The sequence below is a fragment of the Pezoporus wallicus genome, unplaced genomic scaffold, assembly GCF_028554395.1.
Source record: "Pezoporus wallicus isolate ANWC-B61680 ecotype Strahan unplaced genomic scaffold, APGP_CSIRO_Pwel_v1 contig_4053, whole genome shotgun sequence".
NCBI classification, from domain to species: Eukaryota; Metazoa; Chordata; class Aves; order Psittaciformes; family Psittacidae; genus Pezoporus; species Pezoporus wallicus.
The window spans coordinates 22317-94112 of record NW_026637655.1 but is presented as its reverse complement, the minus strand read 5'-3'; the positions used below and the strand labels follow the sequence as shown (position 1 = coordinate 94112).

Sequence of the window (71796 nt, the reverse complement as noted above, 5' to 3'; positions counted from 1 at the left end):
TAGCGACTGGCTAGTAAATACAGGTGGTTTTATACACAAAATCACAGCCTCTAATAATAGCTACTTTACAAGCACACATATTCAAGCAGTTACTTTTCAGTTGCCCCCAAGTGACGTTTTGCAATCATTAGATTTTCTCTTCCTCTATCTCATTCTGCTTGGGGTATTCACGGTCAGCTCCTGTAGCTGAGGCATCAGGTTTTTCCATTCGTCTGTCCAGCTCATGGCAAGGCTTCACAAGCTTTGCAGGCAGTTGCTATGGACCTGTAGGCAGGAGACACAAATATACTCCCTCCCCCAGGTTATCCGTTCTTGAGAAGCAGACAGGTTAAACTGCACATTGTTAACCGGTGAGGAGTTTGCTGCATTATTGCCTTTGTTTTTGTTTTTTTTTAATCCAAAGTTGCTTACCCTACAAACCCCAGCCTGCTCGGCAGCAGCTACAGCTGCCTGCCTGCTTCAGCAGCAACCATAAATACCTGCTGGCAACCGCACCTTTACATTAACCCTTTCATGCCCGAAATGTTAAACTGCTCCCCATTAAAAACTTTTACATGAACCAAACACCAAAAAAACCACACAGAACACCATCTGCCCTGAATCTGTAATTACACACATATAACCTCAATCGGTTAGTTTTACTTTCACAGGACCTTTCCAAATGCTGGTTTCCAAATCCTTGTACTGGACCAGAATACCCAGAGTTTTAGTCATATAACCTGAACCTAATGCCTGACCATGTATTATAGCAGGGGGATCATTAAAGTCTCCTGTCAATCGCAAAAAAATCATAACATATACAGCTTTCTGTGTCCTTGCTACCGGGGTAAGTCCTTCTTCCTCCATTTTTTGTTTTTCCAACAACTGTTTCAAAGTTTGATGTGTTCGTTCAATAATAGCTTGTCCTGTAAGAGAATAGTGTCAATAGTAATGTGGACATACTTTAATTTCCCAAAAGAGGGTACATGAGTCACATCCATTTTTCAAAGCTGAAGAGGCTGGAGGCCTTGAGGGTTGCCTCCAAGGCCTATACCTACTGCTTGGTCTTGACAATCGGGATAAGATTGCACACTGCCTCGGGCATCTGTTAGGGACAGTCCAAACTGTCAAACTAACATTTTTGCTGATTGATGGAAGAAGGCATGGGATGCTTGAGCTTGTTGAAAGATATTTACAGAGGGTCCTGCCCATGCTGGGGCAACTAATTTATTCACTTTTTTATTGCCTTCACTAAGGCTTCCTGGAAGGCCTGAATGACTGCGAATAAGGTGTCCCTGCCCATGGCAGGGGGTTGGAACTAGATGATCTTAAGGTCCTTTCCAACCCTAACGATTCTATGATTCTATAATAAAATATGTACATTTACGAGTATTCACAAGATGTAATGAGATTTTTAACAAGATCCACAACCTGTGATTAGCAACTTCTTGTAAAATTGCCCTTTCTATACGTTGAACAATGCCTACAACATATAAAGATTCGCAGACAATATTAAGAGGGGTGTCAGGCCATTGCTGAAATACTGCAACAACAGCACTGAGCTCTAGTGTTAGTAGCGAATCGGAAAAACGACTAAGTATCTTCTGCTCTTTCCAGCCATCATCTGTTTGCCAAACATATCCGGCTGTGTGATTGATTTTGCTTGCATCTGTAAAGACAGTTAATCCTACAACAGGTTTACTAGAATAAAAGTTAACATATTCAAACTGATTATTCTTTAGCATTGTAAACATCTTATGAGGTGGAAAATTTATATTAAGAGGACCAACAAAACCTATCAGAGCAGACTGAAAGAGCTAGATTGTTGTGCCCAGTCTAACCATACCCTGGTAAGTGGCAAACAAATTTGTGATGGATCACAGCCCATAATTTCCTGACAACGTGAACGACCTCGTACAATCAAAAGAGCAAGTACTTCCAACCGAATAGTTACAGTTTTATGTAACTGATAAGGCAGGAAAATCCATTCTAAAATGCATAAAGGATCAGTCTTTTGAAGATCTCACTGTACTAGTAGACTAAATGGGTGATACTGTTGACAATAGACAGAATAACCTGCAAATCTGGATTCCATTGAGAAGCATAAGAGGTAGTGATTTTTTTCATGATGTGATCTAAGGCCTCATACTGAGCTTTTGATAGAACTCTTTTTTGTTCTGCCTTTGACTCACCCTTTAAAAGGGGCATGAGAACAGTCAGATCATCATTTGTGATGCCACACAAAGGGCGGATCTATTGAATATCACTCATCAATTTCGGCATGTCAGACAAGGTTTTTATCTGTGTGGTAATTTTCACTTTTTGAGGCCTAATTTCAGTTCCGGAAATGATCCCCCCCCCCCCCCCCCCCCCCGATATTTCCAAGGGGCTTCACGTTGTACCTTGTCTGGTGCAATTACCAGTCCTGCTTTCTCTAATTCTGATTGTAGCAGGCAGAGCAGATAGTCCTTGTTTAAATCTTTGCCTGCAATTAGGATATCATCCATATAGTGATAGATTATGCATTTTTTGTCGGATCGGTTGCAATGCCCAGGCAACATACAGTTGACAAGTAAGAGGACAATTTTTCATACCTTGAGGTAAAACAACACATTCATATCTCTTAGTAGGCTCTCCTTTGTTAATGGCTGGGACAGAGAAAGCAAATTTTCTCACAGTAACTTGGATGTAGAGGAATTGTGAAAAAACAGTCTTTTAAATCAATTATTATTAAATCCCAAACCTGAGGTATGATAGAAGGGCTAGGCAAGCCAGATTGCAAAGCAACGACATTCACTTGTCTTGCGGTCAAATTCGGCCGGTTTGAAAACCGGACATTACTTCCTTCCTTCCTTCCTTCTTCCCTTCCTTCTGTCTTTCCTTCTTCCTTCCCAGACTGCTAGACTGCTAGCCGGCCTTATCGGACTGACCTTCCTTCCTTCCTTCCTTCCGTTCTTCCCTCCTTCCTTCCTTCTCCCTTCCTTCATTCATTCCTTCCCTCTGTCCTTCTTTCTGTCCTTCCTTCTTTCCCTCCTTCCCTCCTTCATTCCCAGACTGCCAGCTTCCACTACCAGACCCTCCTTCCCTCCTTCCCTCCTTCCTTCCTTCCTTCCCTCCTTTACAGGGCCCCCACTAGCGGGGACCCGGGATACAGGGCCCCGACTAGCGGGGACCCGGGATACAGGGCCCCGGCCGACGGGGACCCGGGATACAGGGCCCCAGCCGACGGGGACCCGGGATACAGGGCGCCGACTAGCGGGGACCCGGATACAGGGCCCCGGCCGACGGGGACCCGGAATACAGGGCCCCGGTTTAACGGGGACCCGGATACATGGCCCCGGTTTAACGGGGACCCGGATACAGGGCCCCGGTCGACGGGGACCCGGATACAGGGCCCCGGTCGACAGGGACCCGGATACAGGGCCCCGACTAGCGGGGACCCGGGATACAGGGCCCCGACTAGCGGGGACCCGGGATACAGGGCCTCGGTCGACGGGGACCCGGAACGGCGAGTGAGCGGCGCCGGCGGCAGCGGCCGGGAAGCGCGGGCAATGCTGCTGCGGTGGCGTGACGGACCCGAGTGCTTGGACTAACCGAAAGAAATCCGCCGCTGGGGCGAACCAGACGCTGCTGCGTCGGGAGGCCGATCCGGAGACCGAGGTTACAGGACGACCCAGAAGAAGACAATCCGGAAAAGGCTGGCCATGAAAATGGACCAAGAGGTAGCCCTGGACTTATTACAGTGCTTCTTATAAAAGCGGGGAACTGAGCCCTGAACTTTTTACAGTGCTTTTTATAAAAGCGGGGAATTGAGCCTGAGACTCTAAAGCAGCTAGCAGGTCTAGTGGCTAGGGAAGGCTAAGAGATTTTTTTTGCAGATCCTAATACAATATTTGAGGAGAGTGAGTGGCGAAAGTTTGGTGATGAACTATTTGACTCAGTGCTTAATGATTATAAAAAGGCAAAGAAACTCGGTAAACCACGGAGGGAAGTAATGAACTGTATAAAAAGATACAAGGCAGAAAACTGCCTCGGTAGCAACGGAGAAACTAGGAACAGACGTCCCCAGTCGGTTGAAACCGGGGGAAGTTTACAACTCGTTTCCCCCCCCCAACTCGCGGGAGCACAGGGTTTCCCACCCCCCCCACCCCGCACCCCCCCCCCTTCCTTTTCTCCCCCTCCATCAGAAGGTGCCGCGGAGGAGGTATAACCCCCTGCTCCCCCACCACCCCAGTTCCGAAAGTAGGGACTTTGAAAAGGACAGAGAAAGTATATTAGAAGGTATACGCATGATAAATGTCGAGGAATCCGAAAGAAAGAGGGCGGTGCCTCGGCGCCGGATCGATTGCGGCGCCACTGTGAAGCACGCAGTAGAAAATAGGGATCATGCGCTAGCGGGAGATTTAAAGGAACCGCGAGCCTCTCCAACCCACTACACCCTAGAGTGAAAAAATTTTTAACTCAGTCATGGAGGAGCCAGGTCTGCAGATGGCCACATACCGAACGAGAGACATCTGATAAGAAAGACACAGCTGCAAGCAGCGGAGACCCCGAGTTCGGCGCAGGATCAGCCCCCGAATCCCCTGAATCCGAGCCAGATTTGTATCCTCAGCTTCCAGACCCTGACTCTTTGTCTCCCGGGTCAGTCTGCCCAGACTTACTGGCCCTGGAGACGCTCAGTTGTAACAATGGGTAACCAAATATGTGATCATTACTGGGGAATTTTCTGCAATGGGCACCTTTACATATCCTGTGTTTACTACACAGCAGGGGGCTAAAGAGTGGGAAGCTCTTGATCTCAAAATAGTTAAGGAGGCCTGACAAACAGTGACCACCTATGCGTTAAAATCCTCTTATACTCAAGCTGTATATGTTACGATTTTTTCTTGCAATTGACAGGGGGAGCCCATACAGTTTCTCTGTGATACTCATGTATTAGAAATTGGTAAATATAAGTATGTCCAGGTTTCTATCAACCCTTGGAGACCTCTGTAGATACTGCTGGCCACTTCTTCCAGCACAGGCTGGCCACCTGTGTCGGAATGAGTGTGCATTTTGGTCAGTATAAAAGCCCAAGACTCATACGATGTGGGGGAGGCAGAGCCTCTGCAGGGACGCCCGCTAAGGTTGAGCCTGCCACCTCGCACTGCAATGATGCTTCTCGGAGCTGGTTTGCTGTTAGTCTCCACAGGGTCCTTCTGCCGCATTCTGTAAATGGGACTGTAGTGGGAGTAATGATGGCTTTTGCAGGGACTAAAAAAAAAAAAATAAAAAATAAAAGAGTGGGGGAGAGAGAGAGAGTAATGATGCTGCACTTAACCTGTCTAACCTGTCTACTTCTCAAGAACTGAAGAACTGATAACCTGGGGGAGGGGGTATATTTGTGTCCTCCTGCCTACAGGTCCATGGTGACTGCCTGCAAAGTTTGTCAAGCCTTGCCATGAGCTGGACAGACGAACGGATAAACCTGATGCCTCAGCTACAGGAGCTGACCGTGATTACCCCAAGCAGAATGAGATGGAGGAAGATAAAGAACAAATAACTGCAAAACATCACTTGGGGGCAACTGAAAAGTAACATCCTGAATATGTGTGCTTGTAAAATAGCTATTATTAGAGGTTGTGATTTTGTGTATAAAACCACCTGTATTTACTAGCTAGTTGCTAATAAGAAACTGCACCTTGTATTGTATAGATTTGTCACTTGTAAAAGAGATGTTAGAGTATGGAAATTTGCAGTAGCTGCTAGAAAATGCTAAGGCAAAAGCTAGAAAAATTTTAATACAATGGTAGTGTTCTAAAGCAGGTGATGGAACAAATTTAAGAGGGTGGGAGAATTCCAGTGGTAAGAAATTTCTTTGGCTAGTCCTTCACTGCCATCAGCATCTTCAACATGCTGCTGCACCCTGTAATAGTTACTCTGCTAATGTAAATCTGTGTGTGCCTTGCTGTAGTAGCGACTTTTTACTGGATAAAACAAAAGGGGGGAGACGTGGAGACAGTGTTCTCACAGGAGAATGCATAATTGGTACATAAACTTTGAATAGTCCTGAAAGATACAGCAAGGCCATGGGAGGCCCGAAGAAGCTTAAGCAAGCAAGATAAGAGGCTGGAATTCACCAAGTTAATGAGAACTGTGGACTGTTGGCAAGCTTTCAAGGTTGAGTTCTCACACCTGTGTTTAACCAATTATATTTTAGTCAAGGGTCTTCAAAACATGTATCCAATCATAATATGCCAAATCACTGTAAGTGCTTCAGCTCAACTAAGCAGACTGGGTTGCTGAGTTGCTAAGCAGACAACTCTACATCGAAGGCAATTCCTGATTTGTTTTGATGTTGCCTCTGTATGATATGCAACACTGCAGAACCTTTTGTTGTTGGAACAGGGACATGGATGTGAAGAGTTTGATGGAATGTGTTGTATGAGTCTCTCTGATTATGCTAATTCGATGCACGCACAGCTGAGAACCCTGGCTCAGCTTACCCAGCAATAGTAAATGAGCAATATCCTAAGAATAACTAGATGGTTCTCTTCACGGGGCATTACAGGTTGAGTCAAACACTGTTGTTTGAAGTATTGCACTTATGTATCATTGTTAGGTTAATCATCGTAGCTATTAGACTTGTTTATAGTTGTGTGATAAAACAGGTGAACAGAATAACCCATAATGTCTGAACCTGGGAGGAGAATGTGGAGGAAGCTGTGGGGGCTAACCAATACTGTTATGCCAAGAAGGAGTGGCTGAATACCACTCCTATATATGTGTGAACTGCGTCACAAATAAAGTAGAAGTTGCTTATCACCCATATTGGGTTGGCCTGTCTGCTTCTCCTCCCCGCTTACATATACTGGGCGTGACATGCTGTGGTATGGAATACCCCTTTGGCTACTTTGGGTCAGGTGTCCTGTTTCTGCTTCCTCCTGGCTTCTTGTGCCCTTCCTCACTGGCAGAGCATGAGAGACTGAAAAGTCCTTGATCGGCTAAACATTACTTAGCAACAACTAAAACATTGGTGTGTTTTCAGCGTTGTTCTCAGACTAAAGTTGAAAACACAGCACTGAACCAACTACTCAGAAGGAGAGAAATAATTGTTACAGCTGAACCCAGGACATCTTCACAGGGGGTCTTGGAAGTTGAAAGTTTAGTTAATCAACAGGGTGTTAAAACTGCAGGATTTGATATGTGCTATTTAAGTGTTTGTTCTTTGACTTTTCCTGGATGATTTTGCACCCTTTTCTTCTTCAAATCCTGGCTTTACTGGTGCATTTCTATTTCTCAGAGCAAAACTAAATGAACCAAGAGGTAGTCTGTAAATAAATAACCCACTTCTAAATATGGTGTTTTGTCAACAGAAAGTAGCTTAACTTTATTGTTAAGATTTGTGATGTGTAAAATATGTTGGAAAAAGTTCATCCTTCAGGAACGTGGTTGGATCAAGCTAAGACAATGATTTAAGAGCTTAAATTAAAGGTGTTTCCAAACATGGGATTACAGCTAAGCATTGCTGTGAAGGATGTGCTTTCCTGAAGCTATTAGGATAAATACCCATTAATACACACACTGCTGTCATCTCAAAAGAAGTAAGAACGTACTTACTTATGCAGTGAACAAAACGCATATTTCCAGGCTAGATTTCTGTGCTCAAAGAGGTACTATGTTTTCCTGGAGTGTTTTTGTTTGTTATCTATGTGCTGTGTAGCAAGGAAGTAGAGTGTCAGATATGGGATGGTATATAGGTGTTCTTCTGTGAGTAGGTGATTTGCTTCTTGGGGTATTTGGCATGACTTGCCCTCACTTGCCTTCTTTCAGTTCTTCTCAGTGCAAAATTTCCAGCTGAGCTGTTTCTTGCCGTATGTTTTTCCAGACAGGAAGATGCAAATTACTTGCTGTGATTTTTGTCACAGAAATGCTGATTTAAAGACTTCTAAGGAAGTACAAGAGCTACAATATTAATACCAAAGAAGCATTGTCAACATCAGTGCTAGGCACTCTAGAAACACTTCTAAATACAGAGGCAGTACTGCAGTGTGTGTATGGGGAAGTTTTCTTCATCTGAGTTCAGGGTTTTGAGAAATCAGTATGTGCTTTTGGAGGATAGCAAGAGCTGCTAAGAGCTGAGCACTCTGAAAAAATTTATTTGGATGTCAGTGGACAGTTTTTTGGCTTCATCTGTCTTGCAAATATAACCCATTGTTTCTGGGAACTCTTAACTCATGAAACAACTTACTTTCTCATTTAGTATTTTTTATGGGTAGCTATGATTTTTATCTGTGGCACTATTATATTTGTTACAATTATGAAGTTATTTGTGCTATGCTTATTTTAAATTGAAACTATACAGACCAATTAGAATATTTGGGGTCATGAAGAAGGAAATGAGAGTAGTTGGTGGGAAACTCACTATATTCTAGCAAGCATTTCCTTCTGTTTTTTCAATCATTCTTTTGCTGAGAATTTTATGGAAGTAGGAAAACATTTTTTCCCAAAATAAAATGAACTGGGGGGAATCCCCGGGTCTAAATTTGAAAGAATTTAGTGTGCAGTGGCAGAGATTGAAGCTATCTGACAACAAAATGATTCAGGTCTGTGACAGAATATTTGGAAAGTAAAATGATATTGTTTTAAAGCTCAAATTCACACATTCAAGCTGGCAAAACCTTTAGCAGGAACACAGTGTTGTCATCAGAAGAAAACTGTGGTTAGTTTAGCCAAGGTTTTGTTTTGTGGAGGGATATCATGAGCAGGGCATGCTTCCATGCATAGTTAAACATCTCAACACCTTTGCAAATCTGACCCTTGCTGCCGAGTCCAGAGAATCAGTTTTTGCTGATGGATTCCAAGTGTGGGTTGCATAAGTTTCTCCTGAGGGACACTAGCAGACTTCATGGGCTGCCAGCTCCCAGAAATATGCCCTTGGATTGCATGCACATATTTGGATATTTTGTGCAAATGAATGTGAAGATATTCAACTGTGATGGCCCATCCTAGCTGTCTTGGCTTTCTATGTGCTTTAAGCACCTGTGAGCTCAACGATCATTTAAACAAGCAACATGAGAAGTAGGCTCTGTCCTGGAAGCCTTTATGAACAAGCTTGGGTCAGAGACCCCTCTGGCTGCGCAGATTAATTTTTCAAATGTCTTCTGCCTACCAGCCTCAATACCTGGAGGGGCCAGTGGATCTATTGTACTAAACATTGATTGGTTGTGTTCACAGCCTTCCACAATGGATGCAGCAGCATTGTCTGTCTCCATCTTGAGCCATATGTTCCTACTGATACAGAGGGTTGACCAATGTACAGGGGGGTAGAACAGGGATATTGTACAAGGGGGTTAGAGGAATTTGCTTGCTTAAACAAAAGTATTGTCTGTTGTAAATGTCTGCTAAGCAGAACAAAGGCACCTGGTGCTATTGATAAGCAAAAGCAGACACCTGGTCCTATTGGTAAGCAGCTATTGATAAGGAAAAGCAGACACTTGGTCCTATTGATAAGCAGCTATTGATAAGGAAAAGCAGACGCCTGAATCTACTAACAAGGGGAGAAGCAGATGGTTTATGGCTGGGATACCGGGCCAAACCCTAAGGCCATATGTGAAGACTGAAAGGTGAAAAGTGCAAGGAGAGGAAGACTCATTTACTTCATCTTGAAGACCCCTACCCACAGGAGGAAGACTCAGTTACTTCATCTTGAGACCCCTGCCCATGACCAGAGGGGGCGATGCGCAGGCGCAGAGGACCTTCTGGCTCATTATAATACGAAGCGGGGATAGGATATGAATATGTATAGGCGTGTTGTGCAACCTTATGAATATGTATAACTTTAGAGGATAAATGTAGAGGGAAACAACACTGAGGTACGCATGACTTTGAGGAATTATCCCTATGCGTCTCAGCGCTGAATAAAAGCATACCTACTTTACAACTTTTAACGAGTTGTGGAGTTTATCCACGCATCACTACATCAGTTGGTGTGTGCAGATGGGTAGCTGTGTGAAGCAGAATTAAACAGCAGACCTATCATGCTCTCCAATCTCTGTCTGCCCTTCCCTCATGTGCCATACATTAGAACTGCACCACTTCTGCTGCCAGGGAAATCAAAAGTGGTGCCTGGCTTGGCCTGCGCTGTATCAGGGGTCAGCATTACTCATTCTGTCAGAGGACAAACACATCTTTCATTTTGCCCAGCAAAATATTGAAAGTGGCCACGTTCACTATTCTGGAATAACAGAGACTAAAGAGAGCCCCGATGTTCCAGCAGAGCCATTGCAGAAGTCCATCTGCCACTATGTTGTTTTGGGACCAAACCAGCTGTCATAAGAGTGGATGCTCAGGGTTAAGTGTTGGGAGATTTGTATTGGCACTCAGCACCCAAGACTGTTTTCTTTAGGTTTGTCATGGTTTAAGCCCTGTCAGCAAGCCAGCCACACAGTTTCTCTCTCCCCTCCCCCCCTTTCTTCCCTTCCTCTGCTCCCGGAGGGATGGGGAGGAGAATCAGAAGAATGCAACTCCCACAGGTTGAGATAAGAACAGTTTAGTAACTAAGGTATAACACAAATCACTACTGCTACCACCAGTAATAATAATGCTAAAGGAAATAACAAGGGAAGAGAATATAACACCTCACCCCCCGCCGACTGATAACTGACCCCCCCTAGCCCAACCGAACACCAACCAATACCTAGTCCAACCCCGCAGTCAACTAGCCCTTCCGGCTAACTCCCAGTTACCTCCTGGGCATGACGTGCTGTGGTATGGAATACTTCTTTGGTCAGTTTGGGTCAGGTGTCCTGTCTCTGCTTCCTCCTGGCTTCCCCTCCTCCCTGGCAGAGCATGAGGCTCACAAAGTCCTTGGCCAGACTAAACATTTGATTAGTAACTAAAAACATCGGTGTTATCAGTGCTGTCCCCAGGCCGAACATCAAAAACACAGCACTGCACCAGCTGCTAAGAAGGAGAAAAAATGACTGCTACTGCTGAACCCAGGACAAGGTTTCTGTCAGAAAGGGGCCATGTTTCATTTCTCAGCTCCTTTCCTATAGCCCGGTAATTGTGTGCCAGAAGAATTCATCTACCTTGCTGTCCTCTTTCCCCAAGGCTTTCCCAGCCATGGCCGAGAGTAGGCAGGATTGTTAAATGATGAATTGCTTTTGGTGTAGCTATTTTTAACCTGAATCACTTAAATTACTGAGTTTATAGCACAGACCCACAAACACTTCTGTTGGCCAACCCCAGAGGGCTGAAGTATGGAACTGGCCTGGGAATTGGTGATCAAGGGGTAATAGGAAAATTCTTCAGCTGGCTTCACTGCCAAAGCCAATCATTTAGCTAAATCCCAACACTCGGTACAAAGTTTGCAAACATCAATAAATGGTTTGGCCTTGACTTTATAGGGATGGGGGGAGCTTCCACCACTGGGTTTGCGCAGGTCCACATAACTGTGTCAAGCAGACTTGGAGTAGAACCCAAGTCCCTTGCATCCTGGCTTAGCATAAAGCAGTAGGTTAGGCTAGGAAGGAGTGACCGGACTGCACAGGACCAAGAAATGTGCAGCTTGTTTGAAAGAGAGGAGGAATATCTTTGGCCTCTTTTCATATGGAAATAAATCATTGCAATCCTCCACAACTCACAAAACAAAAGAAACTTTTTGCATGATCATAATTAGCAACACATTGTACTGCCACAGAGCTCTTTTGTTTGCTGTTTTGCAACAGAGCAGAGCAAGCTTTTTCCTCTCCTCTGCCACCCACTGCCATCTTTGCCCTTTTGGCTCTCTCTCCCTGAACCCCAGAAAAGGTAGTGAATTGGTTTGTTGATTTGAAACTCTGAAATCCCAAACTGAGTTTCTGCCTTTTCTTCACATAAAAAAAGGGAAAAATAGGGAAGGATTTAGGATTTAGGATATTTGGCCCAGCTGAAAGATTCTCCTAGACCTCAGGGAAACAACCTGTAAGGTAAAACCTCTGTCTCTTTTGTGGCAGAAGGATGTCAGTTGACAGTGTCAGAACTTGTCTGATGTAGTTTTTTTACAGAATGTTTTCTATTACAAAACAAATCCAAGTGCCAAATCATCTGCCTTTGTTGCTTGTAAATTGTTGCTGTAAAGGCAATTTCCTGTTATATCTGCATGGGGCTGAATTTAAGGTATTGATAGGTTCACTTCATGGTGGTGTTTGATCAGAGCTTCAGCTTTTATAGAAAACAGCAGTTCGTAGCCCTTATGAAGATGTTTCTGCTGTTGTAACTACATCTTCCTGAGTTTGTAGGGAGACTGAAACAGTAGCTCCAAGAGTTCCAGTCAGATGCCAAAAACTGCTGGTCATTCTAGTGAGAGGAGAGGCCATGTTGAAGCCTGGCCAGGAAAAGTCTTTTAGAGAGTATGCTGGCCCCTGGATTATCTAAACCCTTTCATTGGTTTGTTCTTGAAAGACTGGGAGTTCCAGAGACCATCCTCTCAGTGCCCTTTTCTTTGGTTCCCTTAATCTACAAAATGGTGAGGGTTTGCCCTTGGTAGCATCAGTCTTTCAAACTAAACACCCAGTCCATGCCTTGGGAACTGAGTTTAGTTTCAGGGTGAAAGGAACTGTACACATACTTGGTAAGAGGTTGAGGTCATGCTTTGGGCCCAGGAATGATTAGTTGCATGAGAATAGAAAAATGCTTTTCCTGTTTGGTTTAATTAGCATTGCACATATAAATTTGACAGAGGACAAAAAATGTTCTTAATTGTTAGCCAGTGAAAACAAAGTAAGATGGCTTCAGCCACTGATTTGATGTTGTAACACCCAGGGAAGGGGAGTTTGCTGTCAAACACCTTAGTCTAAATTCTTGGCTGAGAAAATCAAATTAGTCCAAGAATCCACAGAGCAATAACTCTTCAAAATCTGAAAATGGCATGTACCTTTTAGAGTACAGAGACTCCCAGAGCCCCAAAGGAAGTCCTTACCTCTCTGTCCTGGCTGCCAGATAAGGCCAGATTTGTTCAGAAATTGTCCTCAACCATAAAGCTTGCTTGTTTAAGGGTCCTGATCCCAAACACATTGACTCTGGGTCTGCAGAATGGAGGTGGTCTCTCCCATACTGGTTAGTCCTATTGGGCTGTTTGATATTATATTAACAAGATAGAAATAGGACAGGCTTTATGTAAATTATAATTTTATTTGGTTTCAGCCTGAAATAAAACTTGCTTGTTTGCTCCTCAGAAGAGGAGCCCTGGAAATGTTTAACAGACTTCTGTTGACTGGCTTTCCTGTTACCTTAACCTAACATTGTCCCAACCCTGTATTAGATTTTAGTCAAGTCACTTCAGAGCTGGGCTACTGTCCCTGGAGATCTGTGAATTTTAGACTTGATGTGGTGCAGCCAGATCCAAACTCACTTTGACTGTAATTGTAGGGGCTCTGAGATATGAGGGAAATCTGAGCTGGGAGATCTGCGGGCATATTCTAGCCAGGATATGCTGGTGCCAGTCCAATGCAGCCTGCTGCAAAATATAGAAGCTCATAAGCTTGGGTGCAGTACCCTGCTATAGTGGCTTGCTCATGCTGTGTGGGCTACTAGCTTGGGTCTCTGCTAGCTCAGGTGTTGCTTCCCTAGGCTCTGTTTTGCTCCCTAAATTTAAGAATTGGATCTTGTGTTGATGGATGTTCTGCTTGTCCAGCAGCCAAGTACGAATTATTCCTCCTTCTAACTGCAGTTTGCAAGCCAAGAGCTAGACCATATTAGATAGGGAACCACTGCATTTCCTGCCAGTCACTGAGTGCAGCCTGGGGTATCTCATGCCTGAGATGGATAGGGTTCAGCTGTTGAAAGGAAGAGCCCTTCCAGAACAGCTGCTTGTGAACTGGGGGTGGATGGAAGGGATAGAGGGTTCAGAGTTTTGAAGTATAGTGTCTGGGTGTCCTTCCGTTCCGTGACCCAACCCTGCAGATTGGTGTGGGTTCTGATGGGTAGCTGTCAGTGGTGCATGAAGTCGAATGACAAGAGGGAGAGAGAGGCTATGATGTACTGATGTGCTACAACCACAGAATGTGCTTCCAGCTGAGCCCACATTCAGAGGAGCTCTGCTACAAGGCATGCTCCCCATCTGCAAACTTGACACCATCATCCCTCCCCATTGTATCACCCAGCCTATGGGATATCCTGTTTTGGAGGAAAAGAGCACAAGGAGGTTTGCAGAATGAAAGTGCCTGATGGTCTGATGAATTGTAGGCATGTAAGGTTCTGCCAGAGCAGGAGCACAGGCCCTTGGTCAAAGCAAATATTAAGGGATAATGATAAGAATACAAATCTGAAAGCATTCTGATAAATAAATGTCAAAATCTAATAGTTCTGAGTTTGGTTTTGATTTTCTGGATGGATCTACATTGTGCTGCTTGCTTAAAGAGTAACTAATGTTTATTTTTGTTCTGCAGTGTTTATTTAGGGAGCAACTTCATAATCAGGCCAGCAGGTAGTAACATTTTGAATACTCTGGCACTCTGAATGGTAGCAATATAATAAGGTTCCTCTCTTTTTATGGTGCAAATGGGTCCTCATGGTCATCATCTATTTCTGGAAGGCAAGAAATCTCATAATTGCATCTGTCTTCCTTCTTTTTAGGTCAGCTCTGAGATGCTGGGAAAAATCCCCATCCTAAAGAGTCTTCGTTACAGAGAGAAGCAGACTGGCAAGGATGTGACCCTCTGTGGAGTATACAGGGATGATTCGTGTCAGCAACTTAGAAGTCCTTGTAACCATTGCACTTTGTCTGGAATTGGAACCCCTTGTGACCATTGTACCATGTGTGGAGAATATAGGAATGATCATTATTATAGATGTTCCTGTCAATACAATGATGAAAGGGAAGAGGAGACAAAGGAATAATCCCTCTTACTCAATGCTTTACTGCTCAAAAAGAGCTTTGTTTAACTGCTTGAATGTCTTTAGGGGGTTAGATAACCAAGAGATACATCCTGTTACAGGATGTTGTGAAACTTGGGTACTAGGCAAATAGCCATATAAGGTATAAAACAAAATGCTAAGTCTGCGGCTAAGCTTGTAAGCGTTTTCCTGTTAATACGTTACCAAGAAGTTCAGCAACGTCTTCACTGGAGAAAAAACTCAGCAACAAGAAAAGAACAATGGAAAGGAGCCATGTCGACATCCAGGTAAAGAAGACGACGGATTGGCTAAAACCCAAGACTGAGAAGTATAAGAGATTATACCCCAAAGATCTCGGTGTGCGTCTTTGGTGAAGCGGAGACTCCCCTGCGCACCCAGCGCTGCTTGATTATTGCCTCTCCATATTAATCAATTGTAATAAAATAATTGAATTAGACCATGGCTGAGACGAAGTTTTTTATAACACCTCCAAGATGAACATTCAGACTTGGCAAATACCAACACACCATCAGCATTAAATGAGAGGGCCATGGCTGAAAATACAAGACTGCAGGCTGCTATGGGCTCAGCACACTGTGTGGAAAGTGTTTCTTTAAGTCTCAGATTTAGAGGGATCTGGCATGATTACTACTGTGTACCTGGGGAACATAATTCCCAGCATAAGAGTGAGCGAGTTGAAATGTGCTTTAAGGGAATTCCATGCAACTCCTTCACGAATGAATTGGCAAGGAGCACAGCACAGGGCTCTTCTCAATTACAAGGATAAAGCAACTGCAGAGAGTGCTGTATCCTCTTTGAAAGGCTTGAGCCTCCGGAGTTATCCTTAGTGAGTTGAGCTGGCCAATAATCAGAAAAACAAAGGGCAAGTAGTAGAAATCAATAGTCAGAAATGAATATGAATAGAAGGGGGAAAACAGAGGCATTTTCATTGTTTTGTGAGAAGCCAACCTAAGTTTTCAAGGATATTAGTATATCCTCTGATTTCTGCAGGCTAAACAACAAAGTGCAGGCAGCTTTTCAAACAAATGAGGCATACATCTCACAGCTGACTTGCCGGGCTCATTTCTGCAGTTGTACATGCAGAATGTATTTGTCAAGACAGATGACAGAGGGGACATCTGTGACTAGTGGAGTCCCTCAGGGGTCAGTGCTGGGACTAGTGCTGTTTAATGTTTTCATCAACGACCTGGATGAGGGAACTGAATGTACCCTCAGCAAGTTTGCTGATGATACTAAACTGGGAGGAGTGGCTGACACACCAGAAGGCTGTGTTGCCATTCAGCAAGACCTGGACAGGCTGGAGAGTTGGGTGGAGAGGAGCTTGATGAAATTCAACAAGGGCAAGTGTAGAGTCTTGCATCTGGGGAAGAACAACCCCATGTACCAGTACAGGTTGGGGGCTGACCTGCTGGACAGTAGTGAAGGGGAAAGGGACCTGGGGGTCCTGGTGGATAGGAGGATGACCATGAGCCAGCAATGTGCCCTTGTGGCCAAGAAGGCCAATGGCATCCTAGGGTGCATTAGAAAGGGTGTGGTTGGTAGGTCAAGAGAGGTTCTCCTCCCCCTCTACTCTGCCTTGGTGAGGCCGCATCTGGAATATTGTGTCCAGTTCTGGGCCCCTCAGTTCAAGAAGGACAGGGAATTGCTTGAAAGAGTCCAGCGCAGAGCTACAAAGATGATTAAGGGAATGGAACATCTCTCTTATGAGGAGAGGCTGAGGGAGCTGGGACTCTTTAGCTTGGAGAAGAGGACACTGAGGGGTGACCTCATCAATGTTTACAAATATGTAAAGGGTGAGTGTCAGGATGATGGCGCTAGGTTTTTTCAGTGATGTCCAGTGATAGGACAGGGGGCAGTGGGTGTAAACTGGAGCATAGGAGGTTCCATGTGAGCATCAGGAAAAATTTCTTTACTGTGAGAGTGACAGATCACTGGAACAGGTTGCCCAGGGGGTTGTGGAGTCTCCTACGTTGGAGGTATTCAAGGCCTGCCTGGACAAGTTCCTGTGTGATATACTCTAGGTTACCCTGCTCTTTCAGGAGGGTTGGACTAGATGATCTTTTGAGGTCCCTTCCAACCCTTAGGATTCTGTGATTCTGTGACATTTCTTTGAACAGTTATCCACAAAGTACCCATACTCTGTATTTGTTTTTTTTTTTGAGGGGGAGTTGATTTGCTGTTTGGTTTGTACATTTTTTAGGCCTGGATCAAAAACTTGCTCCTTGGTAGCTGTGTGCAGCCATGTGAGTGAGGTGATTATGTTCTGTGTCCTGGGTTCAGCAGTAGCAGTCATTTTTCTCCTTCTTGGTAGCTGATGCAGTGCTGTGTTTTGACTTTCAGCTTGGGAACAGAGCTGATAGCGATGTTTTGGTTTGGCCAAGGACTTTGTGAGCCTCATGCTCTGCCAGGGAGGAGGGGAGGCTGGGAGGAAGCAGAGACAGGACACCTGACCCAAACTGACCAAAGAGCTATTCCATACCCAGGAGGTAACTGGGAGTTAGCCGGAAGGGCTGGGAGACTGCAGGGTTGGAGGAGGTATCGGTCGGTGCTTGGTCGGGCTTGGGGGGCGAGTTATTGGTCGGCTGGTGCTGAGGTGATGTATTCTCTTCCCTTGTTGTTTCCTTTATCATTATTATCATTGGTGGTAGCAATAGTGATTTGTGTTTTACCTTAGTTACTAAACTGTTCTTATCTCAACCTGTGGGAGTTGCATTCTTTTCGATTCTCCTCTCCGTCCCTCCGGGAGTAGGGGAGGGGAAAGAAGGGGGAAGTGAGCGAACGAATTACCTGACTGGGTTTAAACCACGACAGTTCTTTTGGCGCCCAACGTGGGGCACGAAGGTTTGAGATAACGACAGATCTGACTGGATTAATAGTCACTCGTCACAATGCTGATTTATTGGCTCTCAGAGTTGTTCTTGTTGATCTCACAGCTTCAGACCGTTGTAACTTACTTAGAGCCGGTATTTGCTGTGATAGTGTTTATCAAGTGTGGGGCCTGGGCTAAGGTTCTTGTCTCACTGTGCTTTATGGCAATGACTTGTAATACGGGTGGGCTCCAGCAGCAGGGCGGGACGGACGTGGCCGTGGACTTGTACCTGGCCGTCCGGCTGCTCTTCACCGGCCTGGCCCTCGCCCTCCTCTCCATCTTCGTGAGGCTGCGGGGAGCCGAGGGGGAGCGGCCCCGGGAGCCGGCGGCTGCTGAACCGGCCCGGGAGAGCGGCCCCGGGGACCGAGCGGCGGCGGGAGCGGGGCCGGAGGCCGCGAGGGGACGGCTGCCGGTGGAGGAGGTCGGGGCGGTCGAGGAGCAGAAGGAGGCGGCTGCCGAGCAGCGGGAGAAGGCGGCGGAGGAGCCGAGCCCCGCGGAGGAGCCCAGCCCCGCGACGGCCGAGAGCATCCCCCGGAAGCCGCCCGCCGAGCCCCAGGAGGATGCAGGAGACCAGGCAGCATTTCCCAGCAAGGCAGAGGAGGAAGAGCTGGACTCAGGAAAAGAGAAGCTGGCGGTGGGAGAGCCGGCAAGCACAGCAGCTACACCAGCCCCAGTGACAAGTACAGCAGCATCGTTTGAGAGTTCTGAAGGTTTTGAATGGCCTTTGGGTACCCTTGGGACCTGCCTGCTGATTGTGATGGGGATCAGCATGTTGGCACACACACAGGCTGTGTTCTACCCATAACCATTTTGTCTGATCTCAAAAGTTAAGCAGAGTCAGGTTTGGGTCTTGTCTGGGGTTAGACAACAATATAGGGAGACCAAGAGATTTTCCCCAAGGCTGGACAGTCATGAGTGGCAGGGTGTGTGGGACAGTATGGGCAAGTATCTAGTCCACTGGGCCCCTCCAGTGCTTTGGAAGCGTCGGAGATGGAAGGCAGCTGTGTGGAGTCCCCAGCAACAAGCTGCAGAAACTGCTGAAGGGGACAGTGAATTATTTTGAGCCTGGTGGGCCCATGGCACTTCAGGCCATCAGAGCAGAGATGCAACATAGAGATGGACTCATGATCAAGGGGTGGACTTAGCAATGGACACTATTGCCCAGGTTATTCATGAGTGTGAACACTGCACACAGTCTCTCCTGCTCTGGAAGACTGTTACAAGAGATGGAGCCTGACATCATGGACCAGATGGACACAGCAGCTTTATAGGGACTGGTCCATGCACTAAGATAAGAGTGCACTGAAATAAGAGTGATGGTATATTGAAAATGTGGGATCTGAGCATGACGTGAATGGTATGGAATAAGGGGTGGATAATGTCCTGGGTTCAGCAGTAGCAGTCATTTTTCTCCTTCTTGGTAGCTGGTGTAGTGCTGTGGGAACAGAGCTGATAGCGATGTTTTGGTTTGGCCAAGGACTTTGTGAGCCTCATGCTCTGCCAGGGAGGAGGGGAAGCCAGGAGGAAGCAGAGACAGGACACCTGACCCAAACTGACCAAAGAGCTATTCCATACCACAGCACGTCATGCCCAGGATGTAACTGGGAGTTAGCTGGAAGGGCTGGGAGACTGCAGGGTTGGAGGAGGTATCGGTCGGAGCTTGGTCGGGCTTGGGGGGCGAGTTATCGGTCGGCTGGTGCTGAGGTGTTGTATTCTCTTCCCTTGTTATTTCCTTTATCATTATTATCATTGGTGGTAGCAATAGTGATTTGTGTTTTACCTTAGTTACTAAACTGTTCTTATCTCAACCCGTGGGAGTTGCATTCTTTTCGATTCTCCTCTCCGTCCCTCCGGGAGTAGGGGGAGGGAAAGAAGGGGGGGGAGTGAGTGAATGAGTTACCTGACTGGGTTTAAACCACAACATTCTGTCAGCTAAACGTTGTACCTGTAAATTTGTACTTGTGAGCTTGACAGCCAGCTGCAGAAAATCTGTTGTAAGGCTTACAATTCTGTTTATTAATAGCTTTTGCCTGTTGGGAGCTTCCAGCGTACTTTTAATAGAAATGGCTGGGGGGAGAGAGTGCCCTTTTTGTGCTCTTGAAGAATGGCTGTGTAAACACTGGCTCAGCCACTAAGTTCCAACAATAGCTATTACAATCAGGTGGAAGAGATGGTACCTCCTTTCTCAGCTTTGTTTTGCGAATTCAGCCCTTTGTAAACTTTGTATTTCATATTTCAGTCTGGCAGGGGAAAGTGAAGACCGGTTTTCTCCTCTGCTTTCCCCCAAAACATTTCAGGTGCCTCTTTTTCATGGATGCAGATAATTATTAAATAATTGCTTTTTCTGATTGTCTCTTACAATGTAGTGTGATTCTATTGGCTCTGTGAAATTACATGAATATTAATCATTGTAGTGGAAATGAAAAGCAGACGGACCACAGTCAAAACCTCTGGGTGCCTCGTCTGGTATTGAGTTGTTTGAAAAGTTGATGGAGATGGTAGCAAAGTCTGTTCCTGCTGTGCCTATGTCACCACCAGCATGGTTTTCCTGCACCCACAACATCAGACAGCAGTACTGGCAACTTCTCCTATTAAAAGGGCTGTCCAGTACCACCTTGAACAGTAAGATTTGCATGCACATGAACATTCACTTATGGTGTAAGAGAGCATGATGATTTATTTGGTATGGCTTTTATTACTACTTTTTTTTTTTTTCCTCCTTTGGTTTCCTATTCCTGAAAAACAAAAGTAGAATTTTGGCCGAACCATCCTTTATAAACAGAAGCACTTTTGCCATTGATGCTGGGCACATAGTCAAAGTAAGCGTCTAAAGGGATATTATTTTTAAGTTGGAAACTTTTTTTAACCAGAGGGTACTGTTAAGTGTATTTTAAGCACGTTATTATGCCTCAAGGGGCAGACATTTCATACAGTATTAAATAAAATGTTCTCATCATTATTATGTACTCTGTACACAGGGGCTCAAGGAAAGTGTTGCTTCAATTTCTTGTCAACAAAGGAAAGGTTTCTGAAAATAAATAATGCCACACTCTAAAATGCTCTTTTTCTATAGCTCACAATTATTTTAAGTATCAGTCTGAATTAAAACATAAGTAATTGCTGTGGAGTCCTCTGCATTTTGTTTCAATAGTTGTGCACTTCAAAGGTAAGAGTCAGGGGTTATGTTACTACTTATACATACTCATTATATCATGAGCTTAGAAAGCAGAGGAAAGAAAAGGAAAAAAAACAATTTACATGTCACTGCCTTCCCCTTCTAAATGATGGAAAATTAAATAATGTGACCATCTGATGTTATCTTTGACTCTTGCAATACTGCTTGCTTGGGTGAAGACACCCAGGTAACCTTCACAGTTAAGAAGTAGATATTCTGCCAAAGAAAACTTCCAGCATCACAAACTTCCCCTGTTGCATTACAGATGGAACCAGCCTTTTCTGGTCAAATTTGTGGGAATTTCATCTTCTACCTTATTTAATTTCTTAACAGTTGAAGTTTCAGTACAGATATGTTTACATGTTACATAAATGAATGATGTTGGCTTGCTCTGCTCTCAAGGCTGTGCAGAGTTGGGGCCAGGCGTGTCTAGATGGTTTTCTGTTTGGAGCTGTAGTTCTGTGTGTAACCCACAGGGTGAGCTGTGCGAGGTCTGTATCCAGTTGGGCAGATCTCTACAGTGTTTTTCCACCTATCACTTGTTTCTGTCATGTATTGCAACAGTGAAACATGGCCCTACTTTCCCAACAGGTAAGTAATGGTCCAAACTACACTATTGAGAAGATACTAAATAGACAGAGGTATGTGAATTTAATAAGGTTCAGAGAAGAAAAATAATTACTATAAGCTTAAGCTAATGAACCATTCATGAACATTTTGAATGGACTGGAATAATCACAGAATAGGGTTGGAAAGGACCTTAACATCTAGTTCCAACCTCCCCTGCCATGGGCAGGGACACCACACACTAGACCATGTCATCCAAGGCTCTGTCCAACCTGGCCTTGAACACTGCCAGGGATGGAGCATTTACCACTGCCTTCGGCAACCTGTTCCAGTGCCTTACCATCCTCACAGTAAAGAATTTCTTCCTTATATCTAACCTAAACTTCCCCTGATTAAGTTAAAACCCATTACCCCTTGTCCTGTCACTACAGCCCCTAATGAAGAGTCCCTCTCCAGCATCCTAATAGGCCCCCTTCAGATAATGGAAGGCTGCTATGAGGTCTCCACACAGCCTTCTCTTCTCCAGGCTGAACAGCTCCAACTTTCTCAGCATGTCTTCATACGGCAGGTGCTCCAGTCCCCTGATCATCCTCGTGGCCCTCCTCTGGACTTGTTCCAACAGTTCCATGTCCTTTTTATGCTGAGGACACCAGAACTGTACACAATACTCCAAGTGAGGTCTCATAAGAGCAGAGTAGAGGGGCAGGATCACCTCCTTCGACCTGCTGGTCATGCTCCTTTTGATGCAGCCCAGGATACCGTTGGCTTTCTGGGCTGCAAGTGCACACTTCCCGCTCGTGTTTATTTTCTCAGTGACCAACACCCCCAAGCCATTCTTCGCAGGGATGCTCTGAATCTCTTCTCTGCCCAACCTGTAGCTGTGCCTGGGATTGCTCTGACCCAGGTGTAGGACCTTGCACTTGGCTTGGGTGAACTTCATGAGGTTGGCATCAGCCCACCTCACAAGCTGTCAAGGTTCCTCTGGATGGCATTCTTTCCCTCCAGCATATCAACCGAACTACACAGCTTGGTGTCATCGGCAAACTTGCTGAGGGTGCACTCAATCCCAGTGTCCATGTCAGTGACCAAGATGTTAAACAAGACCGGTCCCAACATCGATCCCTGAGGGACACCACTTGTAACTGGTTTCCAACTGGACATTGAGCCATTTACCACAACTCTTTGCGTGGGGCCCTAGAGCCAGTTCTTTATCTACCAAGTGGTGCATCTATCAAATTGATGTCTCTCCAATTTAGAGACAAGGATGTCATGCGGGACAGTGTCAAATGCTTTACACAAGTCCAGGTAGCTGACGTCAACTGCTCTAAACCTGTCCATCAGTTCCGTAGCCCCATCACAGAAGGCCACCAAATTGGTCAGGCAGGATTTCCCCTTAATGAAGCCATGCTGGCTGTCACCAAGCACCTTGTTGATTTTCATGTGCCTTAGCATGCTTTCCAGGAGAATCTGCTCCAAGATTTTGCCAGGCACAGAGGTGAGACTGACTGCTCTGTAGTTCCCTGGGTCATCCATTTTCCCCTTCTTGAAAATGGGTCTTATGTTTCCTTTTTTCCAGTAGTTGGGAACTTCACCTGACTGCCATGATTTTTCAAATATGATGGACAGTGTCTTAGCAACTTCATTCACCAGTTCCTTCAGGACCCATGGATGGATTTCATCAGGTCCCATGGACTTGTGCACATTCAGGTTCTTAAAATGATCTTTAACCTGATCCTCCCTACAGTGGGCCTAATGATGCTATGATAGTTGTATTTCCAGCTTATGAAGACTGAATAGAGAGCAGACCTGAGGAGAAAGACTTGGGAGTGTTGGTCAATGAGAAACTCAACAAGACCTGGCAGTTTGTGTTTGCAGCCCAGAAACCAGCCATGTCCTGGGCTGCATCCCCAGCAGCATGACCAGCAGGCCAATGGAGGATATTTTCCACCTGTATTTTGCTCTGGTGAGAGACACAACCCACCACCCCCCGCAGTCCTGCATCCAACTCAGCACAAGAGGGATGTAGAGCTGTTGGATCAAGTCCAGAAGAGGCCACAAAGATGCTGTGAGGGCTGGAGCACCTCTGCTCCGGAGGCAGGCTGAGAGAGGTGGGCTTGTTCAGCAAGAGTCTGAGCCTGGGCATTCTGAAATCAACATGATTTCCATCTTGGACACTGAGGGAAGCAGTGACAAGGATAGGGCTTTTACTGCTGCTTGGGGAGTTGCTCATCTTTAGCTAAAGGACATTTCAATGCAAGATGCTAAATTGCTCTTTAATTAAGCAATGCAAGACTTCCCAAGGCACACTCCTACATGGACTCCTAGTGTCTTTAGCTGTATGATGTAGATTTCTTCTTGTGGGATGACCAAGCTTCTACTTGAAGAAACAGCAGATGTTGAAGAAAAAGTGAATGGGAGTCTGCCTCTCTTAGAGGTTGGTTCAGGCTCCCTGCATGCTCAGGAAGACGTCAATTATACTTGAGTCACTTCTGACTTTTCTCTAAATGCACAAAACTCTGAAGTGCAATACTTGGACTCTGATCTCATAACGAAACTTGAGAAACTGAGGCCTGCTTATGTTTTACTTTGTCCCAGACCAAGATATTTTAATGACAATGAAACTATGAAGTCCATGGCCTAAAGAATTTACAGTCAGAATTAACAGGTTTTAAAGATGAGAACCTTTACTCAAATAGTAATTCTTCATTTAGTACCTGTTGTAGCTGTGTCCTTGCTGCTAGCATGTAGGTTGACCTTGTTTATGTCTACATAGACAGTTTGTGCCTCATCTCAGGTGGATACCAACCCCTTATGTCCCCTCTTTCTTGCTGTGACTTCAGGATTTCAGAGGCTTCCATGCTTCAAGCCACCTTTCTTTAATGGCCTTTCTGTGACCACTCGTGCCTGGACCGATGGGGAGAAGGTGTCCTTCAGCACTTAACCCCCAGTCTCTGAGTGCAGTGAGATATCCTTCCATCTTAAGACTCTCATGATAAAAACATCTACAGTGACAAAGAAGTGCCTGGATGCTGCCAAGAAGTTTGAAACACTGATGATAGATGGGCAGTCTGCTTTTAATAGGGAATTAAGTGTTCCCAAACACAGGCTTGATTGATTGCAGTTCACTCACAGCAGCAGAGGAGCCTGCGCTTCACTGCTGTGTGATGAGAAGAAAAGCTCAGTAGTACAATGGGAAATACTTTATTGAGGCAACTTTGTTCAGAAGTAATTAAAAACGAGGTCTTTCTATTCTCTGTGCAGCCTGATGTCCTTGCCTGTCATGTGGTTCAGCACATTCTTTCCAGCCCCTTTCATGGCACAAACAAGTTGGGATGTTGATATTGCATGCCCCTCTTTTTCAGGGTTCAGTGGGGAAAGATGCTGAACAGCTCTAGAGGCTCGTCAGTGTGAGCAAACTCAGCTCCATGCTCCTGGCAGCAGTGTGGCATCCAGCAGCGACCACCCTAGGTGTTACATCGTGGATATGAGCTTCCCAGGGCCATTCCGCCCTTCTTCCTCCCCTCACCTGTGGGAGAGATGCAGGAAGAAAATAGTATCAGATGAACGAAGCCTCTACCAGATCCATTAGGCTGGAGACCATGGTCACTTTGGAGGGGATTTTCTTTTGTTGAATGACATTAGTCACAGCGTGGTGTGTGGCACAGAGCAGTCAGGCAACATTGTAATCTGCTAACAATAAAAGCGAGGTCGCCAAGTGCCACTCAGTGCTGAAAACTATACAGTCATTCCAGTTTCCCTTCAGACATCTACATCCACGCATTTCCTGGAACAAGGACAAGGCCACACAACTTCAAACCCAGCCAACAGTGGGTAAACAAACTGTGCTGCTGTGTAGTCTTCTCAGAGTGACAAGAGTCAGAGATTGCTTGTTTCCATAGAGAGAAAAAGGGAAAAAAAAAAAATAAAAAAAAATAATCATCTCAGCATCATGGTGTGGAGGGAGCAGAGCCCTCTTCTGGGTCACACCACCACGTCCCCATCCACCTCTCCAGTACCTCCATGCAAGTCAGTCCTTGGTCCCCTCCCAGAAAGCAGTCTTCACAGAGGCTTTAACTCATTATCTTTGGAGACCAATAAAACAGCTTAGAAAAGGGATGGTTAAATACTGTCTTTAAGTCATATCTGTCTGTTTTGTTTGGGTTTTTGTGGTTTGTTTGGTTTTTTTTTTTCCCCTTGGGGCCTTCTACTGCTCCAAAGGGAGAAGCAAATGTTTTTTTTTTGGGAATGTTTCAATTGAAAAAAATCTAGCACTGGGGCTGTGTTTTTCTCCACAACGGCAGCAAGGGGTGAGGAAGGAGAGGAAAAGCATGTGCTGGGATTTCTCTCATTCTAGTTCCTCAGGAGGAACAGCCCCATGCAGCAGTTCTGGCTCTGGAGGAAACATATGTGGCTGTGTCCATGTTACTCAGGCAAACTCAGGTAAACCCCCTCTATGAGGTAGGCTGTTATGTACAAATGCTTTTATTTCCTCATTGCCATCTATTGAAGATTATCTCCCTACAAGAAAAGCACACCATTTCCCATGTTTTCATGTGTAATGTCAGTGATGTCTGCTATAAACATCATGAAACATTTCCCTGCCCCTACACTGACATAGGTACAAAAGTTACCACTTTTCATCTTTCAAAGCACTGCAGAAATGTTTGGGTCGTGTATCCTGCTATTGTTCTGGGCTGGGCATCCCACTGAAATCACTGGGAGAAATGACTGCAGGATACGGACCTATCTAGTCAGTCTTTACAGTGGTCCCAGTAACATTCATGTTTTACAAATGGGAAAGTGGGGAAGGTGGAAATGGCTCCTGTTAGACTAGATGCAACTGGTAATTAATACCACTTTGAAAAACAAATGGAGAAAAAAGACTAGAAACTCATCAAAAGCTCTCTCAAAAAAAAAAAACAACCAAAAAAAACACCACACACACACAAAAAAATCCACCACAAACAACACACACACCATGTCGTGGTTTAAACCCAGCCAGACAGCTTGTTCACTCACTCCCCCCCCTTCTTGCCCTCCCCCTACTCCCAGAGGGACGGAGAGGAGAATTGAAAAGAATGCAACTCCCACGGGCTGAGATAAGAACAGTTTAGTAACTAAGGTACAATACAAATCACTACTGCTACCACCAATAATAATAATGATAAAGGAAATAACAAGGGAAGAGAATACAACATCTCACCACCAGCCAACCGATAACTGACCCCCCCAGCCTGACCAAGCACTGACCAATACCTCGTCCAACCCCGCAGTCTACCAGCCCTTCCGGGTAACTCCCAGTTACATCCTGGGCATGACGTGCTGTGGTATGGAATACTTCTTTGGTCAGTTTGGGTCAGGTGTCCTGTCTCTGCTTCCTCCCGGTTTCCCCTCCTCCCTGGCAGAGCATGAGGCTCACAAAGTCCTTGGCCAGACCAAAACATCAGTGTTATCAGCTCTGTTCTCAGGCCGAAAGTCAAAACACAGCACTGCACCAGCTACCAAGAAGGAGAAAAATGACTGCTACTGCTGAACCCAGGACACATCCCCAAACCCATGGCATGGTAGCCTTTGGATTTCTCTATGTCACAGGTACCTGATATCCCAGAAGGGCATCTTGTTGCTTCCCAATGGATCCAGCAGATCCTCAAACTCCAGAGGAACCTTCCAGGTTCAGGCACACAACACACACCTCCCTCCAGTCCAGGGACAAAACACAGCTCTCTTGCCCTGGGAGATGAGACAAGACACAAGAGAGAAACTGAGATACTTTCCCCTAAATGTGCCTCCTCCAGAGGTCTGTCAAGTCACAGAAGTGTGTTACAGTCCCCCCATCTCATGCAGGAACACATGGAGACAAACAGGTAATTTTCTTTCTTTAAGGAATAAGGCAAACATATGGACAAATATTTGTTAGATGGGAGGAGGAAAAGGAAGGGAGAGAAACATTCATGAAATACTGCAAAAGCTTTGACATTTCTAGGCATTAGTGCATCCATTGCTGCCTCTCCTCAGTATTTTTGAGTGACTACTTGTTCAGACAAGAGTAATACTTCCATTTTTCCAGGGGGATACCATGTTTTCCAGAGTGTTTCCAGGCACCTCCACTGCTCAGACTCCGAAGCATGGCATTTCCATCTCACTGAAGGAGGTGATTATTCAGCTAACTGCTCTGCAGCAGCCCTTCTTTACCACCACAGAGGAACACAAGTGCTATAGCAAGTTTTGCTCCAAGTGAACTCTTGGAACTGTAAGTCCTTGCAACATTTTCCAGGCCATGTCATCTTGCTTTTCCAGGTGTGTTTGCTTATTTTTTTCAGTAATTAGCCTGAAGCTGAGCCGCAGAACTGCACTTTCTATACCAGCCTGGATTTTTCCACCTCCTGCTGTTTTAAATTAAGAAATGCCTATGTTCAGGATCATATATGTACACAAAGGTAAGAACTACTGAAGTGGCACTGCCAGTGTCCCCACATCTCTTTCCATAATTAAGCAGAGATGGTTTGACCTCTAGAATTGTCACTTGCTCTCTGATGCTTATCCCAGCGGCCTGCAGGCTTCCTAGGATCTCTCAGAGGACCTGTGGGAAGTGTCCAAGAAGAAGAAATTCATGTTTACAACAGTGATTCACCTCAGTGAAATTTTCTGAAGGAGTTTTACAAGGGCATGTAGTGATAGGACAACGGGGAATGGCTTTCTGTTTAAAGAGGAAAGATTTAGATTAGATTTTAAGAAGATGTTCTTCCCTGCGAGGGTGGTGAGGCACTGGCACGGGTTGCTCAGAGATCAGAAACCACGAGACCCAGCCGTGTTTGAATCTCAATTTTGGCAAAAGCGCGGCTGGGGGGAGCCGTGCCGGGTGTACTGCTTGCCGACAGCAGGTGGCGCTGCTGTGAAGGGAACGGCGCCGCCAGACCCTCCCCCCCCCCGGGATTCCCCCAAATCCCCCCCAAATTCCCGAGAGGCCCTTCGACGGCAGCCCTGCCCCCCAAAAAAGGACCGCAGTTACACCCCTAAATGTGTTCCCACCCTGCGGGAGACCGACCCAGCCCCGTATCGCCTTTTGCATGGACTCTGCAGTGCACATCTCCGCTTTGAGATCCCCCCATCACCCCTAAGCCGTGCCCCTCATAAACCCACAGGTGAGTGGCAGCAGCCAACGCGGGATCCAGCTCTGGGTGACCCTGCAGGGGTGTGAGAAGCCCCCGGTAAGGAGAAGGGGGAAGCGTTGATGCTGTCAATCAATACACCTAGACAGCTGCACCCCTGCAATGGCAGGCCATGGCCCTGGTCCAGCACCCCTGGGACCCCCAGCCGGGGGTACATCCTGCATCAAATCCCACTGGAGACACCAGGCCCTGTTTCTCATCACGCTCCAAAATTTCAGCCCAATTTCATGGGCATCTGCAACTAGAAACTCTTTCCTATCATAGAAATGCCGAAACCCCACAGAAAATCGTGTTGTATCACCTATGGATTGGGAAGTGGGTGAAGGGATTGCTGACACCAAACTGAGCCACAGCAGCTGACCATGGTCAGATCTGGGCCATTACACAAGAAAATACAATGTTTCTGAGCAAGCCTATGTCTCATCTCCTCGCACAGGGCTCCAACAGCATTTCTGAGTGAGCTGACTTCTTGCTTCCTACCAGAGCCCAAACAACCCCACAAGATATGAGCAGAGCATTTACAAAGGGACCGCTTGTAATAGCGACTAGAGGTTTATGCCATCCCCTGGGACAATACACACAGGGAAAAACTTAAATTTGTCTTGTGTATAAGAAGGGCTAGGGGCAGAAGCCAGTGAGGTTTCATCCTCTCCTCACTGCCGTAGGTGTCTGAGATGGACAGCTGTCTGTTTAGACTGTGCTCACTGGCTTGAGGAATATGTGGTATCCACAGTATGTGGTAGTGGCTCTGATTTTCCAGGCTTGGAAAACGACAGAAAAGAAAAAATGAATCATATAAACCTTTGCTGAAGACCAGCTATCAAACCCCTTCAAGTAGGGCCTGAGGCTTGCAAGGTGCCTGCCTGCCCTTTCCAGCTCAGCAGCGGCACCACACACAAATGAGTACAAAACTTAATTTTGAAGAATTAAAATGAACTTTAGGAGCAACACTGAGGTTTCAAGGGAAGAAGAACCACTTGACAGAGACTGAACTCCTAAGCCTGGACCTTTACCTCAGCCACACCTAGCAGAGTGTCCTGGGTTCAGCAGTAGCAGTCATGTTTTTCCTTTGTGGTAGCTGGTGCAGTGCCGTGTTTTGACTTCCAGCCTGGGAACAGTGTTGGTGAAGCCGATGTTTTCGGTTGTTGCTAAGTGATGTTTACTCTGACCAAGGACTCTGTGAGGCTCATGCTCTGCCAGGGAGGAAGGGAAGCTGTGAGGAAGCAGAGATGGGGCGCCTGACCCGGGCTAGCCAGGGAGGTATTCCATACCACAGCACGTCATGCCCGGGGTGGGGGGTGACTGGGAGTTACCCAGAAGGACACGGGCTTCCGGGTGGGACTCGTTTCTTGGCCGGTGGTATCGTATTCTCTTCCCTTGTTATTTTCTCTTATCATTGTTGTATACATGCTTCAGGAGAAAAAAAAAAAACCTCAGTTTTTAGCTTCGGTATAAAAAGAATGGGAATGACACAGCTTACTTTCAACAGGGATGGGCAGCAGTGCAAATGATGGAAGAATCAACCCATAAAGACAAAACCCAAAAGCCCCCACTAAATACTGCAGGCTGATTGCTGCTAGCTTAAACAGATCTAATCTATAAATAAAAAAACAACCAAACAACCCCAACAACACCCCCTCAAAAAAAAAACAACCAAACAACAAAATCCCCACTCACTATGAAGAGCCTCCATCAGCTCTGATAAACCCTTTCCCACCTGCCTTAATTAAAAGAATGGATAGACTTGATGTTGTTACCAGCTAACTTTGCTTTTAATTAAGCTGATTACATACAGCTGGACTAATTACTGTGCACTAACCTGATTTTCTTATATAAAGGCAGAAATAGGCAGGTAGTTAATCAGATTAATTTGTATGCATCTTTTTATTTTTTTTTTTTAATATGCATGTATAATGTTCATAGTGAGAATGCTGAGATAGGCATATCAGCCCACAGATTAAAGCAAAATTTCCTAGGCATAGGAGACTACTTAATTAGACCAAATAAATCTAAGCTTTGCAGAAAGTGACTTATTTTTTTGATGAACCAGGCGTGTGTCCCAACTGCCTGCTCTCCCTCCTTTAGCTGTACATTTATTTCTGCCCAACACAGGACCGTGATGGCGGAGAACTTAATTGGCTCGAGGGTTTTTTGTTTTTTTTTTTAATTATTATTATTGTTGCTCTCTTGCGGCCGCTAGGAGCAGAGGTTCCGCGGGGATGTGGGGCTCGGGCTACCCGAAAAATGACCATGTCCCTCCCGGGGTGGAGGAGAGAAAAGGAGCCGCAGGCTCCATCCCCACAGCATCGCGCCTTGTCCCTGAGTAAGAAGCAAAGAATAAGAGTAAAATCCTGCTTTTGCTTTCTCCTTGGGGGCGAGGGGGGGGGGGATATTAAACAATATTAAATAAATAATAACAAAAAGAGAAAAAATTAAATCGCCTCCAGTTTTCATCTCTCCTCCTTTCACTATCATAATTTTAAATATCTCAGCTCAGCCTGCCCAGGGCACCGGACCCCTTGCAAGCCGCTGCCAAACCCCAAAAAATCTCTTTCGAGTCTGCATTGAGATGGGGAATTATCGCAGGAAGGTTTGTGGCAGCCACTCCGCGGCCTGCAGAGCCCACAGATACCTCAGATATAATTACGTATGTTATGCTGCATGCTCGTTTATTTGCTGCTCATACAATCGTGGAGCCCATGTAAAAATAACATACATGTTTTATTTTGGTTTGACAAAATGCACACAAAAGGGCAGGGTGAAAAAAAATCCCCAATAAAACCCACATACAGATGTATACAGTGCAAAAATAATTAAAATAAGTGTTACCGAACTGTACAAAGTCGGGGTGAAAAAAAAACAAAATATAGAGAGGAGAGGGAAGGGAATAATCCTTCATTATATATATTTCTATGAAAACATACAGAGAACTGTCTTTACACAGAGACCACAATCGGCTTAACATTTACAAAGGTTAACTAAAAAATATATATATATAAAAATCTATATGGCAAATATTGCCAACAGAGATTCACCGATTTAATACTGATCAACTGAGACTACTCATGTCTCGATTATTAGCAACGACAACAAAAAATGTAGAATAAATAACAGAATGAGCATGGCTGTCTCTTTTCAAAGTGCCTTTTTCTCTCTGCATAGGGTCTGAACCTGCAGTCTTTATGCAGGCAAAAAAAAAAATAAATTAATAGCTAATATTAATAGCTGCACGTTTGTTGAGGAAAAAAATAAAAAGAAAGAAAGAAAAGGATGTGTGTGTGTTTCTCCAAAGAAAGGGCTCGAAGTGAAGCGGGATCGAGGGGGTCGGGCGGGGGGACCCCGGCTGCTCCTCCCTCGGTGCAGAGCGGAGGGGCTGTGGAATGCACAGGTTTTGGGGTCGGGGCCGTCCGCCTGCCAGCCGTGCTGGTGGCACCGCTCAATGCCAAGGCCAAAACTGAATTAGTAATTATTAGTAATTGCCTTTTTTTTTTTTTTTAAAAAAAAAGAACCATCAAACCCTCATTTATCGAATCCTTAACGCAAACTCTCAGTTGGGGTGTTTCGGGGGGAGGGTTCTTTGCTTTCTTCTCAACCCAGACCCAAACGAAGAAGCAGAAGGCAGAGACCTTCTGTGACTGAGGAGCCTCGTTGGAGGGTCCAGACGATGCTCAGCTGAGGGGCAGGCTCAGCCCCGGTTCCCCGCCCACTCCCGGGGTGCCAGACTCTCCCTCCTGAGCACAGACGGTCCACAGAGACCCTCCACTTCCATCGAGAGGGTCCGGGAGAGGGGACCCGAGTCAGGCCTTGCTGTTCCCAAGAGGTGTTTTATCCACCCTGTATCACATAATGCACGGCTTGATGTCCTGGTATGTCACTTGGTGGTGGTAATAGGAGCCGCTGCCTGATGAAGGCATGGGAGAGGAGGCCATGGCGTTGAAAGAGAAGACTAATTCCTTTCTGTCACACATGCTTGGAGACTGGGAGTGATACTGCAGAATGCCTGCGGGATGGAAAGAAAAGATCGTCAGCCATCAAAATTATATCTGCCGGGGAGGTTGAAGGCAGGGACGGGGGGACGGGGGGAGAAAGCCGCCATCTGGGTTAAAAAAAAACAACAAAAAATCAAAACCCCAAAATAACCCCCAAACCCTCTGCAGCCCCTGTGTCCCAGAGTGGAATTGCTGCATTTCTGCGTTTTCACACAAATACACTGGCGCTCCTGGGGCTCTGTGGGAGCGGACAGGTGCGATGGGGAAAACCTCCTGCCTGGCCCAAGGATGCTTCGGGTAGACGGGGTCTGGGCCGGGTTGGGTTGAATTTTCCCCCCATTTTACGCCCTTGAAGGTATCAGCTGCTTTTCCCATGGCCTCCGTGGGATGCTGCAGATATGTCATAGGCCGGATGCCGGGAATGCACCTGCTGATCCAGGTACACATCCATCCACTGGGGCCGACTGTATGGACCGGGCGGAGAGACCGAGGGTGAAAAGCCAGGGGGACCAGAGCTGTTCCTGCCCTTTCTGTTGACACTTCGGGACAGAAAAACGCCCCGTAAACTCGGGGTGCTCCAGGGAGGAGCGTCCGCCCGGGGCTACTCCCCGCCGTGCCGGCACCCATAGTCAGGGCGTTAAACCGGAGCATTTCAGTTAAGGCCGTGGGCATGCCAGGAGGCTCCTCTAGCTTTATTTTTGCTCTGCTTTCCAGCAGATCCGGGTGCGCTCACTGCCGAGGAGCGGCCCGAGGCTGCATCCGGGCCTGGCCGCTCAATCCGGCCCGGCTGATGCATGTTTTCCCCCGTTTCACTTCGTGGTTTTGCCCCGCTGACGCTCCGTTTCACACCCGTTTCTGCCGAGCACTTTCCTCTCCCACAAAGGCCCGGGGTGATGTGCAGAGATTCCCAACCCTGCCCCTTCATCCGGCCACGGCTCTCAGGGCTTCCCTCTGCCTTGAGATTCTACTCCCCGAGGTGAATTTGGGACGCAGAACAAAGCGCGTCGTCCCTCCCGAGGCCTCCTCCCAGCCAAATGACCATCTTCCCCTTTCCAAGAGCCAGGGCAAATCATCCCACAGCAGCTCCATCCCGGGGGGGTGGGGTGGGGTGGTGGTGGTGTGATGCCAGACCTGGGCTGCAGGGGACGGGGGCCCCCCGATTTTTGCATGGACAGAGGGTGGACAGAGGCAATAGGCCTGGGAAACAGCCCCGAGAGGAGTGGATGGCGGGCATCCCTGTGGGGAAATGCCCCCCCTTTTTCTCCCTCCGGAGCTCCCTAGGTCCCGATGGAAGGTGAAGACCCCTCGGGCCCATCCCCGCAGCTTCCCGCCTGCTTGAGCCTGGCGGCCCCAACAGCAGAGCGGCCGCCCGGGGCAGCAGAGCCCCAGCCCGGCCGCTCCCAGCCCAGCAGCGGAGGGAAGTCTGGACGACTGCCCTGGTGCCGGTCGGAAGGGGAGGCGAGAAGTGGATCTACGCGTGGCCAGCAGCCCCCAGCTGACCCCCGCGGCGGCGGTGTCGGGTGTGTCCCACGCGTGTCCGCGCCTTACCTTGGAGCTCGGCGGTGTTGTGGCTGTTCTGGTGCAGGTAGGACTGGTCGAGGGAGTGCGTGGAAAGGCTGGAGGAGAGCGTGTTGGCCGTGTGGTTGCAGGGTGAGAGGGGCTGCTGCTTGATGTAGGATGCGCCAGTGTTCAAGGCCGCCGAGGCGGAGGGTGCCCACGCCGAGGCCGATCTAGAATAAACCGAGTGAGGCTCCATCATGCTGCCGCTGGCAGGCAGCGGGGAGGTGGGCACAGAACTCTCGTTGTGCGGGTAGTCCCCCGCCGAGGAGCCGGTGCAGCCACCCATGTAGGAGTGCCCACCGTTGGCAGGCAGATGGGGCACAGAGTGTCCCGCGAAGCCCATCACCTCCACGTTGCTGGGTAAATGTCCGTTCATCATCCCCAAACCCCCTTCGAGGGAGATGCTGTTGGGGGGGCAGGAGAGCCTGCCGGCCGAGCCCTGGAAGCCATAGCTCTCGGGGAGGTGGTTGAAGCTGAGCCCGTTCATCATGTTGTACATGGGCTTCAGTGCTTGGCATTTCCTCCTGAACCCGCGGGGTCGGCGACGAAACGAGCCCTCCTCGAACATGAACTCGCTGTCCGGGTCGATTGTCCAGTAATGGCCCTTGCCCGGGCGTCCCAATCCCTTGGGCAACTTGATGAAGCACTCGTTGAGCGAGAGGTTGTGGCGCACTGAGTTTTTCCAGCCCTGGTAGGAGCCGCGGAAGAAAGGGAAGCGGCTCTGCAAGAACTGGTAGATCTCGCTGAGGGTCAGGCGTTTCGAGGGTGAGCTCTGGATGGCCATGACGATGAGAGCAATATAGGAGTAAGGCGGTTTCTCCGGCCGCCGGATCCCCGCGTTGGTCTTCTTCCCTTGGGGACCGCCACTGACCGGGGCGCTGCCGGGCGCTCCTCCGGGTGCCGCGGAAGAGGTGTCCATGGCCGAGCTCTGCGGCTGTTTCTCGGGCACGGAGGACATGGGTCTGTAATTGCTCTGCACCGGAGGAGGAGGGGGCTGAGAGGACAGAGACTGCTGCTCTTCTGCAGTCATCTACGGCCGGGTCCACCGCTGCCAGCTCCGGCCCTCCTCTGCCAACACCCACCCTCCACCCCCCTCGCGCCCCCCCAAAAGGCCACTCTGCTGGGGGCTCGCTGCCACTCCCCCCCCCCCCCCCCTCCGGCTTCCTCCCGGCCCCCCGGCGGGGTTTCTTTCCACCGGCGACTTCACCCTTCCATGGATAAACAAATGAAAGCGACAACCTCCCGCTCCTCCTCCCACTTTATCCCTAAATCAGAACCTGACTGCAGAAGGCGGGGGAGGGGGGGGGGGGCGTGTGGAAGCGAGCTGAGCTCAGTTGCTGCGAAAGAGAAGCCGGCGGTCTCCGCCTACCCTTCGACGGGCTGGGGTCCCGGGGCCGCCGTCCCTGTCTCCCCCCCCAGCCCCGGCTCTAGGTTGGCTGGCGCTGCCGTTGCTGTGGCGAGCTGCTTCCTATCGCGGTGGTTGTTGAAGCTACCCCCGGTCCCGCCGCTTGCCTTTTACTTTATCTCTTCTAGAGGCGTTTGCCGCTCCTTGATAGACGTAAGAGCGGGGAGCAGCGCGAAACATCCGCTGGCGGCGCAGGGCGGTTGAGGCGCTGCCCGGCCGCAGACTCCGCGCAGAGAGGAGCTTCACCTACTTGAAACCCGCTCTTCGTGCGCTTTTAAGCTCGGCGGGCCAGGGCAGGATGTTTATACTGCGTAATGTAAACACGGGCTCGGGGTTGTTTTAATAAAAAAAAAAAAAGTCGAAAACTCCTGCTGCCTCTCGAAATGCACTTTTCTGCCTCTGCCGCCTGGCCGGGGATGGGAGCGGGCTTCGGGCCCCTCGCTTCCTTCTAGGCTGCCTTAGGATGAGGCTGGGGTGGGCTTTTTTTGTTTTTTTTTGGGGGGGGGCGTTATACAAATCTGTGCTGAAATGTCGCAGTTGGACGTCAGGAGCCTGATGCTCAGCTCTGGCGGATGCCACGGCCACACACGCTGGGTGGGGGGAAGGACAATAGGAAAACAGGAGGGCAGAGAGCCCCTTTTCCTCCCCCAACCCCCCAAAAAGCTCAACACGCCCTACACCCGTTTGAGCATCGTCCCATCTGGAGAGCTGTCACTTAAGGTAAGTCAAGTTGCTTAAACCTTTGTCACTTTCTTGCGGATCGCGCGTGGAAATCTGCACTCCGGGGGGTGGGGTGGGTGGGTAGCAGGGCAGAAGCCTAGGCTGCTGGCTGGGAGCGGAGCAGATGTGCTGGCTGCCGCAGCCTGCTCCCTTTCAGGATTAGGGAAAGGAAGAGAAAGGAAGTAGGGTAAAAAAAAAAAAAAAATTATACACACACATCCCCCCCTTGTCTGTTGCAGGCCGCAGCACTGCAGGTCCGTCCCGCTGCCTCCCCTGCAGAGAGAGGAGGGGGAACCCTCCCCAAGGTCCCCGTCTTCCACATTAGCTTTCAAAGCTTTCAATGTTCATTTAACACCTTTTAAAAGAAAGATAGATACCGATCGGGTTGAAAAACTCCCTCCACGTTATTCGCGGGCAGTTGTGAGCAGCCTCCGGGGTGCCTGTCACATCAGGGGCTTCCCCCATCGTCTGCCTCCTCCCCGCAAATTAAATAAATCCTCTTGAAGACTGAAGAAAGCGCCAGCCCTCCCGTTCCCGGGGCAATGGGGGGGGGAGGGCTTTGAGGACAGGGACAAGCAGGAGACAGCCCCGGGAAAACCAGGTACCCGGGGAGGAGATACGGGCAGTTATTTCTGGAGCTTCCCCCTTAAGGCGGAAGAGGAGGACTGGCGGCTCCGGCTGTCCGGGTAAAACAGTTTTTTCGGGAAGCGATCACCTTCCCCGGGTGTTAAAGCCCTGGGGCGGCTGGTCCAGAATAAACCCTCCTCTTCTCGCTGTACTTCTTTTTATTTTAGCGGGGGGAGCACATCTCTGGCCCTGAGCTTTGGTCTGCATCAAATGCTCCTCCCCGGGCCGCCAAAAGGGTGTTTTTCTTTGCCTTACATACCTCTGTGACTGAATCTCCCCAGCCTGCCTCCAAAACACCCGGAGATGGAGCTCGAAACACAACACAAAGAGTTCATGTAAAATACACGTTGAAAACCGAAAAAAAAAACCAAGCCAACCAACTAACCAAACAACAACAACAAAAAAAAACAAACAGGAAAACACCCCCCAAAAAAACCCACCAAAACAAAAAACCTCAGCCCAGACCAACAAAACACCCTCTCCGAGGAAATCAGAAGGTTCCCCTTCAAAGCAAATCAGTCCCTGCAGGATTGCCCTCTCCGTCCCTCGCACTATCTTTTCTGAGTGCAAAGATTTGGTTTCTGATTATTATAGCTAGGGAACGTGAAAAATGCAAATATACCTCTCCGGGTTTGATAGGCCTCGCCGTGGGAATAGCAGAAACCTTGGAGAATTTTAAACTGAGCCCGTGAACTGGGGAGAATTTTGCAGAGGAAAAGCCGAGCCGGGCGGTTGTCCGATGGACGAGGGGATCATGGTGGCGGTGAGCGGGACCCGCCTGTTTGCTGGTGTGTTGGGTGCTTGAACCGGCTCCGCCGATGGGGAGATGCAAGGAAGGGAGAGAAGAAAACTAAAAGATTATCTAGAGCAATTAGCCCTGCTAATCTCCGCACGGTTTGGAGCCAGTTTTGCCGGCTCGACCCGGCGTATTCCCTGCGCCCACCCCCGGCGCTTCCCAACCGTATCCTTCCCAAACCAGCTTCCCTTCCCTCCCCCTCCCCGAAACTCGGCAGTGTTTTGTGTAAAAATAGAAAAATCCTAGCTTTCTTCCTTTTCCTGTGCCGAAGGTACTTTTACTACCTAATTGCTTAAGTAAAGTCAACTTTGCAAAGTAGACTGAGTGTAACCCGAGTATGGAAACGTATATAGGTGGTATTGTTATAGGCGGGCTGAGTGCTGCTCCGAGAGGGGCCGGAGTATTCCTGCGAGCCCGGACCACACAGGACGAGGGGAGTGACCGCCTCATGTCCCCCTCTCCACTGTCCCTGCTTTGCATTTATACCACCCGCAGGAGCCCCCCTCCCCTTCTTCCCCAGCACGGTCTCTTTTCCCTTGACTGGATTTTGCGTTTCGTTGTTTGGGTTTTTTTCTTCTTTGTTGTTTTTTGGGATTTTTTTTCCTTCAGTCGCGGCCATCCCCGTGGCCTCTGGCCCAAATCCGCGGCAAATCGATCTCTAAATCGAGAGAGAGGGGGTGCGTTCAAGTGAGGGGCTCAAGGCCGGAGAGAGGAGATGTGAACGGACCGAGGGAGAGGTGGTAGTTAGAGGGCACACACGCCCGCCCCCTCTACCATTTTTTTGGGGTTCTACCACACGGCAACGCCTTGCCCCACGCATGTGCCCGGTGGCACACAGGCTCTTTCCCGGGACTGCGCTGGACCTGGCGGAGGTTTTGGGGAAGAAGCCTAAAGCGGGAGCGAAGATAAGCTGCCGAAGCGCCTGGGGAGGCTGCGGGGAGGTGCGGGCTGTCTGTCAGCAGCCGTGCCTCGGGCAGAAGTTCAGCCTTTCCCCCCACTTTGTCTCCGTCCCCCCCCCCCCATTTTCCGTTACGTCCTTCGATGAAATATTGCAGCACAGGAATTTACAGCCTTCTTCAGTGCAGGATTTTTTAGGAATTTTCTGGCAGGACCCGGTCCCTGTGATACAAATCGGTTCCAGCGATAATAAGCCCCGAGCTCTACCACTTAGACACAATCGCTTCCCACAGAGATCTTCAAAATATCTCCGGGTATTTATATCCCTGCTCAGGGACGGATAGCTAGAACATTTTCCCGGGAGGGATGCTTTTTGACTGGCGAGGACCTGGGTACCGAGAGAAACAGTGGGGCTGAGTAGGGGCAGAGTGATGCTCCCGGCCACCCCTCAGAGAAGGAGTTTGCCCTTAAAGGCAGCCCGAATTGTTAATTGAGGTATAAATCCAGATGTAAATCTAGATTGGCATTGCGGAGCCATCCATGCTTTCTCGGGCAAGTTTTCTTCCATCTAGTGATGGGCTGGGAATGCCCCCAAATTCTAAGCAGGACCCTCAAGGGACTGTCCCCTTTTCCCAGCGCCTTGGCAGAGCACTGTGGCATGCAAATAGAATAAGTAGCCGTTTCCAGCTTTGCTAGCCCCAAACTCCGGCGGGTTAGCGGTAAAATGGGGACAGCGGTGCCGGAAAACATTTCTAGCCACTGGCCGGGCCGAGGAGGGTGAGGGGCTTTCCCGGGGCTCAGCCTTATTTAGCTTTTTTTGTTGTTTTCTTCCCAACTCTAAACCAAAACCTCGTCGAAATCGCACCGATGAGCAGGTGCTAGCGCAGGGGGGGAATTTTAGCGTCAAGCAGGAGAGGGCCGCCGGTATCACATAAAATCCGTTTGCACGGAGAGGTGAGAGAAGACAAAAAGGAATAGCCCACACCAAGGATTAGCAGGTTATTTTCTTCCACGTGTACTAAAAGCCACGGGGACGGTATACTGTCGAGCTAAATAATAACCAAGTCGTCGGCTTCTTCTACTCTTAAATATCGCGAAGAGATGCAGAGGGGTGCCCTGGTGCCCTGGGCTGGAGGTGCGGGCAGCGAGGTCTCCAAGAGAGGGATCGGGGGACCCATACGGTCTCCTCAGCTGTGCAGAGCCCCGGGTCGGTTCCTGGTGCTGCGGGAGTGGGTGGGCTCCGCGGAGGGAGAAACGACCTTCCCGGGACCACCGAGGCAGAAGCACCACTAAGAGGGAAGAGGGGGTGCCAGCACCCGAGCCCTCCCCAGGGCAGGAGTCTCCGGGGTCTCCAGCATCGGCGTCCCCAGAACCCACTACCTGCCGAAAGGGGAGAAGGGACTGCGGAGGTAGAGCCATCCACGCAGGACGCGGCGGTCCCCCGTAGGGAAGGATGCGGCAAGAACAGCGCCTGCCAGCGAAGGATGCTGAGGGCAAGGCTCCACCAGGAGAGCCGTGACAGCTACCGGCCGGGAGGCACCGACTTGCCCGGGTACTTAACCGGGAGAGGGCAGCCCCTCGGCGTGCGGGAAGGTTCCCGCTGCAGCAGAGGGGATTTGTCCCTCTGGTCTCTGCCCACAGGGCTCCTATGCCCCGGGACCGGCCGGAGGGGAAAGGGAAAGAAATTGGTAAAAATAAACCCAACCCTAAACCCCAAAACCCCCCAAATACAAAACCCACTAAAAAACCCTCCACCAAAGCTGCGCAGAACTCACTAAAAACCTAGAAATAGTTTTGCTTTTCCCGTTTTCAGAACCGCTCACTGAATTACAAAACTCCCCAGCACAGCATCCTCAGCTCCGCTCCCATAATCTCTCTTCAATTCTAGTGCTTAAAATATAGCATTTTGCATCTAAACCCCTTAAAATCAGGGAATGAGGGAATTTCTGCCCGGCCCCAAAGCACTGGAAGCGAATCCCTTTCTCCAGCAGATTTTGCGGGATACCTGCGCTGAAAGATGTTGCCTGGGGGGTTAGGTTGCAGCATCATCATTTTTCTTACAGGATTATCCGTTTCCCGTTGGAAATGATCGAATTTGAATGACTCGCTCAAAGCACCGCGGGGTCGAGGGCTTTCCTCCCCGTAGCGGTGTCCCGCACCCAAGCGGGGCTGAAGCGGCCGCCGCGGAGCCCCTGCAGAGACCGGGGCAGAGGCACGGGCTGTACCGTTGAGGCACGGTGCTGAGCCCTTACACCGTATCGAAAATCTGTCTGCACAGGCATCGGGGAGGTAATGGGTCCGACTCACAGCGGGGTTCCGACCCTCCCGACTGAGGTTAAACGGCCGCGATTGAACCAAATATCGGGCATTGGGAAATCTGTGCTGGCAGAGCAGGAAAGGGAATTTTCAATCCATCGGGAAGATAGTTTGGAGCAGAGCTGGAGTGGAGCCTGGGTCTGGTTTGCCCCACAGCCCCAGGAGGGGAAAACAGAAATGCCTCCAAATACTGAACTAGATAAATGTGTATGGAGAGAGCCTGTCCTGGATGGAAGAGGAGGAGAGAGGAGTGTGCAGAAGAAAGATAGAACGACATACAGAAAGCCAAAAAGCCAAGAAAACCAGAAAGCAAGAAAGAAAGAAAGGGAGGGAGGGAGAAAAAAAAAAAGATAAAAAGAACGATAACTAGAAAGAAAGAGAGAATATGGAAAAGTGAAACAAAGAGAAAGAAGAGGGGTAAAGAAAATAAAGAGAGTGAGAACGAGAGAAAGGCTGAAAGAAAAAAATGGAGAAACGGGGAATCAGAGAGGCAAAACGTGGGAAAGAAAAAAACACAGAAATAAAGAGAAAGCGAAAAGTAGAAAGAGAAAAATAGGAAGAGATAAAGGTGGACATATGGAAAGAAATGAAAAGTGAGACAGAAAAATACGAAGAAAGGAAGGGAGAAAGGGAGAAAGATTCAAAGACAGAAAAAAGAGAAAAGGGAAGGGAGAAAGAAAGATTCAAAGACAGAAAAAAAGAGAAAAAGAAAAAGAAAGAAAGAAAGAAAATGGAAGAAAGAGAAAATAGAAGAAAAAAAGAAATTGGAAGAAAATGGAAGAAAAAGAAAAAAGAAAAAAGAGAACAAGACAAAGATAAAAGAGCAAAAGAATAGAAAAAAAGAAAGAAAAGACATGAAAACAGAAAAGGGGAGAATGAGAGAAAAAGCACGAAAGCAAAAAAACAAACGAAAACAAAAAAAAACCCCAACCAAATATTAAAAAGGCAAATAAGCAAATACGAAAATGGAAAAATTAATTTCCCACAAAACCAGAGCTAAGACACAGGCGATATGATTTTCCCTGGCAGGCCGGGGTGAGCTGGGGGGGATGGGCAGCCCCATCCCGCTCCTCTGGCCGGGTCCTGCACTCCCGATCCGGAGAGACCCCCGGGCTGGGGAGTAGGGAGCAGGCGCTGCCTTCCCGGCTTCCCTGACCCCATCTTTTCCCGGGGAGGGGAACTGGCGAGGTGTGACCGGCTCTGCACCGCCGGGACAGCTCAGTGAGAGCTGAGGTTTAACCCAAATTTTCTCGTGGGTTTCCCACGAAACTCCTGTCCTGCTCCATGCACGTTAATCTCGGCTTAATACCCGCGCCCGAAGCGGCGCGACCGGCTCCACTTTTACTTCAACCAGCTTGGTAGGTGGCCGTGTACATTTTTTTGTTGAAGTAGTGTTTATGTTAATGAAAAAGGCTGAGATTACAAACAGACTGAATGCCCGGGATGTTGCTGCCGGATTGGTCTAAACTGTGCACTTTAAACCTAATCAGTTTTGGGGAGAAAATACGATTTAAAAGAAGGAAAACGAAATCACTATTTTTAGCAGAAAGACATTTAGGATCTTTGGGGAGCCCGGTGCTGCCTCTGCCCTCTGGTTTGGGGCTGCGTTTCAGTGTAGTGGGCAGGGATGGAGGAGGGTTGCAGTGCAAAGCATCTCCAAGAATGAGCCATAAAAAACAATGAAAACGAGCCCTGGGCTCCCAGAGGAGGGAAGGGGAGGGGATTTTGCTCACCTCCTTCGAGTCCCTCCCGACCCCGCAGAGGGGTTCCCGGTGGCAAAGGGGACCATGTTCCCCAAAATCTTGGCTGCGCGGAGGAATCACAGGCACGGTGGGGATGGGTTATGCTCAGTATCTATCCTTGTGGCCAGAGCTCGTCAAAACCTGAAATTTGCTCCAAACCCCCCATAATTCACTCATTTAGGATGGTAAATATATATACATATATATAATTCCAGTTCTTTTAAATGCTAACTGAGCAGGAATCAATTAATCAATTTACATAAAAATATAGATTTTTTTTTTTTTTGAGGGGGGGAGCAGCAATCATCATCCTGTTACTTACAGATTTCAGAGTCTGACTTTAGGGCCAGTCTCCTGGTTTGCTTAACAAAAAACCCTCTTTCTAAAATTATTCCTGCCCCCCAATTGTTTCTATCCCCATCTGCATTTTCATGCTTGAACCGTTGATAGTTAATCATATTTTTACAGACTTTACAGACTTTTTCCCCCCTCACTCAATAATTTCCCAGCATGGAGGGATCCACTTTGGGTCCCGGTGAGCAGGTTCCTCCCTGCCAGGAGCTCTGCGAGCACATGTGAGTGCAGCATTTGGCATCTCTTTTTTCAACACTTTCTTTTTGTGGGCAAAAGCTCTCGTCAGAAGAGCCTCTCCAGCAGAGTCAGGCAGACCTGAAAGATTTGTACGTTCAGATGTTTTACTACTGTTATGATTCCTCATTGACTAAAGCACAAAGAAAATTGGAGTGTAAACAAGTCACCATTGGAAGGGGATGCCAACAAAATTTGGGTCGAGTGAAACTTTAGAAGGGAAGGGATTCAAGAAAACAAGAGAAAAAAGGGAAAACTGAGAAAACCCTAGGCAAAGTTTTCCCTGTGCAATGGCTGTGCTGCACTAGAGCTGCAGCAGGGATTTCCCCCCTGGGTTGGGAGGCAGAAGAGTGCTCTGAAAACATCTTTTTTTTTTCCTTAAAAAAATCTTTAGGGGGTCAAAACGTCTCCCCGGGGAAATGGGAGATTCCCAGCGTGGGTCTTAGTGTGACCGCAGAGGTTTTTCTTTGTTCTCACCTCACACCTGGGATTAGCCTTTATTCCATGATGCTTTATTTTTCTCTTCTATCCTTTCTTTTTTTTTTTTCTTATTTTTTTTGGGGGGGGGGGTAGGAGGAGAGAGAAACCTGTTTTTTCCTAGTGACATTAAGTGATGCTGTAGGAGGTATTGTTGGGGAAAAAAATAAAAACCCCAATATACAAAACAAACCTGGCAGAGCAAATGGTTTTGGAGAGAATGCCACCAAAATAAGCCTGTGCTGTTAGGACCAGGTAGGCCCTCTGGAGGTGCTGGGGGTAGAGGCAGCAGGGTGGGGGGTCCTGGGGTCCTCCAAAAATTCAGCCCCTTACTGATGTCTGCTCTGTAGTTGGAACTGCCCTAGTGCCAGTCACTGTGGGCAGCCCTTTCGTGGGGACCAGCTAAAGGATAGGCACAAAGGGCTATCCCTGCCCTTACATACACACATGTGCTCACACACATGTACACACACTCACAGAAACCCTCCTCCTTTAACCCCCACATCTGACCGCGCTGTTCGCTTAGAAGCACTAATGATGCCACAGACCAGCTATGTGGTGTGAGGCAAAAGCAGATGAAAGTGATGCCATATTAATGTCAGCTCACAGCTTGAGCCAACGCAGCCTTGATTGCTCATTAATCTTCCAATTTGTCTGTCAGCACTTGGCTAATCCCTAAATAGCTTCCCAACAGGTGCTTTATACTTCTGCTACATCCCTGCTCCCTGGCACCCTCCTCCTTGGGAGCCCTGCTCTCCCTCCTCAGTGTCCCTGGCTTTCTTCTGTCCATCTGGGACCAGCTCTTTTTCCCTGGGAGGGCTGGAGGGGAGAGAGGTGACTTTACTGATATTGTTTAGTCTGCCCAAAGAGGGGTTGGAACCCAGGACAGCTTCCCAAAAGGAAATGATGATCGGGGTGGGGGGAAAGAGGAGATGTTGGAGGAACTGAGGGGTGGCAGAGAGGAATTACCTGGGGGTGAGCAAACCCTCTGCATGGGCTTAGACTGGCATCACAATTAGAAAACACATTTAGGCACCCTCTGCCTTAGTTATTGTGTAATAGTAAGCCATGTTGCTTTTATTTGTCATGGATTTGATGGGTTTATTGAGAGGGGAGAGAACTGAAAGTTCTGAACTGAAGCTGCAGTGGAACAGCCATGTTATACCCTAAGCAGTTTTATCCTGCAGTTAAGCTGAGGGCTGATTATTCCCTTTACTATGTTACCAGAAAATGCACTGTCTTATTATAGTGTATATTTAGCCATAAATCAACAGCCTGTATGGAGTAGAAGACTAAAATGATTGTGTTGCAAGGCTTAATCTTCCTAATGTCATTATTTAGCACAGTAGTCTTAATCACAAAACACAGATTTTGTGTTTAAGACTATTAACTGCTAAACCCAATTAACCACTAAACCCTATTAACTGCTAAAGCAGAGTCCAGGCTGCTTTTCTCTTTCTGCATGAAGAGAAAAATGCTTTATTTCTGTTTGGCAACTCTTCTGTGTTAAACGGTTCATGCACATGGATTACAAGCCCTGTGCATTGCAGTGGTCTCCTCCTGCAGTTTGCCTGGGAGATGCTCTGCTCTGGAGGAAAGAGCTGCCAAACCCAGCTTCGGTGCAGCAGGCTCCTGTTTTACATCCAAACTTGGCTTGGGCTATTTCCTACCCTGTGCTCAGCACAGAAGGAAGGAAAAGCTTTCAGGAGCATCTTCAACCGTTTCTCCTAGTGCCTGGTCCAAAGCGGTCTGAGTCACCAAAGGAAGTGCATCCACTAACTGAGCTCAGGGCTGTTTCACTCCATCCTGACCTGGATTTATTATCAGGAAACAGATAGATTTTCTTTTTTTCCTTTCTCCCCAAGCCATTTATTTCATCCAATAAGACCATCCATTACAGTGCGCTAGAACCGACCTATGATCCAGGGACATTCTTAGATACACAGCATGTCAGGAAACAGCTAGCAGCCCTGTGTGATGCAAATATTTGGATGACTAAGAGGTAGGAAAGATTGTCCAAATGTTTGCTAAAGGCTGTTGATAGCCTAAGGATTTATAACTGGTGTATAATGTCTGCCCCCACACAGCTCCTCTAGCAGGTGCATCCAATTTCAACATGACACATGGTATGTGTGTGCTCTGGGAAAGAGGATACAGGAGAAAACCTTTTCCCAGCTCTGTTAAGCTGCTTACTGGTTTGGAGCCCATGGAGCAGAAAGATGGGAGCCCAGGATCCACTCCAATGATGCATGCCCCTGATAGCAATTCAAGCCATTGTTGACATTTAAAACCAAAACACAAGCATCGAACATGTATAGTTAGAATTTCCTAAGTGAAACTAATGTTCTGAATTATTCAGGCCCATCAAAATATTCCTTGTCACACTCTTCGGTGCTTTGGTGGAGGAAATTCATGACATTGTTCTAGTTATTGTTCTTGGCATTTCACTTCCTGATTTTCACTGCCAGGATTTGATCTCTTCTGCCTTGCATTAAGCCATAATTGCTGCTACAGACATATCAGAAGTGCCAACAGATAAGTCTTAACCACTTCTGGTGTTTAGATAGCTACAGCTTTCCACTGCAGACACCACTGGTAATGCTCCATATCTACTGCCAGGGAGCCTCTACCTCTGCCCTTCCAACCAAAAGAGTAGCATGCATCCAATATACACCAGGCTGACCTACTACAGCTGGAAATAGTCAAGAGAAGATTTAATACCTTATCCAAATCCAGCTCTGGTGCATTGATACCTCACCCTGCAGCCTACTGTCCTGATGCAACTGCCTTAACAGGCATCTGAATGATTCAGAGAGACCTCAGAGGGCTTCAGCCCAACCTTCTTCTTAAAGCAGGTCCATCACGACCCACAGACTGGGTCAGTCATGGCTTTCTTTATCTGAGCCTTGAAAACCTCCAAGGACAGAGTCTAACAACCATGGATATTGATAGTCTAGGTATCAGAGGAGCTGTCAGTGTACTTGTGACCATGCAACCAGGTTGTCAAGCTCTGCTATCAAAGCAACAGCCACTTTAGCTGTGTTTCTGCTACCATATTATTGAGAAACAGTATCCTATGAAATGGGAGAAAGCAGCAGAGTTGAGTCACGCAAGTCATAGAATCATAGAATCATAGAATAGGGTTGGAAAGGACCTCAAGATCATCTAGTTCCAACCCCCCTACCATGGGCAGGGACACCTCTCACTAAACCATGACAACCAAGGCTCTGTCTAACCTGGCCTTAAACACTGCCAGGGATGGAGCATTCACAACCTCCCTGGGCAACCCATTCCAGTGCCTCACTACCCTAACAGGAAAGAATTTCCTCCTTATATCCAAACTTCCCCTGTTTAAGGTTTTAACCCGTTACCCCTTGTCCTGTCACTATAGTCTCTAATGAAGAGTCTGTCCCCAGCATCCCTATAGGCCCCCTTCAGATACTGGAAGGCTGCTATGAGGTCTCCACGCAGCCTTCTCTTCTCCAGGCTGAACAGCTCCAACTTTCTCAGTGTGTCTTCATACAGGAGGTGCTCCAGTCCCCTGATCATCCTCGTGGCCTCCTCTGGACTTGTTCCAACAGTTCCATGTCCTTTTTATGCTGAGGACACCAGAACTGTACACAGTACTCCAAGTGAGGTCTCACGAGAGCAGAGTAGAGGGGCAGGATCACCTCCTTCGACCTGCTGGTCATGCTCCTTTTGATGCTGCCCAGGATACCGTTGGCTTTCTGGGCTGCAAGTGCACACTTCCCGCTCGTGTTTATTTTCTCAGTGACCAGCACCCCCAAGTCCTTCTCCTTGGGCTGCTCTGAATCTCTTCTCTGCCCAACCTGTAGCTGTGCCTGGGATTGCTCCGACCCAGGTGTAGGACCTTGCACTTGGCATGGTTAAACTCCATGAGGTTGGCATCAGCCCACCTCACAAGCTGTCAAGGTCCCTCTGGATGGCATTCTTTCCCTCCAGGGTATCAACCGAACCACACAGCTTGGTGTCATCAGCAAACTTGCTGAGGGTGCACTCAATCCCAGTGTCCATGTCAGTGACCAAGATGTTGAACAAGACCGGTCCCAACATCGATCCCTGAGGGACACCACTCGTTACTGGTCTCCAGCCGGACATTGAGCCATTGACCACAACTCTTTGTGTGCGGCCAGCCAGCCAGTTCTTTATCCACTGAGTGGTCCACCTATCAAACTGATGTCTCTCCAATTTAGAGACAAGGATGTCGTGTGGGACAGTGTTGAATGCTTTACACAAGTCCAGGTAGCTGACATCAACTGCTCTACCCCTGTCCATCAGTTCTGTAGCCCCATCATAGAAGGCCAGCAAATTGGTCAGGCAGGATTTCCCCTTAGTGAAGCCATGCTGGTTGTCCCCAAGCACCTTGTTGTCTTTCATGTGCCTTAGCATGCCTTCCAGGCGAATCTGCTCCAAGATTTTGCCAGGCACAGAGGTGAGACTGACTGGTCTGTAATTCCCCAGGTCATCCTTTTTCCCCTTCTTGAAAACGGGGGTTATATTTCCCTTTTTCCAGTAGTTGGGAACTTCATCTGACTGCCATGATTTTTCAAATATGATGGACAGTGTCTTAGCAACTTCATTCACCAGCTCCTTCAGGACCCATGGTTTGATTTCATCAGGTCCCATGGACTTGTTTATGTTCAGGTTTATAAGATGGTCTCGAACCAGATCCTCTCCTACAGTGGGCCTAGGGTTTTCATTCTCACAGTCCCTGTGTCTGCCTTCCAAGACTTGGGTGGTGCGGTCAGAGCCTTTGCCAGTGAAGACCGAGGCAAAGAAGTCATTCAGAACCTCAGCCTTCTCCAAATCCTGTGTAGCTAGTTCTCCCGACAGCTTCGGGAGGGGGCCTTCGTTGTCCCTAGTTTGTTTTTTATTCGCTATGTACCTATAGAAACCCTTTTTGTTATCCTTAACATCCCTAGCCAAGTTTAATTCTATCTGGGCTTTAGCTTTCCTAGCCTGGTCCCTAGCTTCCTGGACAACACCCCTGTATTCTTCCCAGGCCACCTGTCCTTGCTTCTACCTTTCATAAGCCTCTTTTTTCCTTTGAATTTTTCTAAGCAGCTCCTTATCCATCCAATCAGGTTTCCTGGCCCTCCTGCTGCACTTCCTTCTGGTTGGGATGCAACACTTCTGAGCTTGTAGCAGGTGATCCTTGAATATCAACCAAGAGTCTTGGGCCCCCCTTCCCTCTAGGGCTATATCTCATGGAACCTTACTAAGCAGGTTCCTGAAGAGGCTAAAGTCTGCTCTTTTGAAGTCCAGGGCAGTGAGCTTGCTGCACGCTCTTCTCACTGTCCTGAGGATCTCAAATTTGACCATCTCGTGATTGCTGCATCCAAAGCTGCCCTGGAGCATCACATTTTTAACGAGCCCTTCCCTGTTGGTGAGCAGGAGGTCAAGCATGGCACCTCTCCTTGTTGTCTCCTCTATTACTTGCAGAAGGAAGTTGTCTTTCACACAATCGAGGAACCTCCTGGATTGCTTGTGCCGGGCTGTACCGTCGTTCCAACAGATGTCAGGGTGGTTGAAGTCACCCATGAGAAGAAGGGCCTGCGAGTGTGAGGCTTTTCCTATCTGTCTACAGAGTGCTTCATCTGCAGGTTCTCCTTGATCAGGCGGTCTGTAACAGTTTTGACTATACTGGGAACATGAACACATGCATTTAGCATGTTGCAGATAACCAGACAATGTGCTTTTAGTAATGAATAGCAATTGTATCTGCTGCAGAAAAGCTTTTAATTCATTACAGCTCCAGACTAGTAGAGTTTACTGATGGCTCAGATGGGGAATACAATGGCACTTTTGTTTTCCAAGGGAAGATTTCTTAGTTGCATGGTGTTGCATAAACTGTATGTTTTCTATCATTGTGCTTGTAGCAAGCGTGGTTAAAGCCCTTCCCAAATCTTTGCTCGCGAAGCCAAGCCATCATCATCATCTGATTCATTTCAATGAGCTACCCTAGATAGGGCTAAGACCATTTGTCATCCTGTGCTGAAGCAGCAAAACAAACTGTTGCAGGCTGTGTACCAGATTATTAGTATTACCTCTTTTAGTTTGTTTAAAATACTAAGAGAACTTGGTATTCTTCTAGGGGGAAGAAATTGCATAATAAAACATATGGGGGAAAAAAAAGAAGTGCATGCTCAAATTCCGAAGTCATCTGTTGTTCTTGATGAAGTTTTTTTATACATTAAAATAATTCAGTCCTGAGTTTGATGTCACATTCTCAGTGTGACCTTAGATGTGGAGTCATATCTCTAATCTGGACTTCTCTCTCCTTGAATGTATTTATTTTGCAACAGTTAACTACCAGTGCTGGAAATGTGTTTCCAGGGTAAGGATCTTGAGCCATCAGCTGGCTCCAAGCCAGAAGGATGTAAGGAAGAACCAGTTGTATCTGGTAAAGTGTCTGGTTGGTTGCTCCAAGTTCTCACTGGGGCTGGTGACATCTGGACTGGGCGATCCAGGGACCAGCACTGCAGGTGTAGAGAGAACAGAGGTAAAGCATTAACTGCAACATTGCTTTTACCTCAAGAGTGACTGTTCCTGCAAATGCATGTGCTGCCTATCTTGTGGTTATACTGTGCACAGTCCCTAGCTTTCTTGACGGTCATGCCACCTATGCTTATGCCTCAATATCTTCATCTTTTCTTAGTTGTGAGCCTTGGAATTATATTTTCACTCCAGTGGGGATGTGTTATGAGGCTGGAAAAGTCTTCCTTCAGGTCTCCCTCCATGGAGACCACCCCATCTGCATATCAGTGTTGCTGACTCCCCCCTTTCCCCAGACCCATGGCTGGCTCAGTGTGTGCAGCACAGTGGGAATGTGAGGGATTAGGCGAAGAAAATGGCAGGCTGGGCTGGTGGGGACATACACACCATCCTCCACCAAACCAGCCAAAGAAATTACCCCTGGAGAGAGAATTCAGACTCTGTCAGTGTTACCTTTCCATACTGCTGGGCCTCTGGGTTGGGAACTCATACCCTCGTTGTGTGCCAGCTGTTTTGTGGATGGGCTATGACTTTTCAAATACTGTAGAATTTTGAGATTACAATAAATGGCAAAAAGATTGGATATAAGGCATTCCAGCCCAGAACTGCAATCCTAAAACCTTGGTTTACCTGTTGTTTGAACCTAGAAGCAACCACATTTCATGGGGGCAATTGCATGCTCAAATCTCTCTGGCAAGAGAGAACCTGCTGCTGACCCATTGAGCATGTATTCTCTAGGATCTGTGATAGATCAAGTTTAGGAGAGAAAGGCCACCAACACCTGCTCTCAGAGAAGGTGTTGAGGGATGGAGACCACAGTTATGTTTTAGCATTCACTGATCTCTTCCCAGCTGGCCTAAAGGAGCTGCACTCGGAGTTGCTGGCTTTAGGTTGGTGTAGGCTCACCTTGGTGGGGGAGATAAACATGTTTTTGAAGCCCTGACCCTCCCCAAGACCTGAAATTTAAGCATCTCACATGGGTTCTTCTTACTTGCAAGTGCAGCTGCTCTTTGTCTCACCTTTGCTGCTGAAGTCCAACCAGGAGAAGGTTGCAAAACTAGTAGGGTTTGGCCCAGGATGGACCAAAGCAGAAATAAATGAGCTCAGTCCCTGGTACTTTGCAGTGCATTTGGTCTTGGAGTCTGTGAGCAATGGCTTGTGGTCCAGACTGAGACAAGGGGGAGCACAAATTTACAAAATGAAATATATAAACCTTTAAAATCAGTTTTAAGTAATGTTAAGTTTGACGGCTTTGTAACAGTAGCAATGGAAAATTACTGAGGTGCATGGTACACAGAAAAAAGTAGACTACAGCTAAAGAACATACTGAGAATTCTTTTACAAGATAAATTGTTATAATTGACATAGATTTAAGAAAAACAGTCTAGAAGAACAGGACACAGGGATAAGGAGTATCTGGGAATGGCAGGTGTCCAGGATGGGCTGCAGTTAAACTAACTGATAAGTAGGAGGACAGGAGGATTATTATGTCTGTGGTGCTAACAAACCAATTAAGCTGGTATAAGCATCTACTGGGTGTGCTCCAAAGGCGGCCAGAAGTGGTGAAGATTGTTGGAAGAAGTAAACGACCCTCAGAGACCACCACCACAATTCTGTACGCATGCGGGGAACTTTCTGGAAAATGATGTAATCCATATGTAGCCTCATGAATATGTATGTATACCCAGGGACTATATAAGGACGGCTTGTGTAGCAATAGGGGGACACATGTTAGGAGGAGCTATCCCCCGTGTCTCCCAGTGCTGCAATAAAGAATACCCGCTTGTCAGCTTGAAAACTTTGTTGGCAAGTTTGTTCCTGGAGTTTTCTCCAAATCAAGACCAGCACGGTGCTTTTAGCTGTATATAATTAGATGTTTTTCTAAAGCAAACCATTACTGAGAGATTGAAAGGGTTTTATTCTAGAGGAATTTTTTCCTGCCTCATCTCCCAGGGAACATGCAGGACTCACTTGAACTCCACTTCCTTGGAGTAAATCACAGCATGGGGCTGCCTTATCTCAACCAGAGACCCTGTACAGGAATGTTGTGCTGTCCAGCCCTTGGACCACCCACCCCTGATCCCCAGCATCAGCATCTGCTCCAGGACCAAGCTCTGACCCTTCAGAGACATATTTTTGCAAGGTCAGAAGGTTGGGTGGTAAAAGGGGAGTGGGGAATATCTGAGAGATATTTGAGGCTGGCTCTGCAAAGAGATTTCAGGGGGATATTTACACTCAGACTTTAGCCTGCTCCCCTGTCGTGGTTTAAACCCAGTCAGGTAACTTGTTCACTCACTCCCAGTGAGTGGTGCCGAGCTGACAACAATCGAAGTCCGTGTGTCCCCCCACCACCAGGGCTCTCCCCTTCCCCGCTCCCGGAGGAACGGGGAGGAGGATCGAGAGAGTGCAACTCCTACGGGTTGAGACAAGAACAGTCCAGCAACAAATCACCACCGCTACTATCAGCTAAAACAATGATAAGGGAAAATAACAAGGGAAGAGAATACGATACCACCGGCCAAGAAAACGAGTTCCCCCCGGAAGCCCCTGTCCTTCCGGGTAACTCCCAGTTACCCCCCACCCCGGGCATGACGTGCTGTGGTATGGAATACCTCCCCGGCTAGCCCGGGTCAGGCGCCCCGTCTCTGCCTCCTCACAGCCTCCCCTCCTCCCTGGCAGAGCATGAGCCTCACAGAGTCCTTGGTCAGGGTAAACATCACTTAGCAACAACCGAAAACATCGGCTTCACCAACACTGTTCTCAAACTAGAAGTCAAAACACAGCACTGCACCAGTTAACACAAAGGAAAAAACATGACTGCTACTGCTGAACCCAGGACATCCCCTCTCCACATTGGCCACCCATCTGTGTTGTTAACATGCAAACATGCATCAGGCACAGATGCAATCCCAGCTTCATAGTCTTCTGGATGAGGGTGGCTCATGCATGCTCTGTAACCTTGGTCCTTGGTCATGCAACTTGGTCCAAATGGACCAAGGAAGGATCGGGTAAGGCAGCTAGCCCTTCTAGGCATCATATCCCTGGTTCCTTCATAGGGTGATGAGGATGCTTTTAGCATGAGCTGCAACTGAAATGCTGTGGTACAAGCAAAGGGAAGTATAAATAAGCAGAAAAGCCATATGGGGGGGTGGGGTGGTGGTGATGATAGTCATAGGAGAAACAGCCCTGTCAGATGGAAGTAGATATGTGTCAGTGTCAAATGGATGGAGATACAGCTCTGTGTATTTGTTTCGTCCATCATAGAACATTTCTTTGTGTGTCATGTGGTGGTGATTCACCACCTGCTAGCTTGTCAACAGAAAGGATAACAGAAAATACCATTGCACTGGACAGCTGGATCCATTTTGTACACATTGACAAACCACCCCACCCCCTGCATGGAGACATTGTCCTTTGGGGTCAGATTAAAAAATGATTTCATGTCAAGTTTCTCTGTAAAGTTTCTGCTGCATTTGTCTGGAAAGACCAACTAACTGGCTTCATCCAAGAAATAGCTGTGGAAGGGGTCACTGAACATGGACTGACTGTCCATCAATTACTTTTCTATGTGCATCGCACCACTTTCCCAGGATATATTTTAATAGAGGGAAAGGGGAAAAAAAGAGAATGCTCCAAGCAAAATTCTGATTTTTTTAAGTTGCTAAACTGAAGTCAGGTTATTATTTTTTGCACGATCACTTATGTATAAATCCTTCTTGAATGAAGGGGAAAATGTAATTTTCTTTTGTCTAAGGGCTGGTCTCAACAAAGACTCCAGTCTGTTGCCCAGTGAAATAAGGATTCAGGGTCCAATACAGAGGGTTGCATGGTGAATTCTTCCCTAACTACTCATTAAAGTAAGCTACTCTAAGTCCTACTGAGTCATTTAAGCAAGTGGCTCATTTTCAGAACCACATTACTAAGCCTGACGTCTGGGAAGTCAGCCCTGCCCATTGCCCAGACCAGGATGTACTTCTCTGTGATCCTGTCCCTGTCCTGCTGAAGACCCTCAGGGCTGAGTCACCCACCAAAGTGTCCCTGAATTCAATTCCCATTTCAGCTCTTGCTTTCCTCCATGGCAGAACATGGGAGTCTCCTTCCCTCCCTCCCTCTCTCGCTGTGCAGCTACTCAGCTCTGCAAGGGAAAGGCTCCCAGATGTACTTGGGAGGTAACATGCAGAGTCCTGAATTCTACTCCATGCTGGGTGTACTTTTTCTATATTTTGTTTTAAGGAGAAAATATGTAGAGAGTCCTTGGAGAAAAGCTGGGGACCCATCATGTCCCTGTGAGCACACTAATCACTGGGCTAGGAGATCCTGCAAGTCATTCACCTTTGGCTTGCCTTTGCCTGCAAGATGGACCAGTGTCTGATGGGCAGCTCTAGGCATCATCGGCAGCTGAAGTCCATCTGCATCACACAATAGGTTCTAAGCCCTTTCCTGGAGATGGCTCAAGGTGACCAAATCCTTTGAGAAAATGATGCTTTACTCAAACGCCAGTAAGCACTGCAACACCTAAACACCCACATTTGGTATTTTTGGCTCATAAATGATGTGCTGTATCAGATCAATAAATATTCATGCAGTCGTAAGTATTTTACAGAGCTGGTTTCATTGCATTTTAAGTGCATTTAGCTTTTGCATGAGACAATACATTTATGAAGTATTTGCCTTCATTTAGCTAATCACTTAATTGATGTGTAATATAAAAATGGTATAAAACTAATTGTTTCTGTGGAAACAGGAACCTGGCAAAATGATTTCATATCACAACTTGGCAAAAGAAAAATAAGAAACTTCTATAATTGTTCCCATTAACCAATCGCAAAGGATTCATGCGCAGTCTCTACTACGTTCTGCTTCACTTCTGCTGTGAATTAGGGGACAAAAAGTCAGCACAGAACCACATAAAAAAAAGCACCAAAACAAGCTGTGCTTTATGAGCATTTGTAGTTCTGCCACCAAAATAATTTCCCTTCTGCTTTACAGGTTTCTGGTAAGCAACACCAATTACTGTCACAGCCAACCTGTTAATTCAGAGATGTCATGCACTGGGGCTTTAACCATGCATGAGTTGTGTGAGTGCAGGAGGAGGGAGGACATCCCTGACCATGCTGTGGGACTGAGCTGTGGGTTGAAGACAGGAAAATTCTTCTCTCAAGGGTGAGTGCCTAGAAAGTGTAGGCAAAGCCAACTTCTGGAGCAAGTAATTGGGTCAACCCTCCCCAGTCCTAGGCAACTGACAAAGGCTGCCATGCAAATCAGCCTGTGTGGGTGCAAAATAACCCAAACCTCATCTTTACTGAGGTTTTCCCCTCTTCTCCTATAGGATGTACTGATAACTGGGTCATCTCAAGAGCTCTGTTGCTTTAGAAAACCCCCAGTATTGCTGTACTAGAGGGACTCATTTTCCAGTTCTCCCAATTTTACACCAGACCGAGATTTCCTCATCCCAGGCATCTCAGTGAGGAGCAGAAGGTCCTAGCAAGGTGCTTGATGGTCATGGACCATCATGTGCAAGATCAGCCTTCCTAGTTTTTGTAAGACTAAATTTAGTAAGTTAGTAATGGCTCTACAATGTCATGGAGTGGCCTCCGACACACCCTCCCACCATTCCCCAATTTGCTTGGGGGCTCTGAACCTAAACCCAGCCCCATCACACACAGCAATACAAGGGAACTGACATCACAAACCCTATCCTGGCTACCAGGCTGCTGGCCACACAACCCCACCAGCTTCTTTGGAGGCACCAAGGAGACATGGACCTGCTCCATCCTGGGAACCACTGAAGAACACGTTTCTCCCTAGGCTAATTACTGTTAATTGTGCCACTTTGCTATCTCACCAGCCTTGCTCTGAATAGGGCTGATAAGATATCAGTGAGATAAAAATCACTCAGCGCTGGTAACTGGTAAATGTCAGACTCGAGGTGGGGTGAGCTGCCTTCTGGAGGGGTTATCTCTCCCCTGGAGAGCCCAAAACAGTGCTCTCCTATGGGGGACACTGTACATGTGGAGGGTAGCTGCAACCAGCACAGTCCTCTAAGCTTTTTAGGAGGTGCTATAAGGGATTTTGATGACTGAGGATTTGCAAACACTAGAAAAGCAAGCTGGCATTAATTTTATAGTAATTCTTTTAAATTTACTTAACATGCAGTTTATTCTTTTGAGTGTTCTTTGCTGTTGTTAATTTAACACCATGGAAATGAAGGTTTCGCAATTTATCCCTCCTTTCTTTTCCTCACAAAAAAATAAATTCTGTTGTTTTAACAAACACTGTACCTCTCAGATATTTTATTTTTCACCTTTTCTGCTGACCTACATCTCCTCCAGTGGCCTGAGTACTAGGTAGGAACTGTTAACACCTGCTTTCCAAAGTGGAAACTTAGACAAGGTATCATTGTTCTGCATCTTTTTTTTTTTTTCTTTTTTTTTAATTATTTTGCAAGAGCATATTTGAAAATTTTGCAGCCAACTCAGAGAGAAGTCTTGAGTATAGATGTAGATTCTGGCTATGTGTATAATCACACATCACACCTGGCAGGTAAATCACACTGGTACGAAATGACTGGCTGCATCAGAACCTACATTTTGTCTTGGTGCTTGTTGCACTGAGATCATCACTAATTTTTAGATGCATGAGTCAACAGAGTTTGTCCATGGTTATCAAAGTCAATGGCAGGACAACTTGCTTACCTGAGAAATCTGCTGGGTCCTCTAATCCAAAGTTTGGGATATTTTCCATGTCAAGTGTCATGGTTTAAACCCGGTCAGGCAACTCATTCACTCACTCCCCCCCTTCTTGCCCTCCCCCTACTCCCAGAGGGACGGAGAGGAGAATTGAAAAGAATGCAACTCCCATGGTTTGAGATAAGAACAGTTTAGTAACTAAGGTATAACACAGATCACTACTGCTACCAACAATAATAATAATGATAAAGGAAATAGCAAGGGAAGAGAATATAACACCTCACCACCAGCCGACCGATAACTGACCCCCCAGCTCGACCAAGCACCGACCCATACCTCGTCCAACCCTGCAGTCTACCAGCCCTTCCGGGTAACTCCCAGTTACATCCTGGTCATGACGTGCTGTGGTATGGAATAGCTCTTTGGTCAGTTTGGGTCAGGTGTCCTGTCTCTGCTTCCTCCCAGCTTCCCCTCCTCCCTGGCAGAGCATGAGGCTCACAAAGTCCTTGGCCAGACCAAAACATCAGTGTTATCAGCTCTGTTCTCAGGTCGAAAGTCAAAACACAGCACTGCACCAGCTACCAAGAAGGAGAAAAATGACTGCTACTGCTGAACCCAGGACATCAAGTTATCTCCAGTTCTGAAGAGCAATATAGGAGAGATGGATAGGCAGGCAGACAGACAGAACATTTTCTTCCTTGAGGTACCTCAATCATCTGCTTTTCTTTTTACCCTGCAATTCTGGTCCTCTTTCAGTTTGGTTTAAGTTAACAAAGTTTCTCAGCTTGTTACAATAAAGCTCATAACTAAGTCTTTGGCCAGATCTTTCTTTGATAATTCCTTTCCCCCCATTTGTTTATTTCAAGTAATGAGCTTTGTTCCAGGACCAAACCCAAAAGCCTTTCTACTCTGTTCTCTTCTTGACTTGTTGCAGATGTAATTAAATAAATCTTTAGAAAGAGCAAACCTTCACTTCCTCTCTCCCATCTGTCACAAACCCCAGGAAAGAAAAATAAATCACAATGTGATCTTGCCCAGTCTCGAAGAATACCACGTCTAGTCCTGTAGGCCACCATTCAAATTGGACATGTACATCCCTCAGAGAAGTCAGTGATCACAGTGACCAAATGAGCTGAGCAGCATCAGCCCAGGCTATTGCATGAAAACACCTGTGCAAAACAAAGCCCCGTACACTGTCATAAGCCAGATGCCCATCTTATCCATTCTTCCCAATTCTCCATGGTTTTTTTGCCCTCCATAGTCTGACAATGGGGAAAAAGATCTGATAACCATGAAACCCTTATATTAATCATGGCTGAAGTCAAGGACCAACAAAAAATTTGTGATCAGCCTGAATTGAGGGTGATGTGATGGTGAGCAGCACCAACCAAGCTGTTGGTACCTTCCCAGAGCAAGTTTCTTGGGCACTGAAGGGTGATGTGCATCACTGGCTTTTCTCACAGCCCCACTGGCGGTTCTGCCCTCTAGCCTCTCCCTTGCCACACACCCAGTAATTTTAAACTGTAATCAGAAAAATCAGCTGCAGGATAGGTTTGTTTTTCTAAACTGGCTAGGTGGAAATGTGCCTTCAAATAGAATTTATTCTTCTGAGAGATGTCTCCATGTAAAAACTGTGTTTCTCTCCCATCAACCATTAAAGGAAGGCTCAAATGATCTCTAATTTCAACCAAATTATGGTGGATTACCAAATTGCTGTTTTCAGCCAACATGCCATAGATCCCATGTATGTTCTCCTATCCTGTACCCTGTTCTAGATCTGGAGTGAAACACAGCCCGAAGCTCTTTCCAGTGCCCATTTCACTTTGCATTGCCTTGGACTAGGAACAGGCAGCCGGTGACAGCATCCCCACCACAGGGATTGCAAGTGATTGCACAACTTCTTAAAACAAGGTTACTTACATTCGCCTAACCGTGTCTTCAGTTGACATGGGTCTAAGCTAAAGACAGACCTACCTTTTAGATGGGGAATGATTTACACCAGGTAGCAGCTGGCCTGTTGGTTTTTATTCTTTCAAGTGTACTTGGGGGAAGATGCACAGAACCATGAACAGTCCTGAAGTCAGAAGAAATTTGGGTTATGCCTCTAGTCCTGGACCTTCACTCCAGAGGGATGAACCAAGGGTTTTCTTTCTTTTTTTTTTAAATTTATTTAAATAAGATGTCTTTGCAAATTTGAAACAATCTGTACAGTTAGTATTGAAGAAAATGTAATTAGACACTTTGAGAAGTGGAAGAAATTAACTCCAACCACAGACCACTCCAACCACAGTTATGAGCTTTATTGTAACCAATCACAGTCACTCAGACTATTACTTAATAATACTTCCCAAATGTGCAAAGTACTTAGTTTTAGAATAACAGGAAAGCAGTATAACTTCTCACTGAGAGCAAAGGCTTTGACCTGGGAAGTGTGCACAGAAAAGTCAAAAGCCACCATTCTCCAAAGCCAGAAGATGCTTGCCACATCCCACCACCTGAGGGGTATCAGGGTGCCAGGCTGGGACAAACCTGCTCGGCCATGGTGCTGGGCTGTGTAGTGTGCAATTCATGGTCCACAGCCCCATGGTGCTTGAATGGCTGCATTAGAGACAATGGGAGTGACCAGCCTGAGGTGCAATGAGCTGTGTGCTAGAAGATCGCCTTCAGTTTCCAAGGTTATGAGTTACCAGCTGGGCCAGGGAGGAGGGGAAGCCGGGAGGAAGCAGAGACAGGACACCTGACCCAAACTGACCAAAGAGGTATTCCATACCACAGCACATCATGCCCAGGATGTAACGGAGTTACCCAGAAGGGCTAGGGGACTGCAGGGTTGGAGGAGGTATCAGTTGGTGCTTGGTCTGGTGGGGTGGGGGGAGTTATTGGTCGGCTGGTGGTGAAGTGTTGTATTCTCTTCCCTTCTTATTTCCCTTATCATTATTATTATTGGTGGTAGCAGTAGTGGTTTTGTGTTATACCTTAGTTACTGGACTGTTCTTATCTCAACCCGTGGGATTTACATTCTTTTCCATTCTCCTCCCCATCCCTCCGGGAGTGGGGGGGGGGGGAAGGGGGGAGTGAGAGAGTGACTGCATGGGTTACTGACTACACTTAAACCATGACACAGGGACAGCCATTTCCATAGCAAAAACAAGAGTCCATTCAAAAAGTGGGTTAGAAAAGCTGTTCTCACAGCAGTTTCTGCTGCTGCAATCATCGTTTGCCTACCTAAAGGTACCCCATGTGTATGCTATAAGACTGTGTTCAGAACAGAGAATCTCTTGCCTTATTTCAAAGCACTGACAAAAAAAAATTGATTAAAAATAAATACATACATGATGTCTTATATGCTTAACCTCTTGTCTTGGTGGAGTACAACTGGGACTGCCTATGCATGTGGGAAGAGCTACAGCATAATTGCTTTCAGCAGAATATCACTCTAGTCTATAATTAAGATATATGAGGCTGCCAGTTTCAAAATTTTTAAAGTGATTTCATCTGTATTTGGGTGGTTATGTCTCTCTGAGAGGCTCATTTAAAACGATACTTTATTTTTAGTGCACAAAATGGTTGCTGAGTGAAAGAGAAAGGTAATTTTGTCTTCTTCTTGCAGTCTCCAAGAAAGTATCTAGGGAAGCCTGGAGAGACAAAGCTCAGACCTCAACAGCATGTCCCATCATTGGGGAAATCTTTGGTGAAAGCTGCTCATGAAGTATCATTCCAGAGATGGAGTGGAAGGTGCCAAGAAAGGAAAAAAAAAAAGGAAAAAAATCACTAACAGAAAAATCTGGCACCTCCTAAATCACAGTGACAATTTCAGCACAGTGTTTGCACAGGGTAGTAAAAATAAATTGCCTGAGACTGATTATACCCACATGCCACTCACCAGGCAACAGGGATGTCCCACAGTATCAGAAACCAAACCAAGCAAACACATGCCAGTGGCAATAATCATCAGTGCAACAGCACTGGGGCCAGCCTCAAAAAGTGTAAGCAGCAGCAGGAAAAGGGATGTGTCACTCCTCCCCACCACACAGACATGATCTCACGAAGAGTGGCATTTGAGGCCACCACAGATGAGGAGTTCCACAAGGATCATGGACAAATGAGCAATGTGGGTTTAGGGTATCCTCAAGCTTTGATAAATTAAATCTGCATAGTTGTGAAGCCCCTCTGCAATTTCTGCCACAGCTGGGATCTGTGAGATCAGCTGGGGAGTAGCAACTCCATTCCTGGTCTTTTCCTAAAGCCTTCATGGTCCCATCCAGTTTGCAGCCAGACCTACCCTGAATCTCATGCAAAAGGGAAGGGACCTCTGCTGTAATTTCATTAGGAAAAACAGCAGAGGAATATCCTGGTCCCATCTTAAGTAGAATAACTCAGGGCATGTCTGCCCTTAACACATAACTCCCAAAGTGTATCACAGGTGGGAGGTAGCCCTTTTCTCATCCCCATCATAGCACCTCTAAAAACCTTTCTTGCATTTCTGGTCTTTCTCCAAGGTAACTTCTGTCTTTAAAGAAGAGGTTGTTGCCCCAGGAGGCTGGATGGCTCCTCACAGTGGCACAGTCCCATGTCAGAGGGTATGGCTAGTTTTGGTGGCATCAATCTCCCCAGAAAGCTTGCAGCTCTGATGTTATCCCTTGCTGGGGGCTGTTGTGGCATCAGTTATCTGCTGTGTTCTTGCAGGAGTGAATGAACACCATCCCTTGTCAAAAAAAGTTGCATGTGCTGACATAATGGGGGAGGTACAAAAAACAAAACACAGCCTAGTTAACATGTGACCATGTACAATTGTCTCCAGCAGAACAGGGGCTCTGTGGTCAATATAGTTATTTCACCTGGTGGCAAGGCCAGAGCAGGTGATGCAGACAGTGAATTTATCTTGCCAGGGCATTTAAAAGAAGGAGAAAGAGCAAGAGAGGGACCCTCTTGAGAATAAATTTGAGCAAGAGAGGACGAGTGTGCTGACTGCAATGTGCAACAGCTTTCAGGACATCTCAATGATATGGAGATGTCCTGAATAAATTCCGTGCATATTCCAGTCACTTGTGGGCTTTGGCATTGAATATGTGTAAAATGTCTTGGCTTTGTGGCTTTAAGCAGAGCGATAAACCAGCTAGAGATGTGCTCAGCTCTCCTTGACAGATGCCAAGGCCAGCCTTGCTTCAGCACTACTGGGGAACATCCTCTTCCTGGTGTAGGAGGGATGCAGGCTCATGAGCTGTTAAAGGTATGTGTGGCATGCAGCATTTCTAATCAAAATAAGTAACATAAGAAGGCAAAGATGATAGCATCGCTGTTATAATTGTAATGAGTCACAAATGCTATTTTGATGTTTTTCTTTGAAAGAAATACACAAAACAGAAGCGATTTAATTAAAGATCTCCAAGGCTCTGTAATCAACATGGCCACAAATGAAGGCAAATATACTTTCATGTGGCAGAATACATGAGTAGTTTTCCCATTAAAATAAAAAGGAAGAAGAGAAAAAGACATTTTAAAGAGTTTTGTTTATAACGATACTAGGATACAACATGAAGGATCTATATCCTCCCTGTGAGAGAAAGACTGTGATTAACTTAGATAAAGCACAGAGGGTTTGGGGTTTTTCTAAATGGTTTATGAATACATGCATTACATTACATGTCTGCTTAACACCGAGCACATCTCTGAGTACATTTGGGAACAAGAAAAGGAAGAAACTCCCAGGGAGTCAAAGACTCTGACAGGTAGCTAAGAACATTCACCAGACTCAATTTCTGAAGTTCTTTCTGAGCTTTTTCAGAACAAATGCCCGAAACCTAGGATGCAGAAGCAGCCTTTGAAGCTGCTGAGATTTTTAAGCCAAAGAAGTAGGATGGGTCACTCAGCAAAAGGTTTTTAGTTTTGGCAATCAGGCATAGAGAAAATGAACATTTTTGACCTGAGTGTGCATGGGGCTCTGACCACCTGGGACTGATCTGCTTGGAAGAGCAGGAAACACTGTGAGGCTCTACCTCATAGAAATAGCTATTGTTTCCTTTACATTGTATCACCCCTGAGCCTGCAAGATGCACAGGATCCCGCATGCATCCAAGATTTGCTGCAAAACATCAGGGAAATGACAAGAGGGCAGATTAATCCCATTTACTCTGAAGAAGCCCATGATTTATGCAACTTGGATAGTGTCCTGGGTTCAGCTATAACAGTTATTTTTCTCCTTAGTAGCTGGTGCATTGATGTGTTTCGGCTTTAGTCTGAGAACAATGCTGATAACACACCAATGTTTTAGTTGTTGCTACGTAATGCTTAACCCGATCAAGGACTTTCTCAGTTTCTCATGCTCTGCCAGTGAGGAGGGGCACAGGAAGCTGGGAGTAAGCAGAGACAGGACACCTGACCCAAACTAGCCAAAGGGGTATTCCATACCACAGCATGTCATGCCCAGTATAGAAACCGGGGGGAGTCATCCAGAAGGCCCAGAGTGCTGCTCAGGTAGGTCGGGGTATCAGTCGGTGGGTGATGAGCAATTGTATTATGCATCACTTGTGTTTATTGTTTTGCTTTTCCCTTTTTAGTTTTATATTCTCTCCCCTTGTTATTTCCATTATCAGTATTGGTGGTAGTAGTAGTGGTTTTGAATTATACTTTAGTTACTGGATTGTTCTTATCTCAACCCATATGAGTTACATTCTTTTGATTCTCCTCCCCATCCCTCCGGGAGCAGGGGGGGAGGGGGGGAAGTGAGTGAGCAGCTGTGTGGTTCTGAGTTACCGGGTGGGCTTAAGCCACGACGGATAGGGCTGTAGGAAGGGGAATGGCTTAAAAAGATGGAAGTCTGTGGCTCCTCCTTAGGGCAGGCAAGAGCAGAAAGTTTGCAAGTTTTGTCGGTTTGTTGTTTTTTTTTTTTTCTGATGTAGGAAGAGCTCTGCTGCCCTTCCCTGCCTCAAGCTCATGTTACCTCTTCATCTTCACCCAGGATGAAGGTGGGGATCACCCCCCACCACAGCCCCATCCCAGTCCCCAACAATCACAGCTTCCCATCTCCAACATGTTCACATTTCCAAGAGCTCTGCACACTTCACGGGTGGTCAGGATTGCCCCCACCCCCCCAGTGCCCTTTGCCAGATAATAAAATTCAAACAACCACAGCAAACCTGCAGATATGGGCTCAGGTTGGGGTAATTATGATCTTCTTCGGCTTCTTGCAACACAGTGTGCTATATATATAAATATAAAATCCTTTGCAATATATGATCATCTCTTTTAATGAGGTGAATTGATCTAATCAGGTCAGCATTGCATAGCGTTAATCACAGTAAGCATTTCTGTGCCAAAACCTCTGCAAGGGCAAATCACCCCTGGGGCAGGGCTCAGCCAAAGGGGGCTCTTGCTGGGTGCCCCATTCCCAGCACCCACAGGCAGAGACCCCAGACCTGGTCTCCTCTCAGGTCCAGGAGAAAACTCCTCCAGGGCTGGCCAAAGGATTCAAGGCAATCTCCTGCCCTGGAAAAGTCACTCTGAGACACTGATGGGTCAGTGCAATTACAACAGCAAGCAAATCCCCCAGAACCAGCCCTTCCTTATTCTCCGTAATTGAAGACATTTCCCATAGGCAGGTGGCATATTTTGTTTTCTTAAGCATGGCTGCACTAAACCAGACATCTGAATAAGATGCAGTTTTGCAAAAACAAGACAGAAATGAAGTTGTTTTTTTTTTTCTCCAGGACTCAGGACTGAGGCCAGGCAAGGTCCCAAACCTGGTGCCCCCAGTTTGCTGCTTCTGCTCACCCTACATTGTGCACAATTCCCCCCTAAAGCAAAGGCAGTGCTGCATGCCCAGCCCGGCAGGACCTGCTGCTGCCTGGTTTTGTCAGGGCTTATTACTACATGTTTTCACACTTATCCCCAAGGTATTGAACTCACCCTGAAGGTTAATTAGTAATTTATAGCGCTGTCATCAGTTCCAGTCTACTAATGGTTTCAATTTAGCCCCAGGGCTTTTTTATTTTCTTTTTTCCCCCCTCCTCTTTTCCTCCTGCCTTCTTTGGAGGAGCTGGGAGTTGCAGTGCATGGGAAAGCAGCAGGTCTACTCAGAAAAGCCCCTGGAATTAAGGTCCAAAGGAAGAGGTGAAGATGCCCCGTCCTCAGCTCCAGGAGTGGACCCCAGTGGTCCTATATCCCTGTCCCATTTTGCAGAGAAACAATTTAAAGCAATTCACACAGAACTGCAAAGCCTGGGGTGTTTTTGGGGTGCTCCTAAATGCCCAGCTTGAAGCAATGTCCTTTGGACAGCTTTTTCCAAGGCAAGACGGCCATGGAGCATGAACTTCAAGCCAAATGGTGCTGCCTGAGGTGTCCTTGTAGTTAGCAGCATCCCCCTCACCCCTTGCAGGACACAAAATCATCTTGGCTGGAGAAATGTAAACCAGCTTCACACTCAGTGAGACATCTGTGAGTGGGCAGAGTGCAGCCTGAGAGGAGGGCTTTCACATGCATGGCTGCAAGGCTTGGCTAGCTTAGCAAAGAGCTCTGGTTTGATCTAGCAATGACTGGAGTTGGGGAGCATTGGGGAATGGAGTTGTTTTGCCCTTCTTGTGAAGCACCTCCAGCATGCCTTAGTTTCTCCATTTATTTATAAGGTGGATGTGCAGCCCACCAGGCAACCTGAATAGCAAACTGCTCCCCAGAACCCATACACTTGCCCCAAAACCCTCCACCCACCCAGACAGGACTTAGATGCTGTCTGATCAGCAATCCCTCTTCATCCTGCCCTCAGATGCTGCTCCCTGGGGCTTTTGTACCCCCCCCCAGCACAGAGATGCTAAACAGAGACAGTGAATGGGCTGTGTCCCCTGCAGTTTCCCTGCACCCCCATCAGCCCTGTCCTTGCCTGATGGAGCGCCTCTTGCAGAAGAGCCACACACCAATTTTTCATTGTTTTTTTTTTAAATAAGCACATTTCCTGTGTTTATACAAGCCTTTAGGTAAACTGGACATGAGGAGGGGGGGCAAAGGCATGCAAGGTGCTGTTGAGGTCCAGCTTGGCAGCTGTTGCAGCCTGTGTCCAGGGCAGGAAGAGATGGCTGGGATGGAAGAGTCCCATAGGGACTGAGCCATGCAGGGTGCGGGGACAGGCAGCACCAGTTGGCCTTGCCACCACCAGCCCTTCCCTGCTGGGGACATGGGAACAGCAAAACCGGGCTGTGCCTGGGCGATTCTGGGTGCCAGGCTCCCAGTGCATCCTCACCAGGGATTCACAAGGGAGAGGGATTGGCTGAAGAGGAATTGGGTGACTTCAAGAAAAGGAAGAAAAATATCTCAGCAGGAATACAGAGGGGAAGTCTTTCAGCAAAAAGGCTGCACCAAATCCCTTGCAGCTTTCTCTGGCAGAATCCAGACCTGCAGGGGAGCAGAGGCAGCAGGATGCTCATCCAGCCATGGGACCTGTGCTGTGGCCAAGGGACCAGTCAACCTGGGGAGGAGGTGTAAAGGTGCATTTCTTGAAACTGTGTGATCTGACAGCTGGAAAGGAAAAAGGTATGGACATTTCTTTGGATTTTGATTTAAAAAAAGAAAAAAACAAAAACAACAAACCACCTATATTTAGTTTTCACCACATGCACGTGGATTCCTAGAGTAACACCTGCTATTCCCCTCCCCTGTTTAATTTATGGCCATTAACTTTAGGGCTAAGGAAAGTTTATGGAAAAAAATCACCCGCTTTCCCCTACTCCTAGGGCAAGGGTGGAATTTTCTCTGACTCTACATTCTAAATAAAGCTCCGTTCCAGGACCCAGTGATTCATACCATGGCTTATGCACATATGCCTTATGTCAGGAGGCCCTGTCAAGATGCTCATGCAAGAGACTTTTCACAGATCTCATTTATACACATCACTGTGGCTTTCTGCAGAGCCCAGGAGAAACCTGAGCCTTGGGACTAGTTGCCCTTTTGTTGGGATATGTTCTAACCTCTCACAGAGAGGTTAGAATAGAGTTTGTTTTATTTTCCTTTTCCCCTTTTGGTTTTATATTCTCTCCCCTTGTTATTTCCCTTATCATTATTATTGGTGGTAGCAGTAGTGGTTTTGTATTATACCTTAGTTACTGGACTGTTCTTATCTCAACCCATGTGATTTACATTCTTTCGATTCTCCTCCCCATCCCTCCGGGAGTGGGGGGAGGAAGAAGCTGGGGGACTGAGTGAGCGACTGTATGGTTCCGAGTTACTGGCTGGGCTTAAACGACGACAATCAGGTTGGACCAAATTCTGATCCCACCACTTCCACTGATTTTACAATATTACAAAAAGCTTTGACACTAGCCAAATCATTCCCATATAAACAAGAACAAAATCAAGCAGGTGAAAGCTGGATCTGGACAATGGTGTTCAGATCCAACTCGTTGGCTTGAGTTTTCCTGTAACTAACACCCAACTTGGGCAATGAGAGCAGCAGAGCAGAACTTGCATGACTTTCTCTCCCAGGCTGTCCAAAGACAGCACATCCTGCTGAAGCCACTGAAGCTGAGCTGAAACACACCACCTGACTCACTTGGCTCTAAACCTTTGATTATTGACTTCAGTGAGATGAAACTCCAGGCCTCCATGACTTTTTGCTGACCCCAGAAGAGTTTAAGTAATAAACTGTTCTCTTGTCATGTGCAACTCCCATAGGATCCTTCAGTCCCACAGACCACAAGCGTTTGCAAGGTAAGCAGTCCAGCACTTGGAGAGCACGACGACGACACGATGGTTGAGAATGTTAATTGTTCTCCATTGCCCCCAATAATTTTGACATTTCATTATTCCTCTGCTGGCTGACAGCTGGATTCTTTCCTAATTAGAAACCAGTTGTAGTTGAAAAATCAGACATTTCCTGGAATTTAAATAACCAATTTTCCATCAATTTTCAACACAATCCTATAGTTTCATTCTAAGCATATTGGGGGAAAAATATAAAATAATCAGAGCATGCTGAATAAGTGGGGAAAAAGGGGGATTTTTATGACTTCACACAGTCAAATACACCATTCCCGGATCTTTGTATTCTAGCTTATTTTGTAAGTTGTTGGGGTTTTTTATTTGCTTGTTTTTGTTTTATTTTTTAAAAGACAGAAATAATATTCATATTCATTGAAAAAATCATGATTCAATGTTTTTAAAAGGCAGCATGTTCTTAAATACCATGAATGTATCTTTTAAATACAGAGCTGGCATCTGACTATACAGTTATTCATCTGGGCCTTAGAAAACATCTTTATTCATAATCAATGCAGAATAAATATTGATTTTTCCTCAATCTGTTGCCACAGGATTTGTTCATTTTGTCTCTGCAACAAATTGCTATGACAGTAAGGAATAGCTCTAAACTCTCAAGTCTTAGGCTATCGAAAAGACAAAATGAAAAGCCCTTGGACAGCTGCTGGCCTCCAGGAAACTCCATGAATGGAGACCTATGGCTTTGCATCCTAATTACATCCTTAGGAAACTGTGAAGAAGACAGAGCCCCAAACACTCAATGCTGGTGCAGTCAGTCAACACTATTTGACAATTCATCTTCTCAGCTGCTATTTTCTGTTCCAGAACCCACAGTTTCAGGCATATGTACTTTTTTATTTAATCAATCAATCAATCAATCAATCAATCAATCAATCAATCAATCTCTATCTCTTCTGGTCATTAGAAAGAAATAACCCTTCAGCTGTAACTGATTAAAGAGGTTGGTGCTTGAGTTTGCAAGAAGCCTGAAATGATAGTTGGTAGAAATTTGAAGAGCTTGCTTGTCCCTGTGAACTGTGTGCCACAACTTCCTGAATGGATGTCACTTAATGGAGTCTTTGCCTTAATTAAGAGAGAACAACTGCGAATGGAAAAAAAAAGCATTGCATACTTAAAATGACCTTTGAAGCTGTGACTACGTGAAAAAAAGCTGCCCCAGATTGGAAACCTTGAAGCAAGAACTCGGAAGTCATAGCATCTGGGGCATCTGTGTACCAAATACTTTCCAGAGGAAGCTATTTTATTTGGGAAAGAAATTAATGGAACTTTGAGTTCTCTTTGAGTAATGGATCTCAAAGAATGAATATATTTTACCTTGAGGGTTTTTTTTTTCCCTTCCCTTGGGAGCAGCTGGGTTTTCCCCAGAATATCCCATTCTCATTGTCTTGTCTATTTTGGCATCATCTTTATGTTACTTGCTTTGCCCAGGGGAGGAGGACTCCATACACAGCCCCTGAGATGCAAACTGCCTCCACTTGTGAGAACGGTGCTGTCCACTGGGCAATGTGCTTAGGGAAGGCAACAGAGGAGCCAGGAGGTATTTGCACATGTAGGCTCATTGATTCAAACCAGAGGCAGTTTAGAACCAATCTGCTCAGAGCATTTGCACAGCTGAGCCTATGAAGGGATGATGCAATTGGGACCATACAGCATTACCCCATCCCCAGCTCATTTAAAGCACAGGTGAGAAGCTGTGGCAAATGCTCTGGAAACAGCACAACTCAGCATGTGATATAATTTGTCCCTAGATAGCATGCTAGCCAATGTAGGGTTTGCCAAAGGCATTAAAAAAGCTGCTTTGGTGGTCATCAAGGAAAAGGAAAACCAAGGAAGAGCATCTGTTTTAAGGAACAGGAGCAAATCTAGAGAGCATATGCAGAGGTTTCCAGAGGGGTTTTAAAATGGACTTGTCAAGCAACTTAAATAGAAATGTTATTCCTGAAATTTATTCTAAGATTTGTGCATACTTAACCCGTAAACCCACAACAAACAAACACTGCATAAAAGCCCCATGGGTAAATAGAACAAATCCCACATAGATCACTACAGTTGCACTGTGGAAAATCTTTGTGGAAGAGGCTGACTCATTTTCAGTCCTTCTGCCAGTACCTGGTTATATGTAGTGTGCAGGAGAATATATTTAATCTAAATTCTGTTTAGTGGGGATACCAAAGCCCACTGAGCAAAACTGATGATGCCAAACTAAATCTTACCCCAGTTATTAGTGCTTGAAAGGTATGTGAAGGTTTTTAATAATAAGGAAGGCTAAACAGGGATGTCTGTTTTTCATAATTGCACAGTGCTCCCAAGACAGCTGCTCAGCCATCTTGAAAAATCAATGTTTTGATGCTCTTTGAACTTTCTTTTCCTCTTGAGTGTCTCTCCTAAAGGTTGCTCCCCATGATGAAAACAATAAAAGCAAATATATAACAGTAAAGGCCTGAGGTTAATGTCTTTAACAAGATAATGTTACTTAAGGGACTGTCGTGGTTTAAACCAAACCAGACAACTCGTTCACTCACTTCCCCCCCCCCCCCCCCCATTCTTGCCCTTCCCCTACTCCTGGAGGGACAGAGAGGAGAGTCAAAAGGAATGCCACTCCCATGGGTTGAGATAAGAACAGTTTAGTAATTTAGGTATAACACAAATAACTACTGCTACCACCAATAATAACAATGATAAAGGAAATAACAAGGGAAGAGAATACAACACATCACCACCAGCCGACCAATAACTCGCCCCCCAAGCCTGACCAAGCACCGACCCATACCTCCTCCAACCCCACAGTCTCCCAGCCCTTCCGGCTAACTCCCAGTTACATCCTGGGCATGACGTGCTGTGGTATGGAATACCTCTTTGGTCAGTTTGGGTCAGGTGTCCTGTCTCTGCTTCCTCCTGGCTTCCCCTCCTCCCTGGCAGAGCATGAGGCTCACAAAGTCCTTGGCCAAACCAAAACATCCTTGTTATCAGCTCTGTTCCCGAGCTGAAAGTCAAAACACTGCACTGCACCCGCTACCAAGAAGGAGAAAAATGACTGCTACTGCTGAACCCAGGACAGGGACCTGTAAATGAAATAATTCCTAAATTCCATTTTTTCTTTGAAATGTAGGATATATTACAAAACCATATGTGTGAGTATGGATTCATACATAGTGTGCAAGATATTTTACAGTAATGACTACGTTTTCACATTGCATATTCCAGTATTCCCACATCATATGGTTTCCTGAGGATTACTATTATTCTAACCATTAATCCTTCTATTAATAACTTTCTATTGCAGCTGTGTCAAAGAATCACATTGTAACATAGTTGGCTATGAGTCTAACGTGCAAGATCTGAACAAATTTGCACCAGGTCATTTTACCAAGCAGAATTTCTTTCTTTGGATTTAGTATCAAGAGGTAGTTCATTCCAGCAAACTGGCATATGCCCTTAATGTTTTTAATTTTCACCAGAGAATAACTTGCTAAAAGTACTTCAAGCTGCATTCTGGGGGGGCGAGGGGGTGGGGGGAAGAGGGGGGTAAAGGAGGGTAAACAGTCTCTTCATGCACACATGTTGTTTCTATACCTACTGAAAATTTATCTCAAGACATGTTCAGGTTACTCTCTCCAAAAGTTACTTTTGCAGCATTCTTAGATATTCCCTGCAATTCAATTAACTTTGGGTGAATGTGATATGGAACAATACTCTGCCCCTACATGTGTGTTTTTTCTTGATTTTCATGGAAGTGGTAGGTATAAATAAGTGTGGACCAAAAGAGTGACTAGTTTATTTAACTTTATATTATCTACAATACTATTAAATCTGGAAATAAAACAGAGACATAATCCTACCAAAACATTTTGGAGGTTGTCCAGAAAAAATCCAAGGACACTTGTTTCTACATCACTGAACTAATTTCCATTAACACGAGTGAATGAAAATCCCTGCCAGAGGGAATCACTGGCAACTGTATTCACTTTACAGTTATAAAATTCTCAGTTCCATGTGCCTTCAAATTGCAAGCCTACATAGATGATGAGGCAAAGGATACGAGAACTTGAGAATATGGTCACCATGTAAAACCCT

The 71796-nt window shown here is 46.7% G+C and overlaps 1 protein-coding gene across 1 annotated transcript; it reads right to left on the bottom strand.

The window, feature by feature from the left end:
• Window positions 1-32478: 32478 nt before the first annotated feature.
• LOC130597900 (forkhead box protein F1-like) lies at window positions 32479-35218 on the bottom strand. The gene is made up of 2 exons (XM_057406824.1): window positions 34177-35218; window positions 32479-32639 (listed from the first exon to the last, which is right to left on the bottom strand). Exons 1-2 carry the CDS (start codon window positions 35216-35218, stop codon window positions 32479-32481), a joined length of 1203 nt encoding a protein of 400 aa, XP_057262807.1.
• Window positions 35219-71796: the final 36578 nt, after the last annotated feature.

Excerpts from the sequence above, each read along its gene's own strand:
- LOC130597900 (XM_057406824.1), bottom strand. The coding sequence starts at position 35,218 with ATGACTGCAGAAGAGCAGCAGTCTCTGTCCTCTCAGCCCCCTCCTCCT. Across the intron at positions 32,640-34,176 it reads CAACACCGCCGAGCTCCAAG|GCATTCTGCAGTATCACTCC; the intron begins GTAAGGCGCGGA and ends TCCATCCCGCAG.